At 36.4% G+C, this 51,231-nt stretch overlaps 1 protein-coding gene and 1 long non-coding RNA gene across 2 annotated transcripts; both read left to right on the plus strand.

Moving 5' to 3' along the window:
- The first annotated feature begins 1,302 nt into the window (after positions 1–1,302).
- LOC585343 (glycerol-3-phosphate acyltransferase 4) lies at positions 1,303–41,184 on the plus strand. The gene is made up of 15 exons (XM_030985427.1): positions 1,303–1,630; positions 14,897–15,005; positions 20,485–20,636; positions 22,629–22,671; positions 23,219–23,273; positions 27,792–27,857; positions 29,232–29,306; positions 30,849–30,938; positions 32,516–32,609; positions 33,304–33,422; positions 34,263–34,318; positions 35,382–35,467; positions 37,019–37,147; positions 38,865–38,944; positions 40,108–41,184. The coding sequence occupies exons 1-15, from the start codon at positions 1,478–1,480 to the stop codon at positions 40,193–40,195; spliced, it is 1,395 nt and encodes a 464-aa protein (XP_030841287.1). The 5' UTR covers positions 1,303–1,477; the 3' UTR covers positions 40,196–41,184.
- Positions 2,685–5,502, plus strand: LOC115923995. The gene is made up of 2 exons (XR_004064108.1): positions 2,685–3,294; positions 4,915–5,502. It is a non-coding gene; the product is annotated as an uncharacterized LOC115923995 (long non-coding RNA).
- Positions 41,185–51,231: the final 10,047 nt, after the last annotated feature.

The raw sequence follows: 51,231 nt of genomic DNA on the forward strand, positions 1-51,231 counted from the left end.
GGGGCGGGGGCGGGGTCGGCGTGGGCCGACGGAGGGGGGTAGTGATCGAGCACTGTTTAAATCAACACCCGCTACTTTTGGCGACCAATAGCCGCGCGCGTTATTTTTTTCTGCGGCACAGATTGGGGTTAGGTGCGTGTTGAGCCTATGGGAAAGTTTAGGGTTAGGGTTAAATCAAGACCTCTTTTTAAAAATCTGTGCCGCAGAAAAAAATTAAGCTAGCCGCGCGAAGGTAGCCCGAAAAACAATAGAATTCGCTCTATGGTGTCTTTGAAAAGAAAAAAGATGAATGTGTAACATGGGTTGTAAAGAAAGAAAAACTAGATAAATTCTTTTAATATTACTGTCTCGAATGTGAAAATAAAACGTTGCATATTAAAGCAGAGCAAATACCTCATAACCTGGTACATTTCAGGCGTTGAAAACGTCTGATTTCAATTTAAAGTTGAGATCTAGATACTACACCCATTCAGGAAAACGCGATTCTACGAATAGATGTAGACCTACGTAATTTCTAGCATGGACAATAAATTCTTCTTCAGTTTTAAGAGATTTTGGCCGAATTTTAAGAGTTGCTTTTAAAGCATAGCGTTAGATGAAATACTGTTAAACCGGCAAATACAGGGTTTATACGCTCTGTCCCAATCCCCGAAATGCGTTTTCAACTTTGAAGGCTATAAAGGACAAGACAAAGTCCACTTCAAAAAATTAATTACTTTCAATAGAAGCAGAAAGATCAAACAAACCAATCAAAAAAAGTTTGAGCAAAATCGGATAACTAAAAAGAAAGTTATGACATTTTGAAAAAGTATGTAAAACTTTGCCCCTATATACCCCACTTTGAAAAACGTTCACTGGGTCTGCATGTAGCCTAAGAGTGGGGTGATGCGGATATTTTGTCAGCCCCCCCCCCCCCCCGGCCCCAAACGTTTTTGTTCATTACGCCACTAAGTATAGGGCTCAAACTGGCATATCTGAATTAATTAAGGCTTATCCGCGCAATATAGAAAATAATGGCCAAAATGCGTTTTCGACTTTGAAGGCTGTTAAAACTATCGTTTGACACGTGAAGTAAATAATGGTCTACACCAATTTAAAGCTGAGATTATACTCTTAACTCTCATATAGGCCATATGCCGAAACTTTTTGTCGGGGTCTTATTGTTTCAGATTGAACTCTGGGCTCAAACTGGCATATCGCATTTTGGCCATAATTATATTGCGCAAAGTTTCGACGTGCAAATTTTTCTTTTCCGTTTCGATTGTACGATTTGGAGACACTGTTCTCCGCATTTTTGGTAATTAACCTCCTCCTTTAATCAATGAGAGGCGATGGTGCTGTGGTGATCGTGTCATCGCGAACAATATCACCCTGACCTTCAAATTTGTTCGAAATCATGTGATTTTAACCGTCAAATATTGATCAGTCTGATAACTGTATTAATTTTGTTCATCTATAATCATCATCCGATTGCAAAATGGCTGTTTCGGAGCAATTTATCTTTCTCCTTCTTGGCTTCATAGTATCGCCTTTCTTGTTCATGCTGGCTGTCATTATTGTCCCCGCTTGCTTCGGCGTGTCCTTTGGCATCAGGAGACTCTACATCAGGACTCTGCTGAAAATATTTGAGGTTTGTCTCATCTAGGTCTAACTTTTAGACCTAGAATCTACTCTTAGATTAAATTTCAAAGTTTTTGGCGCTAGTGTAGTTCCGTATCCATTTTTTTTAGCAGTTTAATATCCATTCTTAGCAAACGAATTTTAGCCCAATTTTTTACTAATTTTAATCCCTGATAATCATAGATCATAGATCATAGATCCCTGATAATAATCCCTGATAATCATAATCCCTGATTATTTTAATCCTGATTATGATAATCATAATCCCTGATTATTTTAATCCCTGATAATCATAGATCATAGATCATAGATCTAACGTTACTAGATCTAGAGACTAGATAGGGCCTAGAGTAGAGGGTTTTTCGTCCTATTTTTTGGACTCTTTACTTCCTATTTATTATCATTTCTTGTTCAAATCATGAAGCAAATATTATTATTAGACTAGTCGGCTAGTAGAAAGTCTAGATCTAGATCTAGACCTAGATTCTATTTAAACAAAAAAAGAATCCCAGAAAAAAAATCACGAATTGCCATGACAATATTCATTTCAATTTTCACTGTTTTGGAGCCACTTATCGACCTAGCGATTCAGTTTACGACCGCATGTACAAAGTCAATAGGAAGCGCGCGCGCCGTGCGTTTCCGCGCTGATCTATAGCACAAGCGGGCGGAGCAGGTATCCCACGCCGGAGCTTCCCGGTGCTCGTCTGGTCGAAGACTAGCACTGCGGTGATCGGAAGTTGGAATCTGAATTAGACAGACATATCGTGCGTGCGTTGCGGGGTCCGGCTGCATTGATTTAATACATGCGATGAGATACTTTTGAGCTTGCGACCAACACAAAATCGGGCTCTAAATCTGGAAAATACTTGAAATAAAGCTCATTTTATGGTACCCATATTTCTTACATACACGCGTAATATACTTGATTTTTCAGATTTGGGTAGCGGGACCGCCGATTACATCGCTAAAATGTGATATTTTAGGATAAATTTTCCATTGCAAATGTGGTTCTTCAGTGACTCTGGCATGGTATGGTATGTGTGGGATATGTGATATGCTATTATGCGATGTATTTTAAAGGACAAGTCCACTCGAATTTTCAAAAATCATAGCATGTTGTAAATAAATCAAAGGTTAAAACTGCCAAATATCACTGCTGTACTTCAATCGGTTGATTTTTAAGAGCGATTTCTATTTCGGTTATTTCTAGCAAAACATTTAAATTTGCCGCACCGATGTCAGATTGTTGATCACGTGATGTGACGTATGGTCCTCACAACTAAGCGCATGTCTTACATTCTGACTAGTCAAGATGCCGCTGTGCCAGGCGTACGGGTGTTCCAATCGGCCAGGGTATGGGAGTAAAAAAAGTTTCTTTAGCATCCCAAACCCATTGAAAGACAGGGAGAGATGTTCTCAGTGGTTGAACAATATTGGGACGAACAAGTTTAATATACGGACATATCAATTTAGCAAAAATAGAGTCGTTTGCGAGGACCACTTCGAGGCTGATTGTTTTCAGGAATTCGGGCGAAGGTGATGAAGTACGAGGCCCGAATGAAACTACTACTAAAACCCGATGCCATTCCTACCATCTTCTTCCACCGTCCTCAACCACCATCCAAGAGGAAATCAACAACACGACGTCGGGAAGAGTCTGAGCGTCAAAAGGTAATGTTCTTACAAAAATATGATGAAGTAAACAATTAAAAAGTACATCCACAAACGTAGATCTTGGCTTCATTCAGTAACCGTATCGTACGCGATGCCTGCGTGCCCGGGCCGCTCAGGCGTAGATCTACAGCGTCGTAGGTCTATGCGTGCGGCCGTGCCATGTGCATGTTGCTGCTAGTCAATACAACCTACCGGTACAAACAATGCGCCAGAAATGATCATTTACACTCGTCTAAATTATAGGTTGACCTTAGTAGCGCTGTGGTAAATATGACAAAAGAGATGACAGATGACAAAATACTAGCTTTCCTGAGATACATTGTAGATGTTTTCCAAACTAAAGCGCAAATTATTTGTGAGGGTGTACTTACTTCTGTGGAATACTGTAGATGTAATAATAACCTGAAACATTAATGATATTATTAGTAATAAATAAGGATCGTGTTAATGATGACAAAGATGATGAAAATATTTGGTTTGGATGTATGTCTGATCTTTGGAAGACAAGCTTTAAGTCAATTAGTCATCTATTTTTGGCGACGAGTGTTTATTGTATTTGCATGCATTATTAATTATTTAACCTCCAGTTTAAATGATTCCATTTCACATAATATCACATTCACTAATCACTATGAACATGACACAAGAATCAACAATATTTGTGTTCAGTGTTCTTCAAAGAAGCTAATCCCTAAATGCACAAGTTTATGTACTGTTGTTCAGTACTAGTTAGGGATGAACTTTTTTGAAAAACATTAAACACAAATAATGTCTTTCAGAATCTATATTTAAAAATAATAATGTACTTCATAGACATTTTGCCCAAATTATTGGGCTATATTTTGGAAATCTACCGGAAGTAGACGGAAAATGATTCGAAACCGCGGGAAATTGCTATGGCTACGGCCTTTTAGTCAGGAATGGCGGGGTTTCTTGTGTGTCGCTGTTCCATTGTGTGGTGCATACAGTAGTCCCAAGTGTATATATTTGTGTCAGCTTTTTAGTTTTTGTCGCAAATCGACAGCAATGTAAATAAATCGACTGCTGACATTGACTGCTCATTAGTCATTGCTATTTATTATAAATCTAGAACAAATGATATGTTTTAAATGTATATTTACCAGGGTTTAAACATGTTAAGACAAGTAATGAAGGGGTTTGATAACTGTGGTCGAATTGTAAAGAACTGGAATCCTTAGCTCTGAGCTGAGCTGGATATTAGAATGACAAATTACAGGATAATTAATTTTATTATTTTGGTATTCTCAAACTTTGGTTCTGCCTTCTGGTCAACTCAAACCTTACAGCCAGCCACAGAAATAAGCAACAATTCCTTGTGCGAGTTGTATATATTATGATTATGAACAGAGCAGAATTAAAACAAAAAGCCGAAGTTAAACACTTACATTTTAGAACTTGTGCACATCTTGAAAAATGAAGGGAAAACTTCATGAATCTGACACCTGTAACTTGTTTTCATTTAAAAAATAAATTTGAAAGCAAGCCAGTTTTGGCTACCATAAATGGCTAGCTACTTTGATAAGTTCTTTTCAAATCCCCATACATTGAACTAAGCCATTTTATTCTTCTTATCATTTGTTGTTGTTTTTCTGACAGACGCACTTGACCATCGAAGCTTGCAGGACTTTGACAGACATCACACATCAGTCTCCATTGCATTCCTGGATCAACATTTGCTGGACTGAGTGGACTCCAGGCCTTTGTTCGTTTTAATGGTTATTAATTTGAAGACTCATCAGCAGTTATGCTTCACGTTGCAACAAACAATCTTGAACGGGGAGTTTGGGAGAAGGACGAGAAGGATTTTGTTCAGCTAAATCCTTTCAATAAAACAAAAATCTCTGATACTCCCAAAGTTCCAAGGTGGGATTCCAGAGCTTCACACAAACAAAGCATTTATTATATTAATAGAAAACTGACTGAACAACAATCATTTGTTGTTGTTTTTCTGACAGACGCACTCAACCATCGAAGCTTGCGGGACATTGACAGACATCAATCTTCGTTGTATGAAGTAGCATTTACCGAGGAAGAAGAAAGAAGAACTGTCACCTTTATACAATTTAACAATATTGAACTCTAATAATACTTTTATTCTCAGCGACACATTTTATGCGTGTGATGGTCTCAATATAAATGTCAAAGTCAGTTCATAAATAAAATATAAATATTAGAAAATGCAAATTTTATTCCTAGTCCTATCGCATTTATTATTAGAAGTAGTGTTAAATAATACATTTTTTGTTTAACCGTTGTCTGTTTACTAGGCTATTCAGAAGAAACCAGAGCTGGGGGGTGTTTCATAAAGCTGTTCGTAAGTTACGCACGACTTTACGCACGACTGGTGATATGTTCTTGTGCTACATGTAAATGATTGAGAATCTGATTAGCACCCAAGAACATGTTCCAGTCGTGCGTAAAATCGTGCGTAACTTACGAACAGCTTTATGAAACACCCCCCTGGTTTTCTTCTGGGTTAGTTAGCATGAATTTTGATTAAAGAATGTAAATTACACAGACCTGTTAAATAATAGCCCCCCCACAAAAGAAAAACTATTTTTTTTTTTAAAGATATTTTTTGCAGATTTGTATTTCATCCAGAAATAGTACCTACACAGGGTAAACATAATATAAATAGTCAAGCATTGACATATTTTGATACGTTGGTGATGGTGATTGTGATGGTGGTGATGGAGACGGTGGAGATGATGGTGATGATGTCAGTGGTGAAGGTGATTGATCATGATGGCTATGGTGATGATGATAATGATGACAGTGATTATGATGATGGCAACCGTGATGATGTCAGTGGTAATGGCGATCATGATGACGATGATTATAGTGATGATGGCGAAGATGATCTTGATGGCAATGCTGATGGTGGTGATGATGAGGGTGATTATGATGGCAATGCTGGTCGTTAACGGTTGGTGGTGATGATGGCAATTAATGGTGATGTCGGTGGTGGTGATGATCGTGATTCGTGATGGCAATGATGACGGTGATTATTATGGCGATAATGATCATGGTTATGATAATGGCGATGATGATGACGGTGATTATGATGACGATGATGGTTGTGATTGTAATGCTTATGGTGGTGATGATGATGTAGGTGGTGACGGCGATGATGGCTATGGTGATGATGATAATGATTGTGATGGCGATGACGATTGTGATGATGTTGAAGATGAAAATTAGAATTCTTCAAGTTATATTTGAGCCCTTCAGCCCACCGCACACTAATATTTCTATCCGAGGGTCAAACAAACCCTGAAAATAAATTTTCAGATATATATATTCCGCGGGTCACTTTAAAACAAAATCAAACAGAAAAAAGAATAAGGGAAAGAATTTTGTAATATTTTATTTCCAGGAATACACATGAACTGGAGTAACACAATTGACAAAAGAACTATGAAATAAAATATTACCATCCTCAAATGTCTGGGAATTACCAAAAGAAATTCCTGTTTAAGGCTCTTCTCATTAGCTCATGGTTTACAAATATAAAAACACATTTCAGAACTTTTACAACCATGAAATTATTAGCAGGGATGGGAACAATCATATTTTCAATTTTAAACCACATTGCCCCCCCCCCCCCCAAAAAAAAAAGTTTGTATTTACACAAACATACATTTCATACAAATAATGTGTCTTCTTTGTTAAAATGATATCAAAGCCTGGCCAAAAATAGCCTATATAGACACTTAAATCCCCTCTTCTGTCCCTAGAGCTGGTATTCTATATTGTACTTGATTGTACTTGTGTGCGTATCTGTGTCCAACTTTGTACTTTCCGTTCACTTCTATATTGTAGCGCATGAATATCGTACACAATAATAAGTATGTGGGGCAATGCAAAGCCTCTACGACCGGGGGTTACGCACACGAGAGTAATTCATGAATATCCTTAATCTCCGTCTATCTTCCGTGCGTGTTCACGTATAGCGCGCAGACTGGTTGGACCGCGAATCGACGCAGAGTTATATATAACGTGGTATCCCCCGGTTGATCTCGATGCGAAACGCTCGTCGATCGGCCATGTCGTATTTTCCGCCGAAGTCTATTATGCATCAGCTACTACTTTGCTAGTTCCTGACTGGTATTGAGACAAACATTGACAGGAAGTATAATATTATGTTAGGAAAATATCTACATTATGTGGTAAGCCAAAATTCAGCGAGACGCACCCCCAATAAAAATGGTTATTTAACATGTATATCCGACTCTTCAAATATTTTTTTTTGCAAGTTTTATTTGGTGTTTTTTTTCACATTTTCAAACTTCACTCACTATTTATTGAATAGTACATTATAATGTTTATAGTTCTGGCTCAATATTCATGACGAATTCAATGTCATTAAATGAATCCTGAGCATAGCAGAAAGATGAGAACTGTGCCATGTTTTTGCTTATTACGTATTCATGAGGAGCAAAAACGTGCATACGATTTGGCGAGCGCTGCGGTCTGACTGGTTCGCGAATGGGCATCGTCTCTAGCTAGCTCTAGCTCTGTGTTGTGAGGACCCTACGTCACAAAAACTGTCGCGCGATGCATTGTGGGGGAGAACCGGCTCGATCACTAACTTGTTCTTTGCTCATTAAAACAATTAATTAAAAATAAGTCCGAGCTCCGTTTTCCAAGACCAAGTTATATTTGGGCTTTTTAGATTTTTGTCTATCTAATCATTAAACCTTTTTAGCCGAGTGGACTTGTCCTTTAAAGGGATTTTACCATGCATCCAACGTATCGGCCGAAAACTGAAGCTGGTCGTTTACCCCCTCCTTTACTCTAGGCCTAGTCCTAGAGTCTAGGCACTAGTGCATTTTCCACCTGAATTTGGATCACATCCAACATCGGGAAACCTCCGTTTAGGGCTTCGATGTCGACGTCGTCGCTCAGTACCGTCTCTACGCTGTAGTCCTGCACCTCAAACTGAAGCTATCAGTCCACAATTATGCAGACTTCTCGTATGGTTTATGGTATCGCGCATACGAGAAGTCTGCATAATTTTGGACTGATAACTTCAGTTTGAGGTGCAGGACTACAGCGTAGAGACGGTACTGAGCGACGACGTCGACATCGAAGCCCTAAACGAAGGTTTCCCGATGTCGGATGTGATCCAAATTCAGGTGGAAAATGCAATATACATGTATGATTATGATTAAAATTAGTAAACAATTGGGCTAAAATTCCTTTGCTAAGAATGGATATTAAACTGCTAAAAAAAATGGATACGGAACTACACTAGCGCCGTTATTTTTTGATATTTTACCATGTCTGTTATTTATTTTTATTTGACAATAATGATTTTATTACTACTAGATTCTAGATCTAGACCGAAAATTTCTGTCTCTTTCGACTTTCGTTCGTTAGCGAGTACTGGATCTAGATCTAGACCCTATCTAGATCAAAAGCTTCAGTCTCTCTAATCGTCGGTTGTTCCACTGAGACTACGTCTGGCTCCACTAGACCTCCGATTATAGAGACTGAAGTTTGTCCTATCGGGACTGTACGGAACCAATGGTTCGGTTCGGCAGAACGGCGATGAATGAGATATGCAACGAGCTTTTCACTCTTTACATCCTCATACATGCTGCAATATTACAATAATTAGAGTCTAATTAAAAATAACGTATATATAGCTTATTTGACTTACGATAGCTTGCTCATTTAGATCCTAAATTAATGATTAATCCGAGAAAGTCTCGTCGTCAACATTATCCGTCTTGGTTTTAGTTGATGAATATTCATTTTTTCTTTTCGAACGTCCAATAGCTACCGTAGCTACGTACGAGTCACCCCGGCTTGACCAACGAACTCCCACGAAACGAGTGCTCTGATTGGCCATTGGCTATGTTTTGGTAGGTTGACCCGGAAATATATCGGCCGCCGGGTCATAGTTTGAATGCATGAACGTACTGCTTCGCGGTTCTGAGATACAAATTGGATAATTCATATATTAATAAGTCCGTCCGTAAATTATTAATATTAAGTTATCAAATTTTGATAACTGTAATTAGGACAAATGACATACCAACCTAATTTACATCTGATTTAGAAATCAGAAAATTAGATCTGAATAAAGAAAATCGGGGGTAAAATGTCGGGAACAAAAAGATGTTCCGCTGTGGCTCTAGATTACCCCCACGGTACGAGACCTCTGTAGTACCGTCTGTATATGGGGAATGTCAACAAATGTCAGTTTTATTAAAAGAAATGACCCATATCAGACGGTTATTTCTGTCTAGACCCTATCTAGAGTCTAGATCTACATGATCTAGGCCTAGTCTTAATTTTATTTGGATAGATCCACTCCAGCAAAGCATAGAGAGTCAATGCTAATGCGTATTGACCTCTAGCACTGCATGCTTGCTGTGAGGCAGGTATTATTAGACCTCCCACACACAGATACACACCACGCAATATTGCATAGACTGTACACAATCATGTCGATGCAGCTGTAAGCAAATTTTGACACTAGGTCTAGTCTCTAGACTTACAATTTGAATTTTTAAATTATTCTTTCTAACATCAGAAAGTTTAAAAAAATGAATTTTACTGCTATTTAGGTGTCATCAATTGTCACTAAAGTACCTATTTTGAGTGAAATCAGTTGAGTTTTGTACAGTGGTGTTTGAAATGTTGAGAATCAAAAGCCATTTACTACACAGCCAGGATAGTGATGCTCCTACAATGTATGTGTGGGTAGATCTAGGGTCAGCTCCTCTCTTTAGAGACAGAAGCCGACCATAGCATAGCGTCTCTTCTTCTTCTTCTTCCATAGTACAGTTCTCTTTGTAGAGTATAGGTCTAGTCGTACAATGTACTTGGCCATTTATGATTTATGGCCACAAAACTTTTCCCCAAATAGACCCTCTAGTCTAGGTTTAGATCTACTGTGTGAGTCAAAAAAAAGTTTACACCTAGAAAATTGCTAATTATTTAAAAAATCATCTATGAACAGTAAATTATTATACATTTTATGAAAGTGTGTTTTATCCCAAATCATTTGGTATCAATTTTGTGTGGTATGTGATCACGCTGGGATGAATAGGAGGCATTGTTTGCGAGAGTGTAAAAATCGACTTGCGCCAAAGTGATGCCTCCAGTACGTATTATGTTGGGATTAGCGGAGTGGGAGAATGAATTGAATGTATCAAATGAAATGCATTGCATTTGCTTTTTGCAGAAGCAAAGTCACACACAAACACAAGCACGCGCACATGTTTGTTGATATTTGATATTCGATATTTGATATGTGTGGCATGATAAATTTTGTTAGGGATGTTATTTGGACCGGCAAAGACCGACATAATACCCAAATCCCAATTGATTTATTCAAACATCACATAAGCAACTTTGGCGCAAGTCAATTTTTGCACTCTCGCAAACAATACCTTCTGTTCATCCAAGCGTGAACGCATACCACACGAAATGGTGCTAAATGATTCGGGATAAAACACTCTTTCATAAGATGTATAATAATTTACTGTTCATAGATGATTTTTTAAATAATTAGCAATTTTCTAGGTGCAAACTTTTTTTTGACTCACACTGTAGATCTAGATTCTACTCAATTTTAGCGGATTCATATCCAATGCCAATGGCTTTTTTGAAAATTGTGCCTAGGTCTAGAATCTAGGCTAATATAGGCCTACATCGGTTCCACATACGGTACCAGATTGACTGCATGATGCGTTTAAGGCCATAAGGGTCTTTTTTCCAGATTTTCTTCGTTGAAATTGAGCTCTGTGTTGAAATTCATGCAGCCGTATTTTAAACTGTTACTGCGCATGAACGATGATGACGTCATTCATTGACATTGATCATCCAGCTTTGAATGAGGCAAGTTTTTGCCTTATTTTTGCTGATTATTCTTTGGAAGTTACCTCGATAACCAAGAACCTCCTTCATGTTATGAGTGGGGAATTCTAACTCATAAACCATGGGGTTAGGGTAAGGATTAGTTACGGTTAACTCATAAACTCATAAACCATAGGGTTAGGATTAGTTATGGTTGACTCAAAAAATCATAAACCTTTGGGTTAAACATAAACTCATAATCCATAGGGTTAGGGTTAGGATTAGTTACGGTTAACTCATAAACTCATAAACTGTTGGGTTAAACATACACTCATAAACCATAGGGTTAGGGTTAGTTAGGGTTAACTCATAAACTCATAAACCACAGTGTAAGGGTAAGTTAGGGTTTACCCTAGACAGAAATAACAGTCTGGTATGGGTCATTCTTTAATAACTGACAATTTTTTAACATTCCCCTGGTTTCCCCATACACAGACCTGTATGTCTTGCACAACAGGGGAGAGTTTGAGCCGATTTTGTACCACATATGGTCATAAAAAATTACCCATACCTTTTGAGGCAATTATTCCTGGAATACTAGCCTTTTCAGTTCTGTAGAAACATATCTGTTAAATAGCGTTTTCTTTATAAAGGTCATGTAACAAAATGCATTACTATGCGCATCACCGTTTACAGACATCCAGCTTCTACCCTTCTTTCAAAATAAAAAAACACCGGTTAAATTCCAATAATGTTTCTTTCCTGGGTCTATTCTGAGTATATTATACTATCATTTTCTGGGTCTCCTTTAAGAACGACTTCATAGAACAGGAAGAGGGGAAAAAACAGACACTGTAAGTGAAAAAATGCAATTGAAATTGAATTTATTTTGGGGTACACGACTACTATGCGATTACATGTGTGGAACTTTGGTACCAGAAGTCGACGATCTTTTACTTTGAACAATATTTCCAACACCATTTTTGATTAATTTCATTTCTGTTTAATACATGTTATTCTTCTGTTAGTTTGCAAAGCAATCAAGCTTCACAATAATGACATCAGTGAGTAATTGTGTACATGTACAGCTAACAACTAAAGTATTTATACCCATACCAACTTTGGTACCAGAAGTCGACGATCTTTTACTTTGAACAATATTTCCAATACCATATATGATTACTTTCATTTCTATTTAATACATGCTATTCTTCTGTTAGTTTGCAAAGCAATCAAGCTCCACAATAATGACATCAGTGAGTAATTGTGTACCGGTACATGTACAGTTAACAACTAAAGTATTCATACCCATACCAAGTTATGTAATTTTTTTAAAAGATAAAGTTGAGTTCCGGTCATGCAATTGCATTGTAAAATAAACAGTGTGGAATCGATCAGAAAAGGTTGATCATCTAGATTAGAATATAAGTATTGGTGTGTACTGCAAGGTTCTGGAATCATCAAAATGATGAGAAATTTGGCTGTAAAGTTACAAGCACTGTACACAGAAAGATGTATATGGCACTACACGAACATGTGGCATAAAAATCTGTCCCAATTTTTATGGTGTTACATGCCACATTTAAAATATGAAGGCATTTGAAGAGCCATGTTTTTCAGGGAACATTTTTTATCTGACGTTCTTCCACCCTTGCATGATAAGAATGAGTAACGCTCACAAATTATTTTTCACCTCTTCCCAGAACTCAACCTTCTCTTTAAAGTATGTGAAAAATTGATTTGCCCTGATGTGTTTTTCTTGAGAATGTGATGTACATGTATCAAGGCTTACAGTGTACATCTAAAATTATTTAAAGGTACATGTATAAACCAGTTTTGGAAACGCCCCCCCCCCCCCTTCTCAAAAAATGAAATGGAAGCTCTTATTAAGCAATCATGTGAAAGAATATGTTTTGACTAAATACGTGATGATACAAATTTTGCCGGGAAACCACCTACTAATTGATATATTTGGTAAATTATTATAACTATCCAGACTGGATAGATATCGCGTAATCCCATATATATATTTCTGTGTACAGTGCTTGTAACTTTACCAAGACTGGACCAAATTTCTTATAATTTTGATGATTTCAGAACCTTGCAGTACACACCAATACTTACATGTATATGCTAGGTGATCAACCTTTTCTGATCGATTCCACACCGTTTCTTTCACAATGCAATCACATGACCAGAACTGGTCTATACCTTTAACAAAGGCCCTTACTCGGCCAGTCAACCTTTCATTCTTGCGTAACGAAAAACACAAAAATTTACAAGGGGTATGAATAATTTAGTTTTTAACTGTACATGTAATTTAGAAATTGTTGTGTGGTATGAAGTCATGTACTTAGTATTATTTTGTGTTAAACCCCTCCCCCCAAGTGAGAGAAACATACAACATGAGAACAGCACACTATACATGTAAATGTAGCTTTTCTTATTTCATTTTTTTTAAATAGCTTTTACACTCCAATTACCCTTTTCATTTTTGTTTTTGTTTCTTTGTTGATGTTTTCCCGTTTTAAAATTTTGTTTACCTACATGTAGTATAGCTACATGTACAGTACATGCATTTTGTGAGTAGAGAATCATGAGAATTGCATGATCTAGTATGAGCAGTAGTATGATGTACATACAGTAAGTAATGCACAGCTATAACTTGATTGGCACAAGTTTTTGTTTGAATTTTTTTTTTTAAACCCTTTTTCCTTGCCAGTTATACCAACACATCTGGATTTTTATGGCACTGTATATGATGGATATTTGATGTTGCAAATTATATACATGTTTAGTGTACCTTGTTTGTTATTGTGCATACATTAGCTTTAGTGTTTGTTCAATTTGTTATATATTTTGTGATACCTTCATAGCAATACAATCCAGGATGACCAAATGTGTTTCTGTGAATACACAAATCTTTTATTTCCAATAATGTTTTTGCATTAATTAACAGTTATGATTATTAAGTTCAAATTGAATATCAATGAAAATTGGTGGCGAATTAATATGAATGAGAACAAAGTTATTTTGAAAAATAAATAAATAAATAGCAGCCCTGAAAAAAAAGTGCAATGAATATTGATAAGATACTAATTGACGGGGTTTGTTGGAAACCTTAGCTTTTTTGTAAATGGTCCGCAAATTGTACGAAAGCAGTGAAAAAAATACACGGGGGCTCGGGGCAAATTAGCCCCTGAAATGCCCAAAAGAGCGCCCAAAAGTCATAAAAGAGCCCCCAAAATTTGCCTAGAGTTCAATGCAAAACAAATTAAAGAGTGTTATTTTCATGCAAGCAAGCTTGAAAAGAAGCCCCCAAAATTTTGTACGAAAATCAAATTAATCATTTTGTTATGTATTGTTGCGTACATGTATAGATTAATTAGCTTGTCTCCCTATCAGTTGGTGACATGTAGCTGGAAGTTACTTATAGTTTTTGAAATATTTCCATAAAATTTTCAATGAACTCCATCAAACTCTGCCCACCCCTCCCCCCTCCTCCAAGAAAAGAAGACAATTTCATTTATCAATTATATTGGCTTCTTTACCATAGAAGTAATGGAATATAAACTGAAGGAAAGTTCATCTCAAGACTGTAAGGTCATTGGACTATCGGTAATGTTAATTTTGAAGTGTTAAAATGAAGATATCCAACAACACCAACATTATGTTGCAATAAAAAGTACATGAACATGATGCTGAAGAAGGAAATTGTAACTTGTAAACCTGTACTTTGAAACATGCTTTTCTGGTTTATATGCAGTTTGGAAAGCAAAAATTGGAAGTGGCCATCAAGCACTCGGAGCCTCCAGATGAAGTGAAAGAAGTTGATCTCCCTGAAGAAACCCCTCAGACACGCCTTACAAAAAACGGTAAGACCAAATGGATTCTACATCATATATAATAATAATATTCCACTTTTGTATAGCGCTTTTACAATGTCTCTAAGCGATTTACAAGTATACTATTATCCCGGTCATTGAATTTAGTGCTTGTCCGCACACACTGTGTGCACAATCTCCACTCTCTGGGGAGCATTCCAGCCAGGCGTTACATGACGCTCAAAAACTGTGTGACCAACAATGACGGTCGCATCCTTCTGGGTACCCATTTAACATGAGAAGCACTGTACATGTACATGTAGATCTACAGCTTTACAATCAAACTACATTCATCCTGTTAACTACTGAATTGTATAGGTCCAATAAGCTTAACACAGGGACCACCAGGGGGGTGTTTCACAAAAATCCTAAGTTGAACTTATCTCTAAGTTAGACTTAAAAATTATGGAAAGCCATTAGCATCTTTGAAAACATTTTGTAAAAGTTATTTTAAAAGACATAAAATGTTGATTCAAATCATTCATATTTTCTATTAACATCAAGGAGATTTCATGTTCTGGATGTGGAATTTATAAAAAGTCTAAAATACTTGAATTTCTGCTTTTGAATATATTTCATTTTAAGACTCCAATGGCTGTCCATAATTTTTAAGTCCAACTTAGAGTTAAGTTCTACTTAGGATCTTTGTGAAACACCTCCCCAGGTTCCCGTTACAAGCAAAGGGTTAAATTGCGCTCATATCCATCCCAGAGGATGCTCAAGGCGCCTATATACAAATTATTAATATCCAAATCAGAAATCTAGAGTAAATACCTAAATTTCATTATAGTTCCGTGAATGGAGGTATGAAATCAAAACTTAGATTGTGATTAATCTATTCATGTACACCTGTATACTTAATTTTGTTAATTAGTTTTCAAAGTGAATTTTTCACAAGAAAATCAGATGGTAGTTTAAACACAGTCCATAGTATGACTCATCTATTCAATGCGTTGAAACTTATTTATTTACATGTAACTAGATAAATTCTTTTTTTTTGAATGGGTAATTAACTGGTATTAAATAAGAAGCACGTAGCGTGAAACCTTCATCAAAGATATATAAGCCAGTAAGCCTACTGTATAAACTTAATAAATTGTATCCTTTTATGACGTAAGGAAAAAATTAGCCCTTGGAAAGAGTAGCCCCCGAAATAGAAAAAGGAGCCCCCGAAAAATTTCAAAAAATTGGATATGGAGCCCCCGAAATAATTATTTCTGTATCTTTTCAACTGTTCACTGTGACCACCTAAACTGCCATTTGGCAACCTAAAAAACTGGAGCCCGGCTGGCAACCAAGAATGAAGTTCAGTGAAAGCCCTGTGTAACGATGAAGGAGGTGTATACATTACAAGTGATGTAACTGTCATACAGTAGGCCTAAATTATAAAACCCAAAAGGCAACAAGGCCGTTTGACAGTGAATATTTATGCTGATGTACAGCTTTAACTTGCCATACAGCTTTAAACTTGCCATTATCAATGGATACTGAGTTTGCTGCTTACATGTACATGTATGTACGTGTAGACACAATGGTTTTAAAATATGCTGAAATATTAAGTCAATATTTTGTCAATATTTTATATACATGTATGTTGTGACCTTGCTATCTCTTTCCTCTCTGTCTTCTCTCTTTTTCTCTCTCTCTCTCTCTCTCTCTCTCTCTTTCTCTCTCTTGCTCTCTCTCTCTCTCTTCTCTCTCTTCTCTCTTTTCTCTCTTTTCTCTCTCTCTCTCTTTCTCGCTCTCTCTTTCTCTCTCTTTCTCCCTCTCTCTCTCTTTTGCTCTCTCTCTCTCTCTCTCTCTCTCTTTTTTTCTATCTTTCTTTTCTCCCCTCTCTCTCTCTGTGAATGACATGTGTTCACACAATTTGTGCGTCCAGTGCCAATGAGTGTCAGACGTTGCGTTAAATACCAGGGAAGAATTTGTGAACTGTCACTCACATCATGAACCAGGGGGGTGTTTCACAAAGATCCCCAGTCGAACTTATCTCTAAGTTAGACTTGATTATTATGGAGAGGCATTTGTAGCTTTAAAATAAAATATATTCGAAAGCGAAAATTCAAGTATTTTAGACGTTGGATAAATTCCACATCAAGAACATGAAATCTCCTTGATAATACATTAATAAGAATGATTTGAATCAACATTTTATGCCTGTACAAAAAACTTTTACAAAATAATTTCATAGACGCTAACGGCTTTCCATAATTTTTAAGTCCAACTTAGAGATAAGTTCAACTTCGGATCTTTGTGAAACACCCCCAAGTTTGAATGTAGTCAGTCACATCCTTCAAAGTCAGTCACATTGTGATGTCCTTCAAAGTCAGTCACAATGTCATGTCCATTGGCACCCTGATCATATCCAGTACTACATGTACAGGTAGTAGTCATATACAGTGTACATGTAGGCCGATGGTGTTTAGTATTAAGAGGCACACATAAATGCAAAAATATGCAACATATACATGTACATGTACATGTACTGTACATGTATACTGACACATACATGTAAACAAGTGAAAATGTTTATTTCAACAATCATGATGGATAATTGGTTCTTCTTCATGTTTATCATGATTTTGGGTTTATTTTACTTTTAAAATTGAAGAGTTTCAGCCCTTTAACTGCATGGTCAGTGTTTTAAAGGGACAATAAACCAATTCAATCAATAATTAGTCATATTTTCATTTTTCTTTATAGTATTTGTACATTCACTCAATCTTTGCATGTCTTTTGTTCTGTTTACTTGTTTAATTCTACATATACATGTACCTTAACATGTAAATGAAATGAAAAGTGCAGCCATGTGGGAATAAGGCCGGAGTCATGTCGGGACTTTTATAAACCGGGTCCCGACGGCCTTGCACTGAACGGGAACCGGTGTCCCAAAATCAGCTAGCAGGATCTGTCACTTGCCTCTGTAAATCAGTATGCCCCTCAAAAGTGACCTTTTTTATCAATCAAATAAATCAACATACATTGTACGTGAGTATGCATACCTCGGCTCAGATCGGTATATTCTCCCATTTGACATTATTTTCTACCATGATTGGCGATGTTAAATGCAATTAAAAGTGAAAAAACAGGGGCAAAAATAGAAAGACAACATTGGAGCCGCCATTTTGATTCATGCAGGATGAATAAATCAGGTTTAAAAAACATTAATGTTAAATTAATAAAACAGCTTTCTAAAAAATTCTTCTTTACAACATACCGATCAAAATTTTTTAAAGAAAAATAAATATTTTCTCTTATTTTAAAGATATATATTTTTCTGCTTCTATCGCATGTAAGTTATTTTTGGAGTGGACTTGCCCTTTAAGTTTTAAGGTTGATAAATTTTAGTGGTGTGCAATACTGCAATTTCTTACATATAATATTTCATTATTTTTATCGGAGTGTTTGGTTTCCAAAAAACGAAACCGGGACCCAACGGTCAGGATTCAGTGTGACTGACTGTACTGACTCAGGCCTAATGAGAATATTTCATTTACAATTTTACACTTTTTGACGGACTACATGAATATGGAGAGGGGATGGGGTAGGGGCGGGGGACTGAAATCCTCTCAAATGGACCACCTGTTCACAGTGGGCATTTACATGTACATGCATGTATAGTATTTCCTTTTAAATGATTTTATTGAGACGTTTGGTGAACAATTTTGTGTATTTTGAACCTTGGTACCACAGAGCTTTACATTGTACATGATCATGGACATTACAGACATCATGAAGAATCCCATTTCAAGCCTTTCTGCCATTTTATTCCATCTTGGCGCTGTTTTTAAAAATAGTAGATTTATGCTACCTGTACTGGTATGTGAGAAAAGCCATGCAACTAGATTTTTTAGTGAATATGTGTCCAAATACATGTACATGTAAATGTCAATGAACCTTGTACTGCATTGTAGGCTACTTTGTACGTGTATCATCAACTGTATCAACAAAATAGATAAAGTTGACTTTAACCCTACTACTGTACATGTAATTGAAGTGTAGATGATATAAGTGTTTGCCCAACTGATTGATAAAGGGATTTAAAGGACATCTTCCATGTAACTTTTGACCTGTATTATTGTGAAGGTCGCTGTGTTCATTTAAATACAGAGTAAGCATGAGTCATTACGGTTTTTGTAAACGTTTAACCGTTAAATGTATACGGGCGGTTTCGTTTAACCGTTTTGAAAATACACATATTTTTACATGTGTGTAAATTCTCAAGTATTCAGTCATTTCGATGAAGACATAATATAATGTTTTCAGATCTCTGTATCTATCGGCAATGAAGTCCCGGCAATAGTTATTAATTTAGGAGTTCCGTATTGACAATGAAGTCTCACCAATATATTGTTTTCCATTCTCCGTTTCGGCAACAAAGTCTTGCCAATAATTATTGCTTTTAGATCTCCATACGGGCAACAAAGTCTCGTCAATAATTATTAATTTAGGAGTTTTGTATCAGCAATAAAGTCTCAACAACAAAAAAAATACACATGTAACAAACTGCACGAAAATAACGGTTTAAACGGAGCAAGAAATGCTTAACGGTTTTGATGAATGCGGTCGTTTATCCGTCGGTTAAACGTTTTGACTCAGGTTTAATACATATAGGTAAACAATTTAATACAGATGTCAATTTAGAATGAGCCTGTACATGTACATATTCTGTGTAGTATGCAGACCTGCCAACCAGTACGATTTAGTCATATTTCGTACGATTTTTAGAAGCAAATATGATTTTCCAACAACATCAAAAAAACAAACAAAAAATTTGTTTAAAAAAATTTAATTAAAAAAAAAAAGAGTTGTATTTATTGTTTGTGTGTGTGCCATTTTCAATAGCAAAATGCCCATTCTGTCCTGTAAGTATCCTACAAGCATCTCATATCGGCAATTTGGTAATGTTCATTGGTTCATCGAACACACCAGTTGTGACGAAATCATGCATATTCAACCAATGATCGATAAAAAATTCTTCCTGTATGTAGGAAGTGTAAGAGGCATTGATCCATGTACCGGTAACAGTCCGTGTTTATTTTTGAGAATACAACTTTTGTCAGTAAAATACAACTCTTGGGATTGAAGAATACAGTTTTTGAACTCCAGAGGTTGGCAGGTCTGAGTATGTATTGAAAATGATAAAAGACATGCATATGAAGATAAAATCATTAAATCATTCTATAATTAAACTAATAATTTATTAAACTTGTATACATGTAGGTTGCAGTGTAACTGCTTTTATGTTTATAACGACTCTTTTCGGATTTGTAGCTGTGCAAATGTACAGTACCTTTTACCAGAGCTGTTCCCCCCCCCTCCCCCCAAAGAACTCTTTTAGAACCTTCCAGAGCTGAAGTGCTCACTGATATGCTCTGCTCACCCCCCCCCCCTCCCCTCCCCCTCCCCCACAGGGCCACTCATCTTCACTGATTAATATTGTTCACCTCTCTGATCTTTGACCTTTTCCCAGGGACCAGTTTAATTCACAAGGACTCTCCCAGGCACCTGGCTGATGGAATCAAGGCTGAGGCTCAGGGACTGCGTTACAACAGGTCCTTTGATACATTCAGGAGAGAATTTGAGCTTTCAGATGTCTGCTATTTCTGCAAGAAAGGTGTTGAGGTACGCTCACTTACTTTAAAAGCGTACATTTTCACGGGCATGAAATATTCACAAATTTTACCAGTGGTCTTAGGATGTAGATAGTTTCCTGCTGCAGAATTATTGAGTCACAACTGACGCAACACTTAATTTTGGCAAGGGCGTGAAGGTTTACATTTTAGCAATAACTTTTTTCTTTATCTTGCCTATCACTTAATACTTTCTTTTAAAATTGTACACCTACTACAAGAGAAATTGAAATTCATGAAATTTCACTGTACAACAAACGGATCAGCCAACGACCAATTTGCTAATTGGAGATTTAGATTGATTTTATATGTGTAGTGATCTGACTGATTGCTACATCATTTGTTAGGCCTAAAAAAAAAGATGTTGTATTGCCCTTTAGGTGCCAAAACATGGTTGGTCAGAAATCTTTTTTTGTTTTGTTATACTTTTTTTATAATTTTGTACTCCCTCTTTGGGGTGATATTTTTCAGTTTTGAATGCTTTAATACATTTTTTTAAAACCCGACCGTAGATTTCAAGATTTTGGGGTCAGTCGCAAAGGGCAATACAACATCTTCTTTTTTTAGGCCTTATATATGTCCAATTTCTGTCAAACTTGCACAAACTTGTTTCTCTAATTTTTCTGTCTTCCCGTATCTTTTTATGAAGTTGATTCGTCTTGGAAGCACTATGAGCAGTATAAGGAAGAAAAAAAGCAGCACTGTATTCATTTTGAATTAAATTCCATTTTGGCTCTGTACCCAATTTACAGAGCCAGAAAATACATGTACATGTATTTCAGTGATTAGCCTGAACATGGTTGTACAACAATTGTTCCTCTGACAATTGCCAAGCGCCAAGATTTTCCACTTTTCTTCTACTCTTCTGAGCATTCATAGCTTCAGCATATTACATATCCTGTGTAGATTGTTCTAACTCTCCTGTAAGATCTCAAACTCTGGAGGTGAATAGTATTTAAGAAACATACATTTTTCATGCCAATTCTTTGGCTCTTGAAGTCTTGTTTATAGATCTTCTGCATACAATACCCATTGCCTGTATACATATTGTATGGGGCTACGCAAGGGACCTAATTAGTTTGCAAGTTAAGGAATGAGTGGAACAACATGTGTAGAAGAGAATTGAAAAATGATTGTTTCATACATTAATTTCCTGTTTCGTGCTTCTTGGCTGGGATGATTGCATTTAAAGGAATGTGAAAATTGTGAGGATCTTCAAAATGAAAGTGAGCTTGTAAGAAACATATTGCATAGTCGGTTGATGCAATTTTCTACATGTAAGTCATTATGGAAATTACATTGTAGGTCTGTTACCTATGACATGCACAGCTTGTATCTTATTTTGCAACTGGATTTTTTTTCCTGTGTGTTTTTTATCATACTTGTTGTGATTTGTGTAATAGATAACAAGTAATTTTGTTTCTGTTTTAGTTTACCTATGCTCTATTTTGCATGATAATATCCATAGAAAGGCCATAAAAGAGTAAATGTGCAGGAATAGAATTTTGTTGATTTGTCTAAATGACAGTCGGTACACGCAAGGTTTGTGTTTTTATAAATTTGTAATATATTCTGCATCCTACAGCTTTTGACAAATACAGATATGAGTTTATTCATGAACATTAAACCTGCATGGTGTTTTAAAATCATCTGATATGCATCATACCGGTGTGTTGGCTCAGTCAGTAGAGCGTCCGCCTCACAACCGGGAGGTCGTGGGTTCGAACCCCGGCCGCGTCATACCAAAAGACGTTAAAAGACAGGAGTTGCTGCTACCTTGTTTGGCGTTCAACAATAAGGGATAGAGCAACGTCGATATGGCGCTGCTCAGTGGCTGCCAGGCTCACGATCAATTGGGCAAAAAGAATTTCCATTTTCGGTTTAACTTAATAAAATTTGGAGTGGACTTTAAAAGATTATTATTATTATTATTTACATGTACATCCTCATTAAAGTCTTGCTTTTTTTTCTTTCATGTTTGTAGGCAATCTGTGATGATGAAGTTACAAAAAGATTCTCTGCTGAGGGTAGGTGTTACATGTATTATAACAAAAAAAATTCTAGCAATTACCTCTATTAAAACCTTATTTTAGATACTTATCGATTCTACGAAACATTACTGCTTATTGAGTCCTGCATCAAAGGGAATCGTCAAAATGAAAATCACCTACAAACATGTACAAAATTTTTATTACAGAAAACACTGACTTTTGTTTTATTTATAGAGAATCTAGAATTAAATGGGGGAGGGGGTCGACACCAGGACCGGTATTCAATTCGATAGTTAGCAACTTAGCATTGAGTAAGAAATAAGTTTTGAATTGAATACTGTCTCAGATTTAAGTACCTGCATATGTTTCATAGAGATGGCACGTGTACCAAATGTTGGCTTAAACAGTCTGTTGCCAGTTAAGAAGGTCAACCATAGTGGGAAAAGAGTTTCAGTCTCAGTTTCAGCCCTGTAGCCTAATGCCAAATTTCTTGCTTTCCCTGAGCAGTTTTACAGGAACTTGTGTGCACAAATAGGAGTAGCGCAGTATTTTATTTTTTCTCTTTCTTCCATGAATTTTCTAGAATTGGGTTCCTGGAACCTCTTGACCAGAACAAGTATGAGATACCAGTATTTAAGGTAAGAAAAACTTTGAGTTCTAGGGCATTGATTGCTCTCTTGGTTTCTATTGAATAATAATAATAATAATAATAGTGTATTATTGTTCAAAGAATTCAAAGATCTGTTGGTTGTTACAGGAAGTTGCTTTATTTTCTGTAGCCTATGACATATGAATGATGGTGGTGGTTATTTTAATTGACAGCCAAGAAAGCACAAATGCTTGTACATGTAAGTAAGCAACCAGACGGCCGACGGCTTTAGGTCCTCTCCGAGGGACCTGGTAATGAGGATTAATGCCTTCAGTTACCAAAGGGCACTAGCGCATCGACTTGGTTTCGAACCCGGGTCGCCAGATTACGAGACCACTGCTCTACCGACTGAGCTATCGTGCCTCCTATCTTCCGTGGCTCTTCATTGCTCTGTAAAAACATTTAACAAAGAAGCAAATGGTAAGGATCCTAAGTAAATCGTTAATAACTTCAAATACAATAGTACACAGACTGAAACATGAAACTATCTTATTTGTACCAAATGTATCAAATGCAATATATATCAATATATGCAATTATCCTGTATATCAAATGAATCATTTGTCTTTGTTTCTCTTAATAATAAACCTATTAAGCACACACTGCATAATGCATCTGTTTGACCTTCCTCCCACACTGTGCAGGTGTAAGTTGTGCTTTCATTTAAAGGTGTTTTTATACAAAGTCATGCATGAAATTCAATTCAATTCAATTCAATTCTGCTTTATTGTAAATAAAAACATGCTGAATAAAAAGTCCAGAGTCTCATACAAAGAGGCTTAATTTTATCTGGCCCACATAAATAGACCAGGAGGGTGTTTCACAAAGATCCTAAGTTGAACTTAACTCTAAGTTGGACTTAAATATTATGGAGAGCCATTTGTAGCCTTAAAATAAAATATATTCAAATACAAAATTCAAGTATTTTAGACTTTTCATAAATTACACATCAAGAACATGAAATTTCCTTGATAATAGAAAATATGAATGATTTGAATTAACATTTTATGCCTTTTAAAAATAACTTCTACAAAATATTTTCAAATAACTTCTACAAAATATTTTCAAATATGCGAACGGCTTTCCATAATTTGTAAGTCCAACTTAGAGATAAGTTCAACTTAGGATCTTTGTGAAACACCCCCCAGTTCACGGTTAGCACATGTCCCAAATGACCCTGAATATCCACAGATCTTCAAAACATGAAGAGGTCCCACTTTGTACATTTTGAAATAATTACTTCTACAGTGATGGAGGTGCTACATAATACATTGTAGCCTTTGTTTCCCCTTTTCAAAGAATGTGTATCTTGGAGTGCACTGCTTGTGCATTAATGAGTAATGATTGCATAACTTTCATGAGCACGTATCCAGTATTTTGTCTCCGTGTATTTCACACTTTGGTCTGCAATAACCTTTAACTGCTCATGCATGCTCAGGCTGCAACAGTACGTGAACTGGTTTATTTCATTACAAATGCCATATGTGTGGGCAACACATCTAGGTTAACTATTCCATGTTTGATTGTAAATAAGAGAGCATGTCTTGCGTTGCCCTTGTGATCTATATTTGCATTGAGCGTGTTTGCATGATATGCCCAATGTCAGCTAGTGCTTATGATAAATCCAGGTCCTCTTGTATAAATAATGCATGAAGCTCCTGGAATGAGGCAGGGACACCTACATACAGTATGTACAGTTGTATTAAAGTGACTCGGTAACATTGTTGAAGGTTGATGAAAAAAATTGCTTAATTTTTGTATAAAATGCTACTTACTATATTCCTTCTACTATACTAACCCTCTGACATGCAACAAATCCTGAACAAATTCTCAAACCACAAAGATATCTATGGTTTTCTTTGAAGGCGTCATTGTGCAACACCCTCTAACAGTGATTAACAGTAAATTCTCCCAACCATTTTTGAATTTTCCCAACCGTTTTTCCATGAGAAAAATACATAAAACAGGCTATAAAAATCTGTCAACACTTAACTGTCTGGAATGGAATGTACATGTAGAGCCATTTTATTGCTTTGTGACAATTTACATTCACCTAAAATGTAATTAAATTGTCCTTGTCTTGATGCTGAACAGGCTTTGACAAGTAGCAGAATTGAAGTAGAATAATATAGTTGGGAGAATTAAGGAATCGATCAGATTAGTTTTTCCCAATTTGTACCATGAATAATGATCCGTTTTCACTCAAATTTTCAGATTATCTTTAATTGTACATCTAGCATTGAAGTCACTACCTTAGCACCACTTTCTCTCATCTAAACAATGTTACAAAGTCCCTTTAAGGGTAAACATAAATTACAGTGCAAATGTGGGCACTGCCATGCATCATGCTGTGTGTGTGTGTGTGAATCTGGTATTTGAAGAGAGAGAGAGAGCGTGAGGGATGGATAGAGTATTTTGGATATCAAAGGTCATCTGTCAATATCGTTGTCAATGTCATTTTGCAATGTCATTGTCAAGGTCATTGGCCAATTGTACATATGGTCGGTGGGGTGACAAAACCTTGTATCTCAAAAATCATGAGACCGAAAAAACTTTCCTGTCTCAAAAAATTTAGTGCTGTGACACTCTCCTATCTTTTTAACACTGGAATATTTATACAATTTTTAATGTCATTGTTGAAATACAGTAAAATAATTGTTTTTATATTTGAATGTGAGTTACAATCGAGGTTTTTGCTTTTATCTACATTGAGATACGAGTTTTTAGTTTTTATTCAAATTGAGATACAAGTTCTTACTTTCAACTCTGAATGAGTTATGAGGATTTGGTCGAAGTTGGTATTGAGATAGGAGGTATTGTTAGAAAAAATTTCAAGGCATAAGAAGAAGGAATTACGTATCTTATGTTACGAGGTTTTGTCAGTGCAGCTTCAAAGGGGGTTAAAATTACGAGGTTTAGTTTAAGGGTGTTTGTGTGGAATTTGTGAAAAACCGAGACAGGAGGCGTTCCATGGATTTATCAGGTGGTGTCGAAGGCCATTAGGTACAAAATTATGCAAAACAATCAAAATCTCAAAAAATTGAGATACAAGGTTTTGTCACCCCCCGACGATATGCATCATTCAAAGGATATATACTGTACACTGTAAACTGTATCTAGCAGTCGATCGTCAATACATTGGCAATCTGTCTAACATGTGTAGTATACTCGTCTTGTGATATCAGGGGGTGTTTCATAAAGCTGTTCGTAAAGTTACGCATGACTTTATGAATGACTTGTATATGAAGTGCCCAAAGTTTTTTCTGATATTTTCAATAACCTCAATTCAATTATGGCAAAAATATACTTTGCATTAAAAATGTTTGTAATCATAAGAATGTTAAAGATAAAGGTGAGTTCTGGTAACGCGATTGCATTGTAAAAGAAAAGGTGTGGAATGCATCAGAAAAAAGTTGATCATGTAGCATGTAAGTACTGGTGTGTACTGCAAGGTTCTGGAGTCATCAAATTCATAACAAATTTGGCTCGGTCGTGGTAAAGTAACAAGCACACTACACAGAAAGATGTATATGGGACAACACAAATGGTGTCGGGGCTAGTACTACTTGATTTCCTTATCTTTCTATGCTCATTACTCAGCCAGTATACATTTTCTTTCAAAAATTGTTAGGCACATGACATTTATTTGTAATCTTGAACATTCAGTGTAAGTTTCGTTAGATTCTGTGAGAATTGATTTTCTTTATTTAACCAGAACTCAAGTTTATCTTTAATCTACATCTGCACAGTTCAACTTAAGTTGATGTATTTAATAATGATTAAGCATCCCATTTGGCTTTTCATATACAAGTCGTTCGTGAAGTCATGCGTAACTTTACGAACAGCTTTATGAAACACCCCCTGAATAGCAAGGCTAAGCTGTAATGTTATATTTATCATGAAGACTACACAAACCACTCTAAACGGACGGAAATCAAACAAAAATCATACCTTGAATATGTGCATGTACTAATATGCAAAGTGTTGTGAAACACAATTTCAAATTGAATACCGGTAAGTTGTATTAATTTAAGATGATGACGTGGATCCTCATCAAATGATTGGTTGAAAGCGTGCCATACACGCGACCAGGCTTTTATTTTGCCTAGACCAATCATTAGAATTGGATAATGACCGGTCATTATCCAATTCTAATGATTGGTCTTTTAATAGTAAAATCATGTTAAAAAACATCATTTTATAAAACAAATAAAACATAATCTTATAAAACAAATAATACTCATCATTTGTTCGGGCATTAGTAAAATTACCCACACTCGGTACCTTCAGAACAGTCCAAAACAGTTAGACTGTTCCAAAGGTACTTTGTGTGGGTAATTCTTACTAAACGCCTTCACTGCTGTGTACTATTTGTATATTAATGAACCTGTGTTGCTCTTTTTTCCCCTGTCTTTTCAACAGTCATAGACTTGTGTTCTTGCAGTGATTGTAAATACTTGATTGAATCTTTACAATGAGCTTGTTATTCTGTCTCTCCCTCATCCAGTGTACGTCTGACAGTGCTCTGGTTTATTGGCTGTGTCTTCCGCTACTGCTTCTTGCTCCCTCTCAGGTGTGTATGGGAGAAAACTTCAGTTATAATAATAATAATAATAACAATAATAATAATAATCTTTTAAAGTCCACTACAAATTTTATTAAGTTAAACCCAAAATGGAAATTCTTTTTGCCTAATTGATCGTGAGCCCGGCAGCCACTGAGCAGCGCCAGATCGACGTTGCTCTATCTCTTAATGTTGAACGAGGTAGCAACAACTCCAGTTTTTTAACGTCTTTTGGTATGACGCAGCCGGGGTTCGAACCCACGACTTCCCGGTTGTGAGGCGGACGCTCTACTGACTGAGCCAACACTCTGGTTATCCTGTAGAATGTGTAGATTCTTATGTAAACGAGAGAGAGAGAGAGAGAGAGAGCACCTTAATTCCTAACCCTAGGACTCTGCAGGATCAGTAGTGATTATTGAGGGGTTTGGGGAGGGGGCTCAGGGAGGAGGTTTGGGGAGGGGGCTCGGGAGAGGGGGCTCAGCCTCTCCTCCCTCTGACACATGTAGAAAGTGAATACAAGAACCCAAAAGCACCCCTCCCCCAACAAAAATGATTCTCCTAGAACAATTATTGTAAAGGATAGGTACCCTAGAACACCAATATGGTGCACTTTCTCTCATGTACATATTAGAATCAGCATTTTGATAATAATGATAATCCACTTTTATATAGCGCTTAATACATGTAACAGGTGATAAATTTTGTGAAGCGTAGATGACAGCCATTTCCTTGATCAGAAACTTTAATATGTATTGCAAAAGTTCATATTTTGATGTTTTGGGGGGCAATTGTGATTCAATTATTTTGAGGTATGAAATTTTCATGATTCCCAACCGCTCATAAAATGTGTGAAGCTTCAAGCATTTTGTAAAATTTGTTGTTTGACAGTACAGTTGTAAGTATCGTTGAGAATTTAACACTAAAACTTCATTCTTATATGTACTCTATATTTTTCTATCACCTTGAACACACGCCTTTGCTGATAGATGCTTCATAAATACTCTGTATAGTCACTATCAATATAGTGTGGTATGGTATGTCACTGAAACAGCTCCCATGGAACTTTTGTGCCAATTTTTTTTTTTTTTTTTTTTTTTTTTGTTGATCCATTGGGGTCCAAGCTATCAGAAATTGATGGGGTTCAAATTTTCCTGAAGACACCAAATTTCCCTATTGCGCTTTATATAAGCCATTTTGGCGCCCAATATGGATCCCCCAGGAAGTGAAGGAGGGGTCTGAAAATTTCAACCCCATCATTTTTGGCCGATTGGGACCCTTTTGAAGCCAAAACAGCAACAAAAACAAATAAAATTTGCAAAAAAATCCTACAGGATTACATACCATACTGCACTAATACCTTGATTTGTGTTTGAATTCCTTTAGATTGGCAGTCCTGTCCATAGCTATCACATACTTGGTGGTGTCTGGAGCCTTCCTGGGGTACTTTCCAAATTGGAAGTAAGTGGAATAAGCCAGTCTGTCGCAAAAGAAGCCAGTTTGCAGTGGAATAATCAAGTTAATTGTATTAGAATAAGCCAGTCCGTAGTGGAATAAGCCAGTTCAATTTGTTAAACTCTGATGAATTATAATAATAATAATAATAATAATAAATTTATATAGCGCAGCTTTTATACAAAATATATTCAGCTGCGCTGGTTAAGAGCTCCTTTTTACTAAATTCTACAAAAAGAGATCTCTCAGTTGAACAAATAAGTTTTTAAATTGGATTTGAAAACATTGAGAGATTGAGTGCTTCGTATTTCTATTGTTTGGGGGCAGCAGTAGCAAAAGCACGGTCCCCAAGAGTTACTTTAGTTTTGCCATGGGGAATCTGAAACAATAATTTATCTGTGGAACTGCGCAGGCTACAACTGTGTGACTGGACTTTGAGTTGAAGTAATTCTTGGATGTAATTAGGAGCTTGACCAATCAATGATTTATAAACAATTAACAATATTACACTTAACTATATTTCTTTTAGGAACTCTATTGGTCAATAGTAAGAATCCACAACTAAATGGTCTTAAAAATTCACTCTCAATGTAAGGTCTATCTGGATTTATGGTAAATTACAGCTGCCCAATATGGTAGATTGCTTTGAGCTATTTTTTGAGATATTTCATCAAAGATGTAAGGTTAGAGCTGCACTTGGGTTTTAAAAGATAAAGTTAAATTCTGGTCCTGTGATTGCATTGTGAAAGAAACGGTGTGGAATCAATCAGAAAAAGTTGGATCCTGTAGCATATTATTGGTGTGTACTGCAAGGTCCTGGAATCGTCAAAATGATGAAATTTGGCCCAGTCTTGTAACATGCACTATACACAGAAAGATGTATACAGGACTTCACAAAAATGTGGTCCTCATCTTTTGAGCTGCTACATGTCATATTATAATTTAGAATATTAAGGCATTTGAAGAGCCATGCTTTTCAGGGAATATTTTCTCGCTGATGTTCTTCCACACTTGCATAATAACAATGGAAACGCTCTCAAATTATTGTTCACCTTCTCTTTAAGTTCAAGTTTAGAGTTATTTTGTTATTCTTATTATTTGGTCCAGGTTTGATATTGGGAACTCTGTAGACTGCAGAGCAATTGTTACAGAGTGTAACACTAACCTGTTTCTTTTTTTCTTTTTTTTTTTCTTTCTTTTTCTTCTTTATTTGGACAAGACATCGCCCTCCGCCTGCCGGATGGAGGGTTTTTAGGCCGGTTTTTTGGTTTTTCACACTTTTATTTTTTTTCTTCTAGGATTGACATTGGAAACTCTGTCGACTGCAGAGCAATTGTCACTGGAGCATATTTTGTTGAACCATTTGAACTTACATTCACTTAGCCTGCAAACTGTATTATAACATCTGCTTGGAGCCAGAATGGCATTAACTCTCATAATCTTACACAGAGCTAACACCCTTCTGGCTCCACACAGACGATATACATATATATTTATGTGTAAGCTTTGATTGAATTGACTGAAGTTCTATATTGCTTTCTTCCACAGAATCAAGAAAGTTCTGAACAAGTACATCAGCTTGACTGTGTACAGGATAGCATGTAGGAGTTTCTCTGCTCTCATCACCTATCATAACAAGTAAGGTTCTGGGGGGGGGGGGCATTTCACAAAACTTGTCATCAGTGACAAATTACAATTTTTGTTAAAAGCTACTGAAATCCTTGCTTCTGATTGATTATCAGCAGATTTGTCACTGATTTTTGTCATTTGTCATTGAAAAAAGGCTTTTTGAAACGGGTCCCTGGTGTATCTTTTTCATAAAACTTGTTATCAATATAAAAAAAAGTTACAATAACTGTTTAAAAGCTACTAAAATTGTGGCATTTGATTGGCTGAGAGCAAATTTGTCGTAGAAATTTTGCATTTGTTATTGATAATAATTTTTATCAGATGTATCAAATGATAGTATTCATCATCATCATCATCATCATCATCATCATCATCATCATCATCAAATTCATTATCATAATCATCCTAATTATCATCATCATCATCATCATCAACATCATCACCATCATCAGTTATGTCATCATCATCATCATCATCATCATCATTACCATCATCATCATCATCATTACCATTACCATCATCATCATCATTATCATCATCGTCATCATCATAATGATCATAATAACAGCTACATTTATAGTGTATGCATATCTATCCCAGGGGATGATACAGGTGCCTACAAAGTATTCATATACTGGGTTTAGCCAAGCTGCCGTAAGGCCTTTAACCCTTACTGTTCTGGGGAGAGGGGGGACCTCCCTTTTTGGAGATTGCGACGCAACCGCTTGGAATTTTAAATTGTCGTTTCATGACTTTTTTCCCTCGAGTCTTAAGCACATTTTGATACCATTTTCGTCGAAATCGAGTATACCTGTAAGATGTTACATCACAAAATAGTATGCGCATGTCATCAAAAAGTGCTATAATTGCATATACTCATGGACATGTACAAGCAGACATGTGAAGACAGGTTTAGATGTATTTTTTCTCGTAAGAGAGAATCAATTAAAGATTAATGTCTTGCCAATCAACATTTGTACAGTGGCTGAAATTCAAACTGGGATCAGTAGATCCATATTCTGGAACGATAGAATACCGATACAGACTGCTCTTACGATTTACCCACAACCTGTGCAGTTCCCAAAATACATGTTCTCTACTCTTGCACACCCCATCACATCAAAAAAAAATAACATCAGAATATCAAGCATTTGTATCTGCAGCCTTCAACTTTTGGAATGACTTAGAATTAGAAATGGGGAAATAGGAACCATTAAATACTTTTAAATTTAGAAGGAAAAAAACATGAGCACTTTTTTTTTATGTACAGGTATACTGTTCATAATAGATTTAAACATACTAGGAGGTCTTGCAATGCAATATATTTCTGCACATTATGAATATACTACAGTCAAACCTGCTTTAGTGACCACCTGTCTACAAAGACCGCATTTTTTTGTTTCCCTTTACAGTGGTTTCTCATTGAAACATGTACTATAGATAGAACCTGTACATAAAGACCACCTTCCTATAAAGAATGTTTTTCTTGTCTCCCTTGGGTGGTCTTTATAGACAGGTTTCACTGTATTATCCTTATTTCATTCAATAACCCGAATTGACTCTCTCGTTCAATCTATTTATTGCAGGGATAATCGAGCCAAGGGAGGAGGAATCTGCGTGGCCAATCACACCTCACCAATAGATGTCCTCATATTATCAAGTGACAACTGCTATGCTTTTGTAAGGGTCTTCAATATACCATTTTCATAATGCAATCAAGTTTAATGTACAAATCTTTGTTAAGTGCTTTTTTATGCCTCCGCTAGAAAGTAGCCGGAGGCATTATGTTTTCTGGTTGTCCGTCCGTACCTCCGTACGTCTGTACGCCCTGTTCTTGTGTTGTTATATGCATTTATGTTTTTATTTGTTTGAATAAATGTACGATTTAGCCTAGGCTGTGAGACAGATTTTGAATAAATATACCATTATTTAAAACTCATTCTTAGAACTCTTGTGAGTTATGTACAGCGGGATTCCATATCCTCAAACTGCTGGCGAACAGAGCAACAAGACCAAGCTCTGTAATTATTAGGATCTCTGTCCAGTAGTGTCGTGTTTGTGCCATCTACCTGGATCGACCACATCAATTAAGTCATAATATATATATATATATATATATAATATTTTTTCCCCATAACATGAGAGTAATACTAATCGCTTCATTCTTTTAATTAAATGTAATGTTAGTTGTTATTGTATAATTGTGTTAAGTGGGGGCATGCTACAAGAGTCCTATCTCGCACCCCGGGGCAACGTGTCTGACACGGCCCGTTGTAGCAACTATTCCGATGATCAAGATACTAATCTTGACCTAAGGAGACACGAACGAACGAACGAACGATTTAAACAAATGAATTCTACCCTCTGCCTGCAGATTGGTCAGAAGCATACCAAGTTCTTAGGCATCATCCAGCAAGCCATGAGCTGGTCTGGGATGGATCACATCTGGTTTGAGAGATCAGAGATGAGGGACAGGAAAAATGTTACCCAAACGTGAGTATAATCTCAAAGATTTGTTACTTTTAATAATTTATAGAGTGGTGAAGTGTGACGTCATCAAAAATCTATTTTAAGAATTTCTCAATTTTTTCTTCATTTTCCGAAAGAGCATTCTAGATCACAATTAGTAACAACCCAACTTGAATATTGAAGTACAGTCCAACCTGCTTGAGTGACCACCTGTCTACAAAGGCCACATTTGTTGTTTCCCTTGAAAATGGATTCTCATTGAATCATGTACTAAAGGAACCTGTCTACAAAGGCCACTTTTTGTGTTTCCCTTGGGAGGTCGCTATGGACAGGTTTGACTGTAGTTTGCATTGTGGGTAGACCCCAGTTCATTCCCTTTTGCTATCCAACTATGTGTACCAGTGAGAGTACCCTCTGTGTGTTGCTCCTTGAAATGTTCTGCTCTACTTTGTTTCCTTGTGTCTATTCTGATGTTAACAATAATAATAAGAATACTCAGTTTTTATATAGCACTTATTAGATTATCACTAAACGCTTCCAAACTTCGAGATTATTACCCCGGCTTTAGCTGTGCTGCCATTACGGCGCTCTAGCATTTCAAAGAATTAATTCCTGCCAGGTAACACGTTATTCTCTTGTAATGTTCAGTTATGATAATGTTTAAAATTGTTGATGTATCATTTTCTTATTATTCATGTATTATGTTACATTTCATGCATTTACGTGTGCAGGACCTTAGAGGATAACAATGTCAAAATCACAGACCAGACCACCCTCTGTAAAACAGACAAATAAATTATTTTAAACAAAATTCAATGTATCCTGATTTGGTAAACATGTTGCGTTTTTTCGTATATCATACAGGTTAAAAGAACATGTAGAAGATGCTTCCAAAATGCCAATGCTGATTTTCCCAGAAGGTAAAGTTGATGTAACACCTTACAACTCTTCAGGATTTAGCTCTCTATTCAGAGTGATTTTTATTTGTATTAAAGGTACGATGTTCCATTTGCAGGCCAAAAAAATGAAAAGGTCAAATTCCCAACAGCATTTGAAAGACAATACTAATTTAGAACTTCCCTTAAAATGAAAGGGCTTGAAAATAGCGTTTAGTGGGAAAATAACGACCATTAGTTGTCAAATCAACTTAAGTGATTGCTATCACCTAGGTAATAGTCTGATTTCCAGACTCTTTTATCGAATAGTCATATGTTTTGTGCTGCACAAAGATTCAATCATTTAAATTTTAGCAAATTTTACAATTAGTGGGTTATTGATGTAGACAAATGCTCATGTACCTGTTACAGCTCATTTTACTTTATACATGTTATTACAAAAAAAAGTAAAATATGTCAGTCAGTCACTCAATGGTGTCCGGTGTCCGACAGTGAAGTCTAGAAGGTAAACAGATTTCCTTGCATAATTTGAATACTAGGACACTGCTAATGTTTAAATTTCACAGATGGGACAAACATGACATATTCATAATTCCTGCAAAGTTCTACAGAATTTGATGTTGGCTGCAAAATGGACATAGTATTTTAAAGTTCTGTGTGTGTGTGTGTTCAGGATATCTTGATCTTAAGCAATGGGGGCATCAAAATACTCAATCATTTCTTCCAGCATAAACAAGTTGAAACATCTCGAGAAATAAAGATATATTGACAAACGATTTGATATTGAAATTATTTTTTGAATGAAAATAAGGTGGTTTGATGTTCATGTTCTTGCCTTTTTATTATAGGAGATGTGGATGTATCAGTTTGCCCTTAAATCATTCCCCAATTATTGAAATACTTGGCCTGAATTTGTAGCTTCCACTAACAAATGCAAAACATCAACTTGAATAAAAACACAATAATATTGGAAGTATGATGAAATGACATACATATTCCTCTTGTTATTATTCATGCATTTCACACTGCTACTTTATACTGACCCCCCCCCCCACCCCCTTTCTCCCCTTCTCTTTAAAAAAAACAGGAACATGTATCAACAACACATCAGTTATGATGTTCAAGAAAGGCAGCTTTGAAATCGGAGGCAGGATATACCCAGCTGCAATAAAGGTACTGTTGCTATTTAAAAAAAAAAATTATTCTCAATGTTTCTTACTCAAATGTTGTTAGATGCCATTTTCCCCCCTGAATCCTCTTTTCTTTTTTTACTCAAGGGGGGCGTGGTTGAGGGGGGAACCCCCCCCCCCTTCTTTTTTAGTGCTCACTATCACCCCTGTATGTTGTGAAACAAACAAAAAAAACACTTTCAGTATGAAGTCTATGGAGGTGGAAAGAGTTTGGCAAAATGAGGCCCCACTGCACTGTTTGGTTTGAATAAGTGGTTTCATGTGTCTAAAGAAATGCCAGCATTCTCATTAAGAAACAGTATACAAGTGATGAACATAAGATACATTGTGAGGTATTCTTATTTACTTATTTACTATTATTAGAATTATTTCTTCATTGCAACCAAAATTAGAGGTTGGATTTCAAATACAAATGAAAAAAATACAAACAGATACATAACAATGGTATAAATAATGTACACAAAGTCAAAGAAACTGTAGAGACTGATACATGAACATATGAATAACAATGTGCTACGATCAAATTATTACACATTATCAAATTAATTAAAATAAGCTTATAATATATTGTTGTATGTGATAAAAAACGTAAATCATCAGATTTACTTGCAGGTGTTTACATCATTTTAACCTGTATCAATTGTTCTAAAATGTGTAGGAATGAGGAATGTGTAGGATTGGATATATATTTGCATGTCTCTCAAATTAATGGACAACATTAATGAATTAAATATTAAAATTCCAGATATCATGTTACAAATTTTGTAAGGTAGGTGGATTGATATGAAGTCAATATTCTCAACTTTGCTACTGCTGTTGGTGATTTGAAACACTTGGATGTTGGTATTTAATCTTCTAATTTGGAAAAGAAAAGGGCATTGGAGAAGGCGCAATGGCTTAGTGGTAGTGCAGTGGTCTCCTAAACGAGAGGTCCTGGGCTCAAAACCAATTCAATGCACTCGTGCCCTTTGATTTGACATCAGTCCTCGTTACCAAGTCCCTCGGAGAGGACTCAAAGCCGTCGATCCCCTGGTTGCTTACTTACTAGCATATACATGCTTTCTTAGCAGTCGGGTAAAACCAATCATCAACCATCCATTGTTTTCTATTTAAATTTCAACATTGGCTCATACATTGTGGAGTTCAATATCATGGAACAATATTTCTATCCAGATAAACAATGAAAAAGAGGCACCATGATTTAAAAAAAATTCTCATGATCAGCCTAATAATTACCCAATTTAAATCGGTTTCCTGATTATTTTTTTTCTCCAATTTTTTCCAATTTTTTTTTCTTCCCGATGTTACCCCTATATTTTCCCAATTTTCTTACTCAAAAGGGGGGGGGGGGTGTTGTTAGATGCCATTTTTTCCCCCCGAATCATCTATTTTTTTTACTCAAGGGGGGTGTGGTTGAGGGGATTTTTTTTTTTTAGTGCTCACTATCACCCCTGCATGAAATCATGTTAATGTTTGTTTTCAAACAAATTGGCAGCTTAAAGATTAATGTGTGTCCATTGTTTTCTGATTGCAGTATGATCCTCGCTTCGGCGATGCTTTCTGGAACAGCTCTCGATACTCCATGGTGCGCTACTTGCTGATGATGATGACCAGTTGGGCGCTGGTTGTTGACGTTTGGTACCTACCGCCAATGGATAGATTAGTAAGTGGAATATATATTCAAGATTCAAGATTCAAGATTATTTTATTGGTCCATGCATGAATTGCAAACATTACATAGAAATTTTGCTTCCAATGGCTTCTTTGACATTGAAAATACAAATGATAGAAAATACAATATAACATTTAACAATAGAAAATGATGTACATAAATATGGGTAAATATTTATAATGTGCATGTGCCCCTCAATTTCACAAGAATTCAATTGTGTGATCAGCTTTTCTTTATAGAGTGTATGAAATAATTTTGTGAAACCATGATTTAGTGAATTTGGCCTATATTCTCAATTCTTGATGATGATGATTACAAGTTGGGCATCATAGACAGATTAGCTTTTCATTTATTGTTTATGCACAAATTTGTCAAACTATTTAATAATGAACTTGGCCCATGTTGAGGAAACTTTTCTTAGATAGATGTCAAATAACCATCTAAGATTTTAGTCAATGAACGAGGAGACCTACAGTAGTGTCGTAGTCGAGTGATTTAAGCACTTGACTTGAAATTCAGAGGTCATGGTTCGATCCCCGCACGGCTATAATGTCCCTTGGCAAGGCATTAATCTTCATTTGCCACACTTGACCCATGTGAGATAAATGGGTACCTGGCAGAAATTAATTCCTTGAAATACTGGAGCGCTGTAATGGCAGCTAGGTTAAAGCCGGGGTGATAATTAATGCGCCTCGGAATAGAATTTCTAGATAGACGAGGCTATAGAAATGCCTATAATTATTATTATTTATTATTAAAATTTCATGAATATGGGCCCTTGTCTGTTACATGTTTTAAACTGGATAATTTCCTCTTGAACCTTAAAAAGGGTGAGATATGTTGGTTGTCTTACCCTTGAGGAGGGGTGGTTACTGCTTTTACCCCCTCCCCTTAAAGATAAAGACCAGTTCTGGTCATGCAAGTGCATTGTGAAAGAAACGTGGAATCGATCAGAAAATGTTGATCATCTAGCATATAAGTATTGGTGTGTACTGCAAGGTTCTGGAATCATCAAGATGATAAGAAATTTGGCCCAGTCTTGGTAAAGTTACAAGCACTTTACACAGAAAGATGTATATGGGACTACGTGCATGCTATCTATCAGGTCCAAATAGATATACTAATTTACCCAATATATCAATTAGTAGGCTGTTTCTCAACAAAATTTGTATCATCACATATTCTTTCACATGATTGGTAATGAGAGATTCCATTTCATTTTTGAGAGGGGGCGTTTCCAAAACTGGTCTTTACCTTTAATGTATGATTTGTAAGGGGCAAATTTCACATGATATCAAATTCTTAGGGCACAGTGAAGTACATTTTATAGTTTCTTGTATGTGTTATTGTTCTTTAGGGGGATGTTGAGTGTAGAATTTAATTTAATTCTGAATTTGTCTTTTATTTGCATGGAGGAGAATGAGTCTAATTAATTGTTTTTCTTCATTTTCATGTTTGTTTCAGTTTTGTTATGATTGGGGTGGGTTTTAATTGGGGAGGGGGGGGGGGGGGGGGGGGGGGGGGGGGGGGGTAATTGAAAAAAAAAAAATCATTTTGTGCTTGTTTCATCTTTTATTTAATGTGCAAGATAACAAGCTGCAGTGGAAAATGAAGTTATTATTGTTTGTGTGTTCTTTGTTTTTTGGGGGTAGGTGTTTAAGTACTGAACTAATTTTTATGTGTTTTGTCATTTGATATATTTGTGCAGGTGGACGAGTCTGCAGTTGACTTTGCTAACAGGGTAAAAGCAGCGATAGCCAAGCAAGGAGGTTTACTTGACCTTGTCTGGTAGGTGAACACCATCTTCTTTAAAGCCAAAACAATGTCATGTCAAGGCGTTTTCATTGATTGTACATTGTTGTAGGTCCTCCAAAACAAAATTATCCTTCTCAGGGCTCTGTGTTACAAAATCAATCGTAACTCTTTATTATACAGTGCGAGTCCAAAAAAGTTTTATACCTAGAGTGCTAAAAGAAAGTGCAAAAATCTGTATCCGGACACCTACCCCCTGAACATCCACCCCCAGTCAACTACCTGCTAGGCCAACTACCCCCTAAGACAACTACCCCCTAGGGCTACCACCCTCTAGGACGACTACCCCCCCCCCCCCCCCGGACAAATACCCCCCAGACAACTACCCCCTAGGATAGTTGTCTGGGGGGTAGGTGTCCTAGAGGATGGTTGTCGTAGGGGGTAGTTGTCTGGGGGTAGTTATCCGGGGGGGGGGGGGGTAGTTGTCTGGGGGGTAGTCGTCGTAGAGGGTGGTTGCCCTAGGGGGTAGTTGTCCTAGGGGATAGTTGTCCTAGGGGGTAGTTTTCCTAGCGGGTATTTGTCCTAGCGGGTAGTTGACTGGGGGTGGATGTTCAGGGGGTAGGTGTCTGGATACAGATTTTTGCACTCTCTTAAACAATGTCTCCTGTTCATCCAAGCATAAACACATACCACAAACAAATGATACTAAATTATTTGGGATATTCTGAGTGTAAACTTCTTTTTTTTCACACGGTACAGGGCCCAGTAAGTAATTGTGGAAAATCATGTAAATGTCATTTTGTGTGTTGAACAATAGGGAGAGTTGTCTTACACCACATTGCAGTGACATTACCAAGATCCACTTTTTTCACGTCACTTGTGATCAGTAATTTTATCTTGTAAATATTCATCATTTTCTTAATGCTTGACTGATTCTGTCCATCTTCTGCCCTCTGTTTCTCTGATGTTTTTGTTGTTGTTGTTGTTGCTCTCATTTAAATTAACTAGCCATGAACATGGGATTGCTCTTCAATGGTCATTTTATCCTCACTGATAGCAAACATTTACATTTCTTGTTTTGAGGTTATCTTCTTCATAGATATGGTCGTTTGATTAAAACTCTGCCCTCACGAATAGAGGACTATCCGGAAATATGAATTGCATTAAATTTATTTATTATTTTGTTTCCATGGTAACAGGGATGGCCAGTTGAAGCGGATGAGTGTAAAGCAGGAGTACCGAGAGAAGGAGCAGGAGGAGTACAGCAAGCTCCTCAAGGCAGATTAGACCAGCATCCCTCCCTAACACAGGTCCAGGACCGTATTATTGGACCTAATGTGAGTCTGGTCCAGGACTTATAATTGATCTTCTGCAAGTCTTGTCCAGGACTTATAAATGGTCTTCTGCTAGTCTGGTCCAGGACTTATAAATGGTCTTCTGCAAGTCTGATCGAAGACTTATTATTGGTCTACCGTGAGTCTGGTCCGGGACTTATCGTTAGTCAACTGTGGTTCTGTTCCAGGAATTATCATTGGTCTACTGTGAGTCTATTCTACTCTAAGTCTTTGGATGGAGAGGTGCCTATCCATGAATGTCTAGTTAAGTACATTATTTAAACTGGGATTGGTTCTTAGACTAGTTGAACCGAGTCTGGTGATATACGCATGTTTCCATTGCTGAAATCTTAAAAGCCATCAACTCGTGTAGTTTATGTCTGATCTAGTAGTTTTTTTAATTACTGCATAAATTCTCGGTAGGAACCTCTGTTCTTGGATAGAGACACTGATTACATTTTTTTTTAAAGTTTGAGATATAATGCCATGGTTGTAAGGCAGGATTTCTGAATTTTGTCTGTAGTATGTAAAATTGTAGAAAGATGAACTGAATGAATTTGGGGTTGATTGGGTTGAGGGTAACGGGTAAATTTAAGGAGAATAAAAGTAAAAAAACAATCATTGTGCATTTAAAAAAAATATAAGATATCAGTCATTTGAAATCACTAAGAAAATCTCAGATCTTGTGTTCAATATCATATGAACTATGGCCCAACAGCTAAGAACTGGCAAGTTGCAACTCTAACATCAGAGCAAATGAGGCAAATTTTGATTTTTCTCTGAATAGATGTGATTGATAAAGATGGCTCTTGGCATGCCATAAGATTTCAGTTGAGTAATCTACCGGAGTAAATTACAAGTATTCTACATTAGCATGTGCGGGCAAGTATTAGAAAGCTTGAAATACTTAATGCTAGAAAGTACACAGCCCCTTTAAAAAAAGAGAATTCTAAAAAAAAGAAATAGTTCCAGGGACTTATGAGTGGTTTTAAGCTGCTGGGTCACAAATTTATATAAGAATTAACTTCTTGTGAATACTTGGTTGACTTTGCATATTAATTTTATTTACTTTTCAATTCCTCTGTAGGTACAGAGTTTTGTATATTTTGGTTGATACCTCTAACTTGAATATGTTTATAGAGAGATATTTAGAAATATACTTTTACTTTGTACATTCTGTTATTTTGTATAATTCTTCATTACCGTAATTAACGTTGTATAAACCGCCCTCATGCATTAACCGCACCCTTCTTTTTCGCCTTTAAAAAAAACCAAAAAAAACACACCGATTACTGAGCTGGGAGACATTGCCAGGCATAGCGCCAGATGGAGGAGCATAAATTGAAACTTTTTTTTGTGTACCGTGTATAAACCGCACCCCCGACTCTGAATTTTTTTTCGGCGGCAAAAAGGTGCGGTTTATACTCCGTTATTTACGGTAGCTAAAAATTATTTAGAAAGTAGTGACATCCAGATATGATGTCAGAATTATGTTGTAGAAACATTCCTGGTATTATTTTCATTTTTGTCAACATCTTTGTGTATTAAAGGTGAAGACCAGTTATGGTCATGCGATTGCATTGTGAAAGAAACGTTGTGGAATCGATCAGAAAAGGTTGATCATCTAGCATCTAGCATCTGCAAGGTTCTGGAATCATCAAAATGATAAGAAATTTGGCCCATTCTTCGTAAAGTTACAAGCACTATACACAGAAATATGTATATGGGACTACCCTATATCTCTCACAGACCATGAGAGAAACAAATTTACCAAATATATGAATTAGTAGGCGGTTTCCCGGCAAATTTTGTATCATCATGTATTAGTCAAAACATATTCTTTCACATGATTGGTAATGAGAGCTTCCATTTCATTTTTTGAAATTGGGGCGTTTCCAATACTGGTCTTTACCTTTTACAGCAAGAAAAGCTCTTTATCTAGCCTTGCAATATCACATTTCACTTTTCCTTTTTGCATGTACTTTAGAGGGATACTTGAAAATACTGCAAACACTAATTCAATCACTTTGGCATAATTTTGGTTTACGCTAAGCATCTTTTCAAAAATCAAATGCTCTAATTTTCCCTGTTGTGAATATCAGGACCTGTTCTCCATTTTCGTTTCTTGTATGAAATGTATTAACAGTAAATCCATCTTTTTCTCTATGCAGTATTTCGAAGCTAGTTTGCTTTCATACACCATTATGAATAAGTAATTCACAATTTTTTATATGTGTACTTTATCTAGTGAAAGTGTTCAATTCTCTCTTTTTCTCATCTTTACCTCCTAACATGTTTATAATGCTATATTTTGTATTGGAAAGGAAAACAAGGTATATTAAGCGGTGGAAGGAAAAAAACAGTTGATGAATTTAAATAAGGGATCCAATAGGCAATCTATGATGTTGTCTGAGGATAATTCTTCAAGTAGTAGTTTCTTTGACTTCTCCCAACTGATATATTCACAAGCTCTGAAAACTATGCTATTTCTCTTAATATGTGTTGGTATTGTTCTTCAAGCAAATTCATTCAAAACAGCCGACACAGTTGATTGCTGCCTATCTGTACAAGGCCGCCTAGGCATTTAGTGATTACCGGTAAGCACTCAAGGAGAGTGGTAATATATTGACAGAATTACTGAAATATTATCACAACAACGGACAGTAATTATGTGTGTGATTAGTGTTACAACTTTGTAAAAACTATGTAAAAAGACAAATGAAGCACCAAATTTCAGCAATGAGATTTGTAAAAATATTTTGTTTAGGAGAAATGTCAGTTATTATGAGTTTCAAGTTTTGTAATGAAATTCTGTGGAAGTGCGATTGTTTTATACAGGCTATGTGCTTGGACAGCTGTGTATTATGAATGTATTAAACAGCATTGTACTGTGATTATTAGGAACTTGACTCAAATCATACTCAAGTTTTTAATATTTAGTAAACTGAACTCGACTTGGGATTGAGTCAAAGGTAACTTGAACCTCGTTGACTCAATTGTAATTCAAGTTACAGTTGTATTGGTATTGACTTGACTCAGGGCCCAATTAAACAGACTGTTGACAGCTTTTTGAGCTGGGTATACTCAACAGATGTCTAGTGCAACTAGAACCATGTGATCTCGACTCGAGCCAAACTCAATTAAGCATAAACACAACGTTGGACCTGACTAGAGAGACTCTTATCAGCTTTTTGAGCTGACTAAACTCAACTTGAAAGTAGAGTCATAGGACACTTGAGTCACAGCTTCAGGAGATTCAACTTTCATCTCAAAATCTAGTCAGCCTTTTTTTTATAGCCGACTCAACTTGACTAGGGACTATACTAATGTGACTAAACTCAACTTGAAAGTAGAGTCATGGGACACTTGAGTCACAGCTTCAGGAGTCGACTTTCATCTCAGAATCTAGTCAGCCTTTCTTCTTGTATAGCCGACTCAACTTGACTAGGGACTATACTAATGTGGATTTGGACAACACAGACAGGTGTCACTGATTAGAGAGTCAATCTGACTTGCTTGATTCAACTTGGGATACTGGAATTGTGTACATAATTACAAATATGAATTACAAGTAAGGATTTGTATTTTGTATAGAATTGAATAAATCATGAGCCTGCTGTGTCAAAGATTATATGAATGCATAAATGATGAACAGGATAAAATCTTTTCCATTGGAATGTAAACAAGTTGTAGGATTGTAAATAATCTATTTTTTGGTGTACTCTCGGTTAAGGGTAGTAGAATTTTTGAGGATTATGTATGAAATTAATGAAAGGTTTGCCATATATTTGAAATATTATTTTATTCATAGGATATTAAGTTTATTAACAGTATGATTATCACTCATTTAACTTGCCATGCTAAGTTTCACAGAGTAAAATGAGTGCCCTGGTGTGTTTTTGTACATATTGGATAATTCATGAAATAGACAAATTATGTATCGTGTACTAACAAGTAACAACTTTTGTTGTCAGAGCAAAGTATAATCAAAACATGGTGAAATAAAACTAAATATCAGGTGATGAGATCAAGCTAAAGTATAGGTGTTTGGAAGGAGATACATGTATTTGTATTGAACAATATTTTGGATAAGCATTGAAGACCTTTGTGTAATATCTTAAATGTAGAGTCTTGTCACTTTTGTAGCAATTTTTTCCTTGAAGGTCCAAATAGACCTTTTGGCCTAAAAAAGACTCACATGATATATATTAGACTATTTACAGTATTGGCAAGATTAACAATGTTAAATAATGTTTGGTGTATGTGTTTATCAATCGTACAGGGAAGAAATCTAAAAAAAAACCATTAACTTGAAAACCACAACATCATTAAAATACTTGATAGGGGCTCATGGCTTACGGATGAAACCAAATGCTGCTTTCTGTGGTAGGCAGATGATATAGTTATCACATCTTATGTCCTTTGGTATTACGAAAAAGAACACATTGCAGCCATTTTTCTTTTCTTTCGTGGACTGACATTCAGCGGACTCAGTTACCAACACTGTTTAAAACAGCTAAGCTACCAAAACACAACATAAAATAATACATGTAGATTAACTCTTTAACTGCTGTGGATCGAAATCATCCGCTGGGACACTGTTCTGGAGTGTTTTTTACACTCATGTTTTGAGTGTGGCAAAGGTTAACCATGGCAGCCCAGTGTAGTTTCCATTTGTCGAACCAAGCTGGTAAAGGGCAAGTATGATAGGTCAAATGATGCTTGGATGATTTACATTATCTTTATAAGTATATTTCAGAGCTTTAAAACCTGGTGTTGATTTTTCGAATGGATTTTGGTTTTATTTGAAAATTTTTGTTTAAGATGCATTAATATTTGTGTAACCATGATTCAGACATCATTTGCAGCTTATCATGCCGTGTAATTTTGATTGCCATTACAGTGTGTGTGCCATTATCATCATTGTTTTCGTTCATTTTTGTTCCACCCTGTGGGCTTGGACGTTCCATTTCCCTGATGGCTTATCTCCAAGCTGCCCAGTCTTCAGCATGTAGGCCTACCTTGGTGAAGCCAGGGGAGTGTTTCACAAACACTAAGATCAACTTTAATTTGGACTTAACCATGGCAGACCATTCATGCCACTGGTTGCTCTCTCCATTGGTCTCTCAATTATGATCTATAGATAATATTTTTTCCTTCAATAATGAACTTTAAAAAAAAAATGAAATTCTGTAGATTTGTGACCATGATTGGTACGTCCCTTGAGAAACCAATCCCAGTAAATGATAAGAGAAAATAATAGCACGAACGGCCTGCCATAGTTAAGTCCAACTTAAAGTCGATCTTAGTCTTTGTGAAACACTCCCCTGATGCTCTCATATCTTTATGCGTCTCCTTCCAGGTTTTGCGAGGTCTGCCACAGGGTTTTGTGTGTATTCAAACTTTAATTTTCAGTCATTGGCAGATCTAAAGCGAATGCAAGATTGAATGCAAGATTGAATGCAAGATCGATTGCTAGATGTGATCTGTGTAGAATGCAAGGAAGGAAAGAAATAACAGCATCATGTACAAATAACTAATTTATCATTACGATCATGAATAAAAGGTAATTGATTGCAATAACATCAAACAAATTGTCAGTGTTGTATTATTTCATATTCTGCATTCTATTTTGATGTTGTTATTTTTGCAAAATGTGTTTGATTTATTTAAAGTACATCCTGATACTCCTTGATCTCAAATTCGTAATTTATACATTTTATCTATTTATAATGGCAGAGTATTGAGAAATGTCAAAAAAATTGTTTAAGAAATAAACTAATTGAAAAAAAATAATAATAATTAATTAATTGAGCACTGTGAATGAATCATATTAAATAGAAACACAAAAAACACTATGATAGCCTCATACACGGTAGGAATGAAACACAGTTTGAAGATTATTGACATTTTTTTTTCTCTCACCATCTTACATTTGAAGAAAGTATGCACAAAAATGCTCTCTCCCTCTCCCTATCTCTCTTTTCATTTTCCCTTTACAACCGATTAGGAGGAGAGGAGTTTTGTGTGAAGGTTCCGATCATCTTCCATGCCCCTCCCCCTCCCTATTTCTCTTTCTCTCTCTCCATTGTTTTTTTTTGGGGGGGGGGTCCTTTCCGGCATGGGGAGGGGCTATATGTTGTAGCAACACCGCTGGTATTCATTTCTCTTTTCTCTCCTTTATCATTTTTGTTTCACTTTCCGAAATCCAAATTAGAGAGACGCATGCCCTCTGAAACTTACCTTTAAAACGAAAATTATGACATACAGGTTAAGATAAGTGTTGCCATGGATAATCTACGATCATTCCAAATTACCAAAACAAAAACAGGTGAAAGTTGTCGGGAGGGAAGACGGAAATAGGAATATGTCGTCGGAAGCCGTTCTAATTATCCGGCAGATTGATTAGTTTGATATTTATGTGTTCGCTGTTCTACTTTTAAAGTGTATTTCTGTCATTTCAAACAGCTGCTTTATAGCAAAGTGTTCATTACAGCCAAACGAAAGAAACAAAAAGGGCTCGTGTTTATAATAAATTCTAAGGGGAACTATACGAGAACTGCATGTATAGCAGGTAGCGAAAAAGTGGGAGATATATTAGGGTCGAATGGAAAAAATGAGCAGCGGAATTGCTCCGAGCAGAAATGAGGCTAACCAAGAACGTGGGTTATACTAATCTAACAACATTGAATATGCATCCCGGGGGCTGAAACTGATAAATTTACAAAGCAAAACGTGCATAATCATATGCAAATCAAAATCAAAAGCAAATACCAATTGTCAGACATTCTGTCAAAATCAAAATTTGCAATTGTCTACTAAACCTTTAAACTCATAAATGGTTCATCATTCATACATGATAAAACTGAATGCAATGATAGCACATATAGCTCTCATTTTCACGAGGCAAGTCCTTTACTTGAATTTTTCTCGCAGATGAATATCGTGTTTTTACCGATTAAAAGGTAACTTTTAATTAGAATGTAGCTATATAGTTCTTTCGTCATTCTTTGAATCGTTTGGTTTGTCAAAAAACATATTCCACTTACTCACTTATTGCATCACCATGAGACGAACCGTTTAGTATTTTGTTGATAAAAAATTAAAGTTTAGTTATATTAGACGAGAATAATGTGAATATAAATAATAAATAAATAATAAATGAATACAATATAAGCCTCGGTCACAAATGCCATTACGAACTGCTACGAACGCCGTACGAACGATTTTCAGACAATGGAATTTCGGGAAGACAATGGAAAAACAGGGAGATTCGTACGAAATTATCGTTCGTACGAATCTTTGTATTAAGCATTAAGCCCCAAATGCCAAAATTTAGGCCTTATCGATTCATTGCTTTACAATTTTGTAAACTTTATCCGGAGTATAGGCCTGCTGTGGTAAGGCTGATATACCTTCCCTTGAAATAGTCGACAGATATTATTTATAAGCTCGTGTTGATTCTCTTGAATTAATATTGTATAAAGCGTTTTACATTTCGACAACCTACGTTATTCGGAATTGTGGAGACCCAATAGAAATATATAGGAGACGAAGACCTGTTAAAGCCCCCCCCCCCCCCCCCCACTCAGTGTCATTAAGGGTATGCGCATGCTTGTTCTCTCCCTTTGAAAGCACACCCTATCTCAGGACTGCCAACATTTCTGAACCCCCCCCCCCCCTTTGGCGGGCTTTTCCTGCCTTGGAGACCCCCCTAAATCAAATCCGGAACACTGCTCGACGTACCCCCTTTCTATGATTTTCAAAATATTTTATAACCCCTTTTTGATTTCTCAGGAGTCCAAAGAGAGAGAGAGGGAGAGAATAATACCCCCTTTTTTTTTACAATTCTCGGGCCGGACTTTGTCGCGCGAAAAATACCCCTTTGAAAAAAGATCAGAAGAAATGAGGGAGAGGAGATGAATGGAAAATTCATTATCCTAATGTATATACTAAGGTCTACAGATTTCAATACATTCGTCGTGTATGTTGTGTGACTGCAATTGATGTGTGTTTGTAAATGTTTAATAAACATTTGACAACACCATTGCGTAAAACAGACATTCACTGCAATCTAATTTTCGAGGGAAAAAAATACCAGCAGTAGATAGGGCATTCTGACTTTATAAAACCTACATGAATAAGGTACCTGATATTTGTACGAATAGTAAACTACAAAATTTGGAGGCATTAATTCCAGTTGGAGATGTGTAGCGGGCCCTGGTACAGGGGCGGATCCAGGAATTTCTTCCCGGGGGGGGGGCACAAAGGGGGGGGGCACACGGGGGGTAAGAGGACATACATATATATTTCTTTTTTTTGGTCCCCAAAAAATCGCAACGACTCAGCCAGCTGCTAAATAAGCGGGGGGGGGGGTAAGAGCACTTTTTTGGCCGGGGGGGGGGGGGGGGGGGCACGTGCCCCCTGTGCCCCCTGGATCCGTCTCTGTGGTAGTAGGCTAGACATTACGAACGCATGCTACACCTCTTAACTTCGCACTCATGGGCAAGGCAGTGGAATTAAGGTAATTTGTTGATAATCACTAATACATTACGGAATTTAAGTGAGAATCTTTGCATCACTTATTTATGTCATGTAAACTTGGTATGTCCCGCAAAGCTGCAAGCGGGGGGGGGGGCAAAAACAGGATTTAAAAATTTAATTTTACTTTTTTTTGGGGGGGAAGTGGGGGTTGCCGCGATTTTCAAATTTCGGGAGGGGGTAAAATGGAGGGGGGAAAAGTGCTCACTACCAACAGAGAATGTGAGTTGAGGTTAATAGGATTGGATGGTATTAGTTTGTTTGATTAAAACAAGAATTAAAGGTGTATTGACATAATTTGTACTGCTTTAATAGCTTGATTTGCAATCTGCTATCATCGATTGTTATTCGTCGCCACTCTCCCCTCGTCGTCGTTCTTTATAGCTGGCAATATCTATCTGTCTATCCATCTATCTATCTATCCATCCATCTTCTTCTAAGGCAAAATTATTTTATAAGAAAGTAATTTATTAACGGATGGATGAACAAAGGGATGTGCTTTACCTAGGTGATATCATATACCGTTCTTACAGGAAGGATAAAGAGGGGGATGCCTATCTTATAAAAACTCAAATCGTACTTAATCACAAGTGTCTGAAATTTTGAATTGTTGATTTTACTGCCTTGTATTGTCCTGTTGTGGGTTTGTGCGGTAATTTAAATTAAAATATGTCATATTTTCGTATTTGTTTATTCCTTTTTAGTACTTTATTATCTTTTAAATTTCCTATATTATATTGTATGTTCAACGAAACTTATTTTGCCTTCATCAAGGGTGGTCGTCTCGACAAATCCTCATGTTTTTTTAATGGCCATCCAATTCCAATTATGCTCTATCTTATGTTGTTATCTGATGTATCGCTTTATTGTTTTGTTATTTTACCTTATTTTATACTCTTGATCAATTTATACTTTTATTCTGTCATGATTGTATTCTGTTTTGTTTATTTTATTAGAACTGAATTGAATGGAATTGAATTATATAATTCATCATGCATGGTTTCCTTTACTATAGTAAAGCTTTATTGTTTTGTTATTTTACCTTATTTTATACTCTTGATCAATTTATACTTTTATTCTGTCATGATTGTATTCTGTTTTGTTTATTTTATTAGAACTGAATTGAATGGAATTGAATTATATAATTCATCATGCATGGTTTCCTTTACTATAGGGGGTATTGAGGTCCACCCCCACCCCCCCCCCCCCACCACCACCGCCATTATTTTGTTTTTGAAATTGGAAACGTTTATCTGAAAAATAGTTTGTTTGCTGTTTTTGTTGTTGGTTTGATTGTGTTTTTTGTGTGTTTTATTTCTATATCATTTCATTGTTATTATATGGCATTTTATCATTGTTTATTTTGTAATATTATATTTTGTTTTGTCCTTGTCTGCTTGTTGACAATTTTGTTTCAAACTTTATGATTGTTCCATTATCGCAATAATTTCAAACCTTCAAACGTCCTCTTTATTTTGTTGACAAAATAACTTCCAACAACACCCCCCAGCTCCCCACTCCCCCTCACCCCACCCCGACCACCACCCCAACCCCACTCCTTCCCGCGGTGCCTCTGAACCAGACATTAATGTGTTCATTAAGGCGCTCTTTAATTCCAATTCCGTGAGCGGCTGCCGCTGGATTCAGACTATGATGACTTTCACTCAAGTTCACTGTCCTATGTACAATCATACACGTCTACTGGAAGACTGCCAAAATGCTGTGAGTCACAGTTATGACGATAGCTCGCTGATTAAGCTGTTATAGGGCGCTGCCCTGGGATGCATTTAAGCACAACTCAGTGTAAATACTGCACGTACACAGTCTTCCCGCTATTTCTCTTCTGTGCATGCATGGGCCCGGTCGCTGGGTATTCGAAAATGTCAAAATGATAATGAGAATAATTAGAACATTTTGTATTCATGTCTCGCGGAATATTGCGGTCCTGTTCGCTACAGCGACTGTGATCCTCGCAATGTGGGGGTAAAGCATGTCAGTTCTTCGACATAAATTAATGTAGACCTATTACGGCTAATAGAAAAGCCAGGTCAGACAATGCAAGCTTCAGCCATGGGTATACTAGCGTTAAAGGGGTGTGTCTCCCATTCGCAGAGCCTGTCGAATTGTTGGCTCAATAAAACGTATATTTATTTAGGTCAGAGAAATTCCTATTTAATTGGTTATGAATTGTATTAGGATCATTCCTTGCGAAATGTTCTACTATTCACATTAGAATATACAGTCATCTTTATGCTAATAATGCAGCAGGAAAAAATGAAAGGGAAGAGTCAAGCAAAAGTAAAGATAAGGGCGTTGATAAAAATGAGTAAAATGATGAAGGAGCAAATACATGAAGCATAATGTGTATAGGGCCTACTAAGAAAAGGTGTTGAAAAGATATGTCGCACAGCAAAATACGACACACATCAGAAATAAATATGGAAGATT

This window comes from Strongylocentrotus purpuratus, unplaced genomic scaffold (genome assembly GCF_000002235.5).
Source record: "Strongylocentrotus purpuratus isolate Spur 01 unplaced genomic scaffold, Spur_5.0 spur5_scaffold_15, whole genome shotgun sequence".
NCBI lineage: Eukaryota > Metazoa > Echinodermata > Echinoidea > Camarodonta > Strongylocentrotidae > Strongylocentrotus > Strongylocentrotus purpuratus.

Bases quoted from the DNA above. Each gene is read 5' to 3' on its own strand.
- LOC585343 (XM_030985427.1), top strand. From the start codon at position 1,478: ATGGCTGTTTCGGAGCAATTTATCTTTCTCCTTCTTGGCTTCATAGTA. The intron at 29,307-30,848 runs GTAAGTGGAATA...TTTCTTCCACAG, and splicing joins GGGTACTTTCCAAATTGGAA to AATCAAGAAAGTTCTGAACA. The intron at 38,945-40,107 runs GTAGGTGAACAC...CCATGGTAACAG, and splicing joins GGTTTACTTGACCTTGTCTG to GGATGGCCAGTTGAAGCGGA.